Below are 72,089 nucleotides of genomic sequence, written 5' to 3' on the forward strand. Positions count from 1 at the left end.
GTCCACATATTTTCAATGCAATGTCACAATTATCAAGAGAGATCTTTAACTTAGTCATTGAAAGCCTCAATAAAGTTAGATAACTAAAAAAACACAGAGGGTGATTGCAGAGAAAAAAAGCATTTAAATGAGGAATTAATATCAAAATAAGAAATTAGTATCAAAGATACTTTAAAAACCCTATGTATTTGGAAATTAAATGTCCACTTTTAAACAATGGGTGTATCAAAGAAGCCATAATAAGGAAAATTAGAAAATATTTCTAGCAGACTAAAAATGAAAAGAGAATTTGCCAGAATTTGTTGCATTCAACTGAAGCTACTGAATGTACACAGCATTTTTTTTAGAGAGAAATCACCAAATATTTCTTCTGAGAGTGTTAGTTCTGAGGTCTCTTGATTATTTTTTGTTCTGCAGCCTTTCACCTTCCTCAGAAACTCCTGGTATTCTCTTATCAAATCTCTCTTTTTTTAATTATTTATTTATTTTAGTTGATTCTGTCTGTCTTTGTAGCAAACAGCATTATGGTTTTCTCAACATCTATCTCAAAATGTAGAGACCCCAATTTATTTGTTAAAAATGTCTTCAAACATGGCAAAAGTTATCATACTATGGACGGAGGTTCTTCGCAATAAGAAAAACAATTACCTCTTTTAGGAGGACCCATATTTCTGTGTGTTTGACAGGAAAGCTAAGAAATTATTCCATGTACTGATTAGGAGTTTGATGACTTTAAATTTAATTTACATCTGTTTTGAAAGTGACTCAGTCGTGTCCTACTCTTTGCAACCTCATGGGTATAGTCCTTGGAATTCTCCTGGCCAGAATACTGGAGTGGGCAACAGTTCCCTTCTCCAGCGGATCTTCCTGACCCAGGAATCAAACCGATGTCTCCTGCATTGCAGGCAGATTCTTTGCCAGCTGAGCTGCCAGGAAAGCCCTATATCTGTTCTATAAGTGGTCAGTCTTGGAAAATGAAGTATCAGCAGCATATCTATATTTATTTCACTGATGTATCATCCCATAGAGATTACACCCCATCTGGAAATCTCTAATTTTAACCATTCTTTGTCTCTTGGTCAGTTTCATTTACCAAGATAGCAAGAATAAAATAAGGACTTCTAAACAAAAGTGACTATAAATCTCCAATTATTCATGTTTGGAAAATAAGACAGTATTATTAAAGCAAGTTATTTTCTATAACCAAGACACAGTATAACATAAAAATGCAAAGTGGAGAGGTAGGCTGCTTGGCATGAATCTTGGTTCAGCCATTCATTCCTTTGTGACCAAGGGGCAGCTTCTTAACCCATCAGTTTCAAGTTTCCCCTCTATGAAGGGATAATGATAGCCCTGCTTCAGAGGAATGCTGTTGATATTAAATGAGGTGATATGTGGCTGCACTTAAGCATAAAGAGAGAGAGCTACAATTATCCTCCTGCTTAAAAACAAAAACAAAACCCTCTAGTTATATGTATTATGTATGAAACACAGCTTTTAATTTTTTTCAATTGAATTTTTTGGTTTTGAAATCCTAAATTTATAATGTTTTTAAAATATTTTCTGTTTCCTACACACTTGATTCTTGGGTTACTCCATCCAATTGGAAAGTTTCAATGATAAATAGCCTGCCTCAATAAATGATAAATAGATACTCGATACACAACATCAAGATACACACATCGATGTATCTTGGCTGTGCCTAGATCTTCAGCCTAAAGCCAAAAGAATCTCCAATGTCTTTATAGATAAATGTACATACGCACTTCATCCTTCCCTCAAACTGAATGTACCCAATACTAAAATCGTCTTCTCAAAATCATTTATATTGTTCTCTCTTTTTCTCTCAAGGGCACCTCTGCTCTCTCAATTCTAATGATTCAACTTTTATTATTTAATTAAACCTCCATGTTTCTGATCTATAAAATATACTTAGCCGATTTTAATCTACTGTCTCCCCTACTACTGCTTACATTTGTCTGCTTATTATCCTCTTGCCTAAACTCTTACCAGATGGGTTCTCCCCAGTGTCTTTCTTTTTTATGTTATTTCCTACTAAGGAATTATGATTTACTTTGATAAACAATAATTCTGTTCTTCCTCTCAAAGAACCATGGTAGACTTTATCTACCTAATAAATGACAAGCAAACCTCTCAACCTAAATTTATTTTATTCTGCTTCTTCTATACACTGCTCCAGCATTTGTAGTCTTTTTTTTTTTTTTTAACAAATCTTGAGCTTTTCAACATCCAGATTCTAATTTAGTCTTCAGTTTTCACTTTCTAACTATAATGAGTGACCTCATTTGCAAAGGGGAATGTGGTGGCGGGGGGCTATAAACTAAGAAGTTGGTATTAACATATTAAAGAGATAACCAACAAGGACTTATTGTATAGCACAGGGAACTCTATTAAATTTTCTGTAGTAACCTAAGGAGGAAAAGAATCTGAAAAAGAATAAAAAAGAATAGATATATGTGTATTTACAACTAAATAATTTTGCTCACTTGACACCAATGCAACATTGTGCATTAATTATACTCCCATATAAAATACTTTTTTTATAAAAGGAAACCCTATCAATATCAAGTACCACCACTTCCATGAACTGCCTGAGATCAAACAAATAGATTTCTTTCCTTTTAGTCAATGCTTGTGGCATTCTGTTTGCAACTGTAATGGCAAGTGTCCTCAAAATACTGTGTGAGGCTCCATAGTGTTTCACAGGCTTCCAACAGGCATTTGATACCAAATATATTTTAGAAAATTATTCAACTCTTTTTGAGTCTGTACTTTTCTTTGATTGCAGACAAATATAAATTTCCTTCATATAAAATAGCAAAAGAACTTTAAAGTCCTGAAATCATGACCAGGCATATAGTAAGTCCTCAATAAATATTAATTTTCTTATACAGCTACTAGTGATAAAAGTTAATCTCCTAATTACTTAATATGTCCTTATAAAATATAACTTTCTTTAGCACAAACATTCTAATTCTGATATTTCTATATACCTCTTGGTAATCTCCGTGCAAGTCCTTACAGAGTCGGCACTTAATAAAGTGCATTAAATTAAATTCCATTGCTTATTAACTATTATAAGAGTTAATGTTATAGATTTAGATGATTTCTTAAACAGATCTGTTTTCTTTGTGTTTTTTCCAACAGAATTTTACTGAAGTTAATTCAATCTCCAATTTTTAACCAGTATTAATGACATGAGATGATAGGAATGCTTGACCTGCAGGTTCTGAGGTCAACATTGTACATGAGAACTGCTGTTCATGGAAAAGTGCATGATTTTTCTGGAAAACAATTCCAGGAAATATACTGCTATATAGATTGGGTTATATCCATCCAGAATAGTATTGAATGTCTGCTATATCCATTGCTTTGTCCAAATTTAGATTATGAGTAATGGAGTCATACAAAGTTTACTAACAGGAAAAAGTAATTGTTTAGACAATGTTCCTCCTCATTGTATCAAAATATTTCACACATAATTACCAAGAGGAGATAGACTAAAGAAAGGTTAGCTTTGAAAGCATCCTTCAAACACTAAAATGCCCAAGAAAAATTCTGCAATATGACTTTAATTTGCTATTAAAAATGTATGCAGTATACATTGCATTATTCCACTTTTCTATTGTCTATTTTATATGGTGCTATGTATTTTTGCACTATAAAACACATGATATTCCAAAGAAATTTAGGAGGTTCAGTTCAGTTCAGTCGCTCAGTCGCGTCCAACTCTTTGCGACCCCGTGAATCACAGCACACCAGGCCTGTCCATCACCAACTCGCGGAATCACTCAAACTCACGTCCATTAAGTCGGTGATGCCATCCAGCCACCTCATCCTCTGGCGTCCCCTTTTCCTCCTGCCCCCAATCCCTCCCAGCATCAGAGTCTTTTCCAATGAGTCAACTCTTCACATAAGATGGCCAAAGTACTGGAGTTTCAGCTTTAGCATCATTCCTTCCAAAGAACACCCAGGAGGTTACATGAGTGTAAAATCAGTGCAAAAATGGCCAGGTAGGGTAAATATTTTATTAAGTGGCAGAATCATTTAATGTGTTTTTATTACTGCTATATTTCTTCTATAAAGTTATTTTTAATTCTACAAAATAAGCTTTGATAAGTCAAAACTGAATATTATATATATCATCTCAGTGTTGAATTGAGATAATGAGAAATATGAGAAATAGGCACAATGCTACCACAAACTGATGTCACAAATTAGTGAAACCCTAGTAAATGTGTATTTCATACATTGTCTCTGAAATGTGGATATAAATAATTTAAATGCGTATTAGGTCTAAAGTAAGTGAAATTTATGTTAAATTTATCCATACTTTCCTGCCTTACTCTCCAAATATTTAAAATTCCCCTTTCTTCACTGAAGCCCAGAAAGTGTACTTGACAAACTGCATGCCAAAAATGTAAACCAAAGAGTGGCATGATGAATAAATCATTAATGGTGAAGTATTAACATGTGAGGAATTGGCAGAGTAGGAAGACCCTGAGCTCACCTCCTCCCATAGGTACACCAAAATTGCAACTATTTATAGGGCAGCTGCTTCCCTGGTGGCTCAGATGGTAAAGCATCTGCCTACAATGCAGGAGACTTGGGTTCGATCCCTGGGTCAGGAAGATCCTGTGGAGAAGGCAACGGCAACCCACACCAGTACTCTTGCCTGGAAAATCCCATGGATGGAGGAGCCTGGTAGGCCACAGTCAATGGGGTCGCAAAGAGTCCGAAATGACTGAGCAACTTCACTCACTTCACTTATTGATAAAGACTGAAATCGCTCAGAAAAAAAATCTACAACTAAAGATATAAAGAAGGAACCACACTGAGATGGGTAAGAGGGGTAGAGGTGTGGTATAGTCAAGACCTATATTCCAGAAATAGGAGGAATTATAATTAAATAGAGAGTCCACAAGGACTGGGGAATCCAATACACACAGCAGGATCCCCAGTCCAGTGGTCCTGTACTAGGAAGATGAGGCCTTAGAATGGTTGGCTTTGAAGGCCAGGAGTGCTTATTGCCTGGAGAATTTCATGGACAGAAGAGCCTCACAGGCTACACTCCATGGAGTCACAGAGAGTCAGACATGATTCAGCAACTAACATTTTCAAGGGGCTTCCCTGGTGGCACACACAGGAAAGAATCTTCCTGAAGAGACTGGGATTTGATCTGCAGGAGACTGGGGTTCGATCCCTGGAACAGGAAGATCCCTTGGAGAAGGGAATTGCTACCCACTCCAGTATTCTCATCTGGAGAATTCCATGGATGAAGGAGCCTAGTGGGCTACAGTCCATGGGGATGCAAAGAATTAGACATGCCTGAGAGACAAATGTTTCTTAACTTTTTTCCAGTGCTTATTTTCAGTAGAGTCAGAGGGCTGCAGGAAATAGAGACTCACTCTTAAATGATGTACACAAAACCTCTGGGATTCAGGGAAGAAATAGTAATTTGAAAGGAGCCTGGGTAAGACCTATCTGCTTATCTTGAAAAGCCTCTCAGAGAGGCAGGGGGCAACTGGAGCTGACCCTAGGGACATAGATGCTGGCGGTAGTCACTTGGGGAACTTTTCCTACCATGTGGACACTGATGCTGACAAGCACCGTTTTGGAAACCTTCCTGTAGCTCATTAGCACCAGGACTCAGCCCACCCACCCCCACCAGTGTCAGCACCAGTACTGAGAGGTCTTAAGCCAAGTAACTAGCCCAGTGAGGACACCACTGCACTCACCAGCAGGCAGACTGCCTTAAGAACCCCTGAGCCAAACAGCATCCCAGGACATGACCCTATCCACCAGAGGGCCAGGGACCAGGCCTACAAACCACTGGGCCAGCACTAATCCAGGACCCTCTGGGCCCTAGCCCCACCCCCACCTGAGGGCCAACACATCAACAGTGGCACCCCTGGGTCCTGCAGTCAGAGACCCCAGTGGGTTGTACTAGCCTTTGGTCCAGTCTTATACAACATTGGGCTGGCATCAGTCCTAAGACCCGCAGTGCTTTGTCCCCACCCATCAGAGGGTGGGCACCTTTCCCAAGACAACCACCCACACAGACTACCTTGGCAGGTCAAGCTCAGTGATGAGCAGGCCAGCACAAGCCCAGAAACCCCTGGGCCCTGGCCTTCCCCACTAGCAAGCGAACATTAACTTTAAGACACCTTCCCTTAGCCAGTTACCCTGGGGTCTGGACCCACCAGCCAGTGGGCCAACACCATATTTGCAAACGCTCAAGACTCAACTCTGCCTGACAGTGGGCTACTACTAGTCCCAGTACCTTTCTTTATCCACCACTGGGTGTGCACCAGTCCTGGAATCCTCTAAGCCATGTCTCCAGTCTCCAGTAGGACAACTCCAGCTCTAGGACATCTTGAGCCCCTCAGCCAGCGGTCCTGGGACCTGATTTCACTGGTGATTGCCAGTTCCAAGATGCCACCCCTCAGCCAGCCTTCCCAGAATGCAGCCCCATTCACCAAGAAGCCATCAATAGAGAATGGATAAGTAAGATGTGGAATATTACTCAGTCATAAAAAGGAATGAATTATTGCTATTTGTGGCAACACGGATGTAGAGGGTATTATGCTAAGTGAAATAAGTCAGAGAACAACAATTACTATATGGATTCACTTGCAAGTAGAGTCTGAAAAAGCAAAATCAATGAACAAACATAATGAAACACAATCAGAGTTATAGGTAAATAGAATAGACAGGGATTTTCCAGAGGGGAGGGAGATAGGGAGACAGGAAAAATAAATGAGGGAGATTAAAAAATACATTCTTTCAGTTGCAAAGTAAAGGAGTAATGGGTATGGCATATAAATTGTGTGAAATACAGTCAATAATTATGTAATATCTTTGTATGGTGACATTTGTAATTAGACTTATTGTGGTGATTAGCTTGAAATTAGTAAATATTGAATCACTATGTTTTGTAACAGAAACTAACATAGTGTTGTAAGTCAGTTCTACTTCAAAACTAACAAACTTCCAGTTATAAGATAAGTAATTATTAAAGATAAAATGTACAACATTAACACTGCTGTATATTACATATGAAAGTCAAGAGAGTAAATCCTAAGAGTTATCATCAAAAGAATAAAAGGTTTTTTTTCTATTTCTCTTTAATGATCTAAATTTATTGTGGTAATCACTTCATGATATATGTAAGTTAAACCATTATGCTGTATGCATGCATGCTAAGTTACTTCAGTCATTTCTGACTGTGCGATCCTATGGAATGTATCCCACCAGGCTCCTCTGTCAACAGATTCTCCAGGCAAGAATTCTGGAGTGGGTTGCCATGCCCTCCTCCAGGGGATTTTTCCAACCCAGGGATCGAACCCGAGTCTCTTATGTCTCCTGCACTGGGAGACAGGTTCCTTACCATTAGCCTCAGCTGAGAAGGTCATTATGCTGTATAACTTAAACTTATACAGTGCTGCATGTTGATCACGTGTCATTAACACTGAAAGAAAAAAAAAAAAAGGGCTAGTGCAAGAGTTTCAATCATGACAGAGATGAAATAAGCTCACTACAGCCTATCTTTCCCCACGACTGCAACAAAAATCTTTGGGCAGAATTCGAAGAATGACTAGATTTACTCTGGAAAGTAAATAACACAGATGAAATGGGAGGAAAGTTAATCTTGAAGAAGAAAGATAAGACTTTCCTCATTTTTACCCTCCCCTCTTTATCTCCTGGCTTTTACCTGAGAGTACAAGTAGAGATGAACAATAAAATTTTGGAGGAAAATTCTGTCTTCAAAGCAAAAGGACAGAGAGTGGATTGGAGGGAAGATCTCCTTTTATTGATTTTCTGTTTTATCCTTTCCCTGAGGAAGCTCCAGTCATCAAGCTGACCTGCTTCCATGGTGGGATAGCTAAATCTCAGGGTAAAAACATCCTTCTATTCAGAGAAAGTGAGAAAGTAACACCAATGGCCCAAAGAGTGTGTGGGAGATCACCATTATGTTGTCTCTTATTTCTCTCTCAACTTTACCTGAGAAGGGCAGAGTGTTGCAACATTGTACAGTAGCCCAAATGGCTACATCATGAGAGAAATTTTGGTGAATGGGAAAAGGGGATCCCAGAGAACCAACAGAGTGGCTAGGAAACTGAGGAAATATAAGAAGGAAAAGGGAATTTTTAAATACTATACCTGAACTGACCAGAACCAGGCCCAGCTCATTTGGTGCACAATACAACAGATACCAGTAAACATGATCAAAGCTTTGAGAACTGAATTATTGTTCACACCAAGATGTAAGTCCTAGGTTAATCCCTGAATGAACAGTCAAAAGAAAGCAGCAGAGAGTTGACTTGGATACTCTCAAGCAACAGAGAGTAGACGTGAATACTCATAATGACTTTGAAAGCACTGCCTGCGAAAGGCAAATCAAAACTTCTGATCTGGACTTAACCATGTCAACTGTCTGCTAAAAAAAATAATAAGAAAAGTACACTTAATCATCAAAGAATTTTTACAGGGCTTGGATTTTTACAATATAATACTCAAGAAAAGCTATGACAAACTTAGACTGCATATTAAAGAGCAGAGACATTACTTTACCGACAAAGGTCCATCTAGTCAAAGCAATGATTTTTCCAATAGTCATGTATGGATGTGAGAGTAGGACCATAAAAAAAGCTGAGCACTGAAGAATTGATGCTTTTGAACTGTGGTGTTGGAGAAGACTCTTGAGAGTCTCTTGGACAGCAAGGAGATCAAACCAGTCAATCCTAAAGGAACTCAGTCCTGAATATTCATTGGAAGGACTCATGCTGAAGCTCCAATACTTTGGCCACCTGATGTGAAGAACTGACTCATTGGAAAAGACCTTGAAGCTGAGAAACATCAAAGACAGGATGAGAAGGGGAAAACAGAGGATGAGATGGTTGGATGGCATCACTGACTCAATGGACATGAGTTTGAGCAAGTTCCGGGAGTTAGTGATGGACAGGGAAGCCAGGTATGCTACAGTCCATGGGGTCACAGAGTTGGACAAGACTGAGTCACTGAACTGACTGTACAGGATATATTCCAAAAGCACTTGCCATCGAAAGAACTGTGAAAATCTGGCCAACACCAGTGAAAAAATTATTAAAATGCCAATTCCAAGATGACCTGGACTTTGAAATTATCAGGAAAATACTTAAAGCAGTTTATCACTGTGTCCTGTGAACTAACGTTGATCACTCTCAAAGTTAATAAAATTATGGAAATTTTTAGCAGAGAAATAGAAACTGTATTGTACAATAGGGTACCAATTAGAAATGTTATAAATGAAAAACACAATGTATATCATAAACTCAACATATTTATACAAATCTTTCACTACTTTAAAAATATTGAAGCTTGAATAACAGTATTTTTTAAGGTTTTTCTTCCATGGAATTAATAATTTCCCAGCTTACTCTAATATCAAATCCAAAGCAATGATGGAGAATATCTAAAATTAAATATTTTTCAGTTATTTCATAATGCTAATGACAGCACATTTTTAATCTTAAAATCCAATGCTTAATTTATATGTTAACATTTGCTAAAAATAAAAGCATAAAGTAAAAAAAAAAAATCACAATATTTAACACTGCAAAGAGTAGACCAAATATTTGCATCTGCCATTTCTACAAAGCATAATGGACAACAGCTTATATTTTATTTAGTTCTCCAACAGATGGAAGGATGGAAGAAAATTAGTATCACTAAGTAAAAGGTGGGAGACATCCAAAATTAATAACAGAAAATATAAACAGTTTATTCTACGTCTTTCCCAAACTAAAAAGTAAAGCCTATATTTTATGAAAGAGTAAATTATTAAAATGGGTATACCTGGTGTAAATTAGCAATTTAAAGAGTCATTGTGCATGTTGAAAATTGTTTGAGATACTAGCTCTTTGTATTTCATTTTGATATTGATTTTTATCTAACTTTTAAATTTCAAGTTTAAAATTCAATTAGAACGTGACTTTGTTTTTGTTATTATAATGTTTTCTTTGTTGCTTTATTTTTTTGTCTGTTTTTACCCAGAGAAAGATATGTACCAGTTTGCCTCAATTATTAGCTTTACATGAAACAATTACTTGCTAACTCTAAACCCACCTCTTTATCTACTCCTCACAAAAGTGTAGAGGAATGTTAAGTCTGTTAGAGTAATCATATTTTCTAGATAAACTCAAATCCTTCCTTGTGTACAAAATTATTCTTTCAAACTTGGATATATTAATTATCCAGTTAAATATAGTAAGAAAATAATAATGAGCCACTTCATATAAAAGTGCAACACTAGTACATTGGAATACCAATTTAGCATTAATAAAATAACTGTGTATTCCCCAGCGAGCATATTCTGACATAATTATTCTGAGTGGGAAGAGGAGACTGGCAATGAAAAGTAGATAGTTGTCCCAAGCATGATCTCAGTCAGCTGCATGAAAAGAAACACCAGACTATGTTGGACCAACAAATAGTATTAGCTGTTTCTCACATATCAAGAAGTCCAGAGGTTGGTGTCCAATAATGCCTAATTAATGTAATGGAGTCAGCCACATCCATAATTCCATGCCTCTGCTTCACTTCTCTTAGCTTATAATATTTATCCTTATATTTTTTTCCTCAAAATTTAGCTGAATCTACTGTAAAAATATGATTGTTCAACATTTCAGGCATCATGGCAGTATTTTAAGCAACAAGAAAAAGGGAAGTATGCAAGAAAGGGACACATTTTTTTCTAGAATTATCCCAAAGAGCCAGTACTGTTTTTAAGGAAAGTGGGGAAATCTGGCTGGTTACATTGCACACAAAACAACAATGAGATGTTATGAAGGAAAGAAAAATTGTATCTCATCTAGGCAGCTGTATCATGACTATATTTTTCCAAAGTTCTTTGTCCTGCAAAGTGGGAAGTCAAGTAATTTGGGGAACACAGCCATACACAAGCTCTCTTCCTCTAAAACATGATACTAAGAATTAAATGCACACACTCTAGCCTCCTATTCTTTTCCTAAGGTCAGTATCCAAAACATATAATTAGTTCATACAAATAAATAGCAGAAAACCAAATAACCCAATTGGCAAGGGAACAGAGTAGACATTTTGCCAAAGAAGACATGCAGATGTCTGACAGATACATGGGAAAGGTAGTCAGTATCAGTAATCAGGAAAATGTAAATCAAAACCAAGCAAGATGTCACATCAAATGTGTTAAGAGGGTTATTATCAAAATGGAGGCAAATAGTTGCAAGGATATGGATAAAAGAGAAGTGCACTATGTTTGTGTGTGTGTGTGCGCACGCGTGTATGGTGGAATATTATTTGGCCATAAAAAGAGAATGAGATATTGTCATTTGCAACAACATTAATGAACCTAGAGGACATAATGCCAAATAAGATAAAATTGAGTTATACCTTCTGACTACAGAAAATTATCAGATTAGTGAGTGATAAAAATTAAAATACTGCTTATCCTTTAGAATTAACTCATTTATGGACATAAAAGTTATTTCGTCTATGGAAACAGAAATTAGCCTCATTCAAAGATGCCAAAAAAGAAAGTTTGATTCATATAATTTCCAATCCTTCATGTAGTATATGAGGTTGATAGTCAGGATTCCTAAAGCAAAGTATGATATTCTTAAGCAGGAAATTTAGGAAGAATAAAAGGGTGTTAGTTAACTGGTAGAAATTATTTCAAGATGTTGATTTCCTTGACTGACATTCCAATAAATGTTATCCTCAACATTCTTCCCTGACACAGCAGTTTCATGTTTTCCTGAATAGAGTAAGCCTGCCAGATCCCACAGTCTTTCTCACAGATACTTTTCACTTATACATAACTTGCTTCAAGGAGTAAACCTAGAGTTAGAACTGTTTTATAAAACAGTTCTGTCCTTTTACATGTAGCTGTCCAGTTTTCTCAGCACCATTTATTGAAAAGGCTGTCTTTGCCCCATTGCATATTCTTGCCTCCTTTGTCAAAAATAAGGTACCCATAGGTGTATGGATTCATTTCTGGGCTTTCTATCTTGTTCCATTGGTCTACATTTCTTTTTTTGTGTCAGTACCATACTGTCTTGATGACTGTAGCTTTGTAGTATAATCTGAAGTCAGGAAGCTTGATTCATCCAGCTCCATTCCTCTTTCTCAAGACGGCTTTGGCTATTTGGGGTCTTTTGTGTTTCCACATGAATTGTGAATTTTTTTGTTCTAGTTCTGTGAAAAAACGCCATTGGTAATTTGATACAAATTGCATTGAATCTGTAGGTTGCATTTGGTACTATAGTCATTTTCACAATATTGATTATTCCTATCCAGAAACATGTAAGTCCAGAAACTATAAAACTCTTAGAGGAAAACATAGGGAGAACACTCAATGACATAAAGCAAAGCAAGATCCTCTATGACCCACCTTCTACAGTGAAGGAAATAAAAGCAAAAGTAAATAAGTGGGACCTGATTAAACTTAAAAGATTTTGCACAGCAAAGGAAACTATAACCAAAGTGAAAAGACAACCCTCAGAATGGGAGAAAAGAATAGCAAATGAAACAACTGACAAAGGATTAATTTGCAAAATATATAAGCAGCTCATACAACTCAATACCAGAAAAACAAACAACCCAATCAAAAAGTGGGAAAAAGACCTAAACAGACATTTCTCCAAAGAAGATTACAGATCCTAACAAACACATGAAAAGATGCTCAGCATCACTATTAGAGAAATTCAAATCAAAACTACAATGAGATATCACCTCACACCAGTCAGAATGGCCCTCATCAAAAAGTCTTAAACAATAAATTTTGGAAAGGGTGTGGAGAAAAGGGAACACTCTTGCACTGTTGGTGGAAATGTAAATTGATACATCCACTATGGAAATTCCTTTAAAAACTAGGAATAAAACCATCATATGACCCAGCAATCCCACTCCTAGGCATAAACCCTGAGGAAACCAAAATTGAAAGAAACACATGTATCCTATTATTCATTGCAGTACTGTTTACAATAACTAGAACAGGGAAGCAACCTAGATGTCCATTGACAGATGAATGGATAAAGAAGCTATGGTATATATACATAATGGGATATTCCTCAGCTGTAAAAAGGAACGTGTTTGAGTCAGTTCTAATGAGGTGAATGAACCTAGAACCTATTATGCAGAGTGAAGTGAGTCAGAAAGACAAAGTTAAATAGTGTATTCTAACACATATACACAGAATCTAGAAAAATGGTACTGAAGAATTTATCTACAGGGCAAAAATGGAGAAGCAGACATAGAGAATAGACTTATGGACATGGAAAGAGGGGAGGAGAGGGTGAGACCTATGGGAAGAGTAACAGGGAAACTTACATTACCATATGTAAAATAGATAGCCAACGGGAATTTGCTGTATGGCTCAGGAAACTCAAACAGGGATTCTGTATCAACCTAGAGGGGTGGGATGGGGAGGAAGATGGGAGGGAGTTTCAAAAGGGAGGGGATATATGTATACCTATAGCTGATTCATGTTGAGGCTTGACAGAAAGCAGCAAAATTCTGTAAAGCAATTTTCCTTCAATAAAAAAATTTTTTTTTTTAAAAAAAAAGCTCTATCCAATAAGAATTGTGGAGATTAATGAGACCATTATCTCTCACATGCAGTTACCCTTTAGACAAAAAGTTAACCATCTGCTATAAAAGGAACAGAAATTGAGACACATGGAAAGGAGTGAAAGAAGAGAAAGTAGCTGAGTTCTACAATGACGGAGGACTAGAGATGGAATTGGAGAAGGCAATGGCACCCCACTCTAGTACTCTTGCCTGGAAATTCCCATGGACGGAGGAGCCTGGTGGGCTGCAGTCCATGGGGTTGCTAAGAGTCGGACACGACTGAGCGACTTCCCTTTCACTTTTCACTTTCGTGGATTGGAGAAGGAAATGGCAACCCATTCCAGTGTTCTTGCCTGGAGAATCTCTGGTACAGGGGAGCCTGGTGGGCTGCCATCTATGGGGTCGCACAGAGTCGGACACGACTGAAGCGACTTAGCAGCAGCAGCAGCAGAGATGGAATCAAAGGGTACGGGTTTCTGAAGGAAGCACTGCTAACTTTGGTAGTTCAGTCACCTGAGTTGCCAACAGATGCTTAACATAAAGTTCTAAGCAACATTATGCTTGGCTGAGATGCCTGTCTTCTTTACTCCTCCTTGTAATCTTATATGAAACCCCATTTATTATGGTTACCGAGCAATGTAGTAGGTGATTCAGTGATTCATAGATTCCATGTTCAGATATATGCTGTTGCTGATTAAAGAGTTTCTGAAACAACTGAAATGTAATCATAGTCATGAGAAAGTAACCCCTGAGAACAATAATTGAAAAGGGGTTTTTAGCTTTAAAAAATAACTCAGATAAGTTAAATTATACTTCTTGATGAAGATGATCACAGAAGGCTAACAATCTGTATCACGCCTGTAAAATGGAACCCAATGTTAGCCTTCCTCTAGTGCATCCAGGGAACAGACTTTTTGGTGCATTTACAAAAGATACCAGCCAATAGATACCATAGTATGAAGGAAGAAACATATGTGATGTCTATGTAATTTATAAATAAAAGAGGTAAGAAACTGTCAATTAATGTAAATAATAAATTATTTTAGTTGATACAGCTTTAGCACATATTTTAATAGATGGAAGATTGGGCAAATGTCAAAATTCTCAAGATTCTTTTCTAATAGTTATTTTCACACACTTTGAATTGATTGTCTATTTTTCAAGACTTGCTATTGGATTTGTACTTAATATTGAATCAATAAAAGATATTGATTACATCACAAAACTGTGTTTATTTACATTCATAGGATATGTCTCTATTTTACAAAATCTGGATTAAAGTCCCTTGGTAGTGTTTTTTTTTTTTAATTTTTCTTTTAATAACACATACCACCTTTCTTGTTTTGTTTTGTTTTCTGAGATGTTATACATATGACATTTCTCCTGTGAGTAGAAACTCTTCACTTATACTTTTTAGCTGAATTTTGGTTTCTATATAACTGTATTAACCATCAAATGCACATATTTCTTTTTGTTTTCTATGTTTTCAGATGATTAACTTTACTTAGGAGTATAAAATATCATCAAAAGAATATTGCTTTCTCCTTTAAAATATTTATATTACTTGATATTCTCTGAACTAATTGCATTAATTCATACTTCCAGAGCAATTTTAAATAATAGTGATGATAGTACCCCTTTTTTCTTGATCTTGACTTCAGATGGAAGATTTCAACCTGACTCTTGCTGTAAGACACTTTTTGTCATTTCAGTTAATTCAGTCACTCAGTCCTGTCCGACTCTTTGCAATCCCATGGACTGCAGCACACCCTGTCCATGACCAACTTTTAGAGCTTTCTTGAACTCATGTCCGTTGAGTTGGTGGTGCCATCCAACCATCTTATCCTCTGTCATCGTCTTCTCCTCTTGCCTTCAATCTTTTCCAGCATCAGGGTCTTTTCCAATGAGTCAGTTCTTTGCATCAGGAGGCCAAAGTATTGGAGCTTCATTTTCAGCATCAGTTCTTCCAATGAATATTCAAGACTCATTTCCTTTATGATTGATCTCCTTACAGTCTAAGGGACTCTCAACAGTCTTCTCCAACACCACAGTTCAAAAGAATCAATTCTTCCATGCTCAGCTTTCTTTATGGTCCAACTCGCACATCCATACATGACTGCTGGAAAAATCATAGCTTCAACTAGACAGACCTCTGTCTGCAAAGTAATGTCTCTTCGTTTTAATATGTTGTCTAGGTTGGTCATAGCTTTTCTTCCAAGGAGCCATGTCTAAATTTCATGGCTGCAGTCACCATCTGCAGTGATTTTGGAGCCCTAAAAAGTAAAGTCTCTCACTATTTCCAACATTTCCCCTTCTATTTGCCATGAAGTAATGGGACTATGCCATTGTATTGGTTTTCTGAATGTTGAGCTTTAAGCCAGCTTTTTCACTCTCCTCTTTCACTTTCATCAAGAGACTCTTTAGTTCCTCTTCACTTTCTACCATCAGGATGGTGTCATCTACATATCTGAGGTTATTGATATTTCTCCCACAGTCTTGATTCTTGCTTGTGCCTTATCCAGCCCAATATTTTGAATGGTGTACACTGCATATAAGTTAAATAAGCAGGGTGACAATATGCAATCTTGATGTACTCCTTTCCCAATTTGGAGCCAGTCTATTGTTCCATGTCTGGTTCTGTCACTTCTTGACCTGCATACAGATTTCTCAGGAGGCAGGTAAGTGAAGTGAAAGTTGCTCAGTCATGTCTGACTCTTGGCAACACCATGGACTATAGAGTCCTGGGAGTTCTCCAGGCCAGAATACTGGAATGGATCGCCTTTCCCTTCTCCAGGGGATCTTCCCAACCCAGGGATTGAACCCAGGTCTCTAGCATTGCAGATGGACTCTTTATTAGCTGAAGCCACAGGAGGCAGGCAAGGTGGGCTGGTATCTCCATCTCTTGAAGAATTTTCCACAAGTTGTTGTGATCCATACAGTCAAAGGGGTTAGTGTAGTCAATGAAGCAGAAGTAGATACTTTTATGGAATTCTCTTGCTTTTTCTATGATCTAACAGATGTTCGCAATTTGATCTCTGGTTCCTCTGTTCTTTCTAAATCCAGCTTGAACATCTGAAAGTTCTCGGTTCATGCACTGTGTGTCATATTACAAGGGAAACCACCAAGTTTACTTTTAAGACTTACTGAATAATCGTATATTGATTTTAAACTTTATCAAGTATCTTATCAACATTTATAGAAATTATTATTTTATTTCTTTTCATATTGATGTGCTGACTTCTATGTTAGATTTTCTAGGCTTGAACTACTACATTTCTGTTCTGGGTATCAATCTCATTTCTTCATGTTAATATTGTTTAGAACTTATTTACAAATATCTTCTAAAAGAGAGAGTCCTTCCTTCCTTAATCCTGTGTCCATAAAATTGTCTGTCTGTACAAGGTTCTGCTTTTTAAAGTTTGTATAAGGTTAATATACAATATGTTTAATTCCAGTGTAACTGTCAAACATATTCATTTCTTCTTAGTAATGAATTTGCTTAATTTTTTAAATCTCCTCTGAATCAAATTGAATATATATTTATATGTATATATATATATTCTTTTTTTCACAGTAAGTCATGTATTTCATAGCTTGTATTTACTGACTTGGACTTAAAATTTTTGATCTCTTAAATCTAGTAAAATACTATCATTTTGTATATTCATCAATAAATTAATAAATGCTATCTAAATTAGTTGACTATTAGTTTCTTTTCTTTTTCTAAGATGGTATCTTCATGCTATTTAATGTCTCTAATAAGAACGTCTTAAAATCTGGAGACATTTCATTCACTGTACTCATATTCTAAGAAATCCTGGTAAATTGAATATATAAGTGATATTTTCATGCATGTTCAGTCTCTAGGTTATGTCTCTTTGCAACCACGGGCAGGTTGCAGGCCCATCAGGCTCTTTTGTTCATGGGATTTCCCAGGCAAATATACTCAAGTGGGTTGCCATTTCCTTCCGCAGGGGATCTATTAGACCCAGGTATTTAACTTGCGTCTCCTGGGTTGGCCGGTGGATTCTGTACCACTTGAGCCACCTGGAAGTCTATATAACCACTGTGAAATCTAAAATATGACAAAAATCAACATCAACTTGTCTACAAAACAAAAACAAACCACAGACATAGAGAACAGATTTCTTGTTGTCAAGGGGCAAAGAGGTGGGAGATAAGGAGTTTGGGATTAGCAGATACAAACATATAAAATGGACAAAAAAGAAGGTCCTATTGTATAGCACAAAGAAATAAACTCAATATCCTGTAAGAAATAATAATGTAAAAGAATATGAAAAAGAATGTATATATGTATGTGTGTAACTGAATCACTTTGCTGTATGTACAGAAGAAATTAACACAACATTGAAAGTCAACTATACTTCAGTTTTAAAGAGATAGAGGGGGAAAAAAAAGAATTATATAACTGTTTATGCATTTCTTTCAATCCCTGTTGAAATCCCTGGTTTACCTCTACTCAGCCAACATAAAAGATTATAAGATTTGTAAGTCTTGGAAAAATGTATTGGCTTCCTACCCTCAAACTCAATAACATTGTAACCACGGGCAAATTGCTTAACTTCTTTGTCCCTTATTTTTTTTCACCTTTAAAACAAGGTAACAATATACTGCCTGCCTTGTAGTGTTGTTAATAGATTTGGTACATAATCTGTGCCAAAAAAGGATGAACCAAAAACCTGTGCTTTAAGAACTACATTGTACTTTATATAGATTTATTTTATGTGTGTAAACTTAACTGTCCTTGAGTTAACTTTTATAGCAAAATTCACATTTATATTTATAAAAAAGGTTTAAATAAAAATTTTAAAATCTAACCTGAAACATCGAGTATAAGATATATAGATGTATATTATACTTGTATTACTTCATATATTTTATCTACTACCTTATTATCATTTGAGATTGTTTGGTCAGTATCCCCTATGAATATTCATTTTTTTCTTTTTAAAGTCTCTGTTTGAAAAACAATAACTATCAAGCCTTTCCTGTATCCTTTTCTCTGAATAAACATTTTATCTTTGTTCCAAGGCAGTGTTCATTACCACATCAATAAGCTTGTTTGGTTTACTTTCTATCTTAATATGACTAATGGTCCACTGTTTATATATTTTCCTGTTGCTTTTACTAACTATTCTGCTTGCCAATTGTGCTCTGTTTGAAGTGTACATATCTTCCATCTGCTGTAACATTTTGTACCCATGTCCCAGCTGTACTAATTCTATTAATTGCATACTATTTATTGAACTTTATTACCCAGAATTAATCTTAAGCATTAAAGAAATGAGAACTATTTATGAACATAATTGCTCTGGATTCAATATTTTGTTGTTAAGAGTTCAATTTTAAGAAAAAATATTTGTGCTTTTAGTTTTCTTTGAATTGTGATTCCTAAATTAATCTAAATAAACTATTTGATCCATTAATCTTGCCAAGAAATATGCCTTTTTGTAAGAAAATTAAACTATCCTTTCAATCTTTTTGAAAACTAAAAAGAGTGAGTTGATAATTTCAAAGTGGTTTATATAGATTCCAGGGAAAGCATAGTCCAGAATTCATAGATAAGAACTTAAATTTACTATCTACTTCTTAATACCTCTAATAGTATTGAACATGTTATTAAACCTGTCTCAATTTTATACTTTGTAAATTTTAAATTGTTTTTTTAAAAAATCTTTCACATAGAGCATCTTAAATAACACTAAATTTAAATAAACTAACATGTAAGAAATTTCTTACACAATGCCTAAAATTGTTTTTCCTTGTAACATATGGAAGTTAGACTGTATGCCATTAGGTCCCTTTCTCTAATAAGCATTTCTGGTTTGGGAATAAATTTTAAATTTTATAATAAGAATATGAATTTATAAGACACATCTATCTTTTTGATACCTATGCACTAGCTATGTCTCCCCAACAATATTATTTTCCAGAGGCCCTTCTTTGTAATTTCTTCCAGGGTTAAGTGATCAGGTCTCAGAGCATAATTAATATTGAGGGTAAATTTTGGACTGAAAGGGACAGAACCTATGATATTTCTGATCCAGTTGTAAAAAGTTCTCTCTTCATCTTCCACAAACAATTGTTTTCTTAGAAGTTTGTATTTGAACCCAGACCTGGATTTGAATTCTTCTGTTCAGTTGCTAAGGCTTTTCTGACTCTTTGCGACCCCATGGACTGCAGCACATCAGGCTTCCCAAATCTTCACTGTCTCCTGGCGTTTTCTCAAACTCGTGTGCTTTGAATCAGTGATACCATGCAACCATCTCATCCTCTGTTGCCCCTTCTCCTGCTGTCTTCAATCATTCCCAACATCAGGGTCTTTTCCAATAAATCAGCTCTTTGCATCAGGTGGCCAAAGTATTGGAACTTCAGCTTCAGCATGAGTTCTTCCAATGAATATTCAGGGTGATTTCCTTTAGGATGGACTGGTTGGATCTCCTTGCAGTCCAAGGGACTCTCAAAAGTCTTTTCCAATGACACAGTTCAAAGGCATCAACTCTTCATTCCTCTGCCTTCTTTATGGTCCAAATCTCATATCAGCATATGACTACTGGAAAAACCATAGCTTTGACTAAATGGACCTTCGTTGGGAAAGTGTTGTCTCTGTTTTGTAATACACTGTGTAGCTTTCTCATAGCTTCCTTCCAAGGAACAAGCATCTTTTAATTTTGTGGCTGCAGTCACTGTCTACAGTGATTTTGGAGCTGAAGAAAATAAAATCTACCACCGTTTCTCCTCTTCCCCCATCTGTTTGTCATGATGTGATGAGAACAGATACCATGATCTTAGTTTTTTGAATGTTGAGTTTTAAGCTAGCTTTTTCACTCTCCTCTTTCACCCTCATCAAGAGGCTTTTTAGTTCCTCTTTGCTTTCTGCCATTAGACTGGTATCCTTATGCATATCTGAGGTTGCTGATATTGTCCCAGCAATCTTGATTCCAGCTTGTGATTCATCCAGTATGGCATTTAGCATGATGTACACTGCATCATCGGAGAAGGCAATGGCACCCGCCTCCAGTACTCTTGCCTAGAAAATCCCATGGATGGAGGAGCCTGGAGGGCTGCAGTCCATGGGGTCTCTAAGAGTCAGACACGACTGAGCGACTTCACTTTCACTTTTCACTTTTGTGCATTGGAGAAGGAAATGGCAACCCACTCCAGTGTTCTTGCCTGGAGAATCCCAGGGATGGGGGAGCCTGGTGGGCTGTTGTCTATGGGGTCACACAGAGTCGGACACGACTGAAGTGACTTAGCAGTAGCAGTACACTGCATCATGTTAAATAAACAGGGTGACAATATACAGCCTGATGAACTCCTTTCCCAATTTTCAACCAGTACGCTATTTCATTTCTGACTCTGTAGCTTCTTGACCTGCATACAAGTTTCTCAGGAGGCAGGTAAGGTGGTCTGGTATTTCCATCTCTTTAAGAAATTCCAACAGTTTGTTGCAATCCACAGTCAAAAGTTTTAGTGTAGACAATAAAGCAGAACAGATGTTTTTCTGAAATTCTCTTGCTTTTCCTATGATTCAACAGATGTTGGAAATTTTATTTTTGGTTCCTCTGCCTTTTCTAAATTCAGCTTGCACATCTGGAAGTTCTCAGTTCACATACTATTTAAGCTTAGCTTGAAGGATTTGAGCATTGCCTTTCTAGCATGTAAAATGAGCAAAGTTGTACAGTAGTTCGAACATTCTTTGGTATTGCCTTTCTTTGGGATTGGAATGAAAGTTGACATTTTCCAGTCCTGTGGCCACTGCTGAGTTATCCAAATTTTCTGGCATATCGAGTGCTGCACTTTCACAGTATCATCTTTTAGGATTTGAAATAGCTCAACTGGAATTCCATCACCTCCACTAGCTTTGTTTATAGTATACTTCCTAAGGCCCACTTGACTTCACATTCCAGGACGTCTGGCTCTAGGTGAATGACCATACTGTTGAAAGGTTGTTGCTAAACTGAGAAACATGCTGAGATGCTTGGCCTTCAGAGGAGAAGAATTCAATCCAGGGCCAGAGACGAAGCTTGATCACTCAGAGCTTTTGTGTAATAAAGTTTTATTAGAGTATAAAAACAATAGAAAAGGCTTCTGACAGACTTCAGAAGGGGGCAGAAAGACTGCCCAGTTGGCTAGTGTTAGCAATGGAGAACTATCAATAACCTCGGATATGCAGATGACACCACCCTTATGGCAGAAAGTGAAGAGGAACTAAAAAGCCTCTTGATGAAAGTGAAAGTGGAGAGTGAAAAAGTTGGCTTAAAGCTCAACATTCAGAAAACTAAGATCATGGCATCCGGTCCCATCTCTTCATGGGATATAGATGGGGAAACAGTGGAAACAGTGTCAGACTTTATTTTTCTGGGCTCCAAAATCACTGCAGATGGTGACTGCAGCCATGAAATTAAAAGACACTTACTCCTTGGAAGGAAAGTTATGACCAACCAATAGCATATTGAAAAGCAGAGACATTACTTTGCCAACAAAGGTTCGTCTAGTCAAGGCTATGGTTTCTCCTGTGGTCATGTATGGATGTGAGAGTTGGACTGTGAAGAAGGCTGAGTGCTGAAGAATTGATGATTTTGAACTGTGGTGTTGGAGAAGACTCTTGAGAGTCCCTTGGACTGCAAGGAGATCCAACCAGTCCATTCTGAAGGAGATCAGCCCTGGGATTTCTTTGGAAGGAATGATGCTAAAGCTGAAACTCCAGTACTTTGGGCACCTCATGCAAAGAGTTGACTCATTGGAAAAGACTCTGATGCTGGGAGGGATTGGGGGCAGGAGGAGGAGGGGACGACAGAGGATGAGACGGCTGGATGGCATCATTGACTCGATGGACGTGAGTCTGAGTGAACTCCGGGAGTTGGTGATGGACAGGGAGGCCTGGCGTGCTGCGATTCATGGGGTTGCAAAGAGTAGGACACGACTGAGCGACTGATCTGATCTGATCTGATCTATATACTTTTTAATTAGTTGTTACAATGAATCAAAATAATGTCTGGAGGTTGTAAAGATCTTACTAGACCCATTCCCACAATTTACATCTTAAAATAACAGGATTAGCCAGAAGGTTTTCAGGAAGGAGAAACTGTCCTCAAACAGGATACATTGTTGTTATATAATCTTAGTACAGAGTTTAAACTGAGTTGTTTGCTGTGTAATCATCAGTTCAAGGCTTAAAGATAAAAACCTTTTATGTGACTAAGACTAAGGAATGTAGAGGGAAAAAAAGTTTGTCCTTTCCTCCTCCTCGACAATTCCAGACACCTATCTCCTCCTCAGAACCTCAGACCCCGCTATCCTTGGGGACCCTCGAACTTCTTATCAACCTGCCTAGGAATTGACTCGCTCACTATCGTGGTTATCTGGGTCATTAAGACCTTTTTTTATATAGCTCTTTTATGTATTCTTGCCACCTCTTCCTAATCTCATCTGCTTCTGTTAGGTCCTTGCCATTTCTGTGCTTTATTATGTCCAGTTTTTACAGGAAAAGTTTCCTTGGTATCTCCAATTTTATTGAAGAGTTCTCTAGTTTCCCATTCTATTGTTTTCCTCTTTTTTTGTGTGTGTGTGCATTGTTCACTTAAGAATGCTTTCTTATCTCTCCTTGCAGTTCTCTGGAACTCTACATTCAGTTGGGTGTATCTTTCACTTCTCTTTTGCCTTTTGCTTCTCTTCTTTTCTCAGCTACTTTTAAGGCCTCCTCAGATGACCGATTTGCTTTCTTGTTTCTCTTTTTGTTTGGAGTGATTTTGGCCACTGCCTCCAGTACAATGTTATGAACTTCAGTCCATAGTTCTTCAGGCATGTTATATATCCAGTCTAATCCCTTCAATCTGTTCATCACCTCCACTGTATAATCATCAGGGATTTGATTTAGGTCATACCTGAATGGCCTAGTGGTTTTCCCTACTTTCTTCAATTTAAGTCTGAATTTTGCAGAAAGGAGTTCATGATCTGAGCTACAGTCAACTCCCAATCTTGTTTATGTTGCCTGTGTAGTATCTCCATCTTTGACTGCAAAGAACATAATCAGTTTGATTTTAGTATTAGCCATCTGATGATGTCCATGTGTACAGTCATCTCTTGTGCTGTTGGAAGAGGGTGTTTGCTATGACCAGTGTGTTCTCTTGACAAAACTCTGTTAGCCTTTGCACTGCTTCATTTTGTACTCCAAGGCCAAACTTGCTTGTTATTCCAGGTGTTTCTTGACTTCCTACTTTTGCATTCCAATCTCCTATGATAAAAAAGACTTCTTTTGGTGTTAGTTCTAGAACATCTTCATAGAACCATGCAACTTCAGCTTCTTCAACATTATTGGTTGGAGCATAAACTTGGATTACTCTGATATTGAATGGTTTGCCTTGGAAATGAACAGAGGTCAGTTTTGAGGTTCCACTCAAGCACTGCATTTTGAACTCCTGTTGACTATGAGGACTACTCCATGTCTTCTAAGGGATTCTTGCCAACAACAGTAGATATAACGGTCATTTGAATTAAATTCACCCATTCCCATCCATTTTAGTTCACTGATTCCTAAAATGTCAGTGTTCACTCTTGCCATCTCCTTCCTGACCACATTCAATTTACCTTGATTCATGGACCTAACATTCAAGGTTCCTATGAAATATTGCTCTTTATAGTATTGGACTTACTTTCACCACCAGACACATCCACAACTGAGCACCATTTCCACTTTGGTCCAGCCTCTTCATTCTTTCTGGAGCTATTTCTCTGTTCTTGCATATTAAACATCTACTGACTTGGAGGATTCATCTTCTAGTGTCATATCTTTTTTGCCTTTTCATACTCTTCCTGGGGTTCTTGAAGATCTACTTATTGTTTCAGCAATCTTGGGAAATCACTTAAGTGCTCTGAAATATTATCTTTTCTAAAAAGGAAATAATATACTACCTCATGCACTAACTTCCAAACTCCTACAAGAATCATATATAGTAATGTTCTGAACTTTGTATATTAAAAAGATGTCAAGAAAATATTAATCATAGTTATTTAATGCATTTTGAATTACTTGTTAAATATGGAAAACAAAGAAGAGCCTAGTCATGGTGATTATCCCTCTCTGGTGAGGGTACTTAGAGATAAATTAAACTGATAGTCTGGGCCACATTATTTATGAGATGCCAGTATAGTCAGAGAATGAGGCAGGAAATTTGTCCTTTAGGCTAGAAGTTAAGGAGGGAGGCTCCACATAGTGTGACCTCAAAGGCCCTTTAAAGCTCTTGAAACATGTTGCCCCCATGCACGTGTTCAACCAGACTCTGAGAACTCCTACTGTAAGAGAGCATGGTAGTCAGTAGTTAGATTTTAAAGGGTGGTTAATGTTCAGTCTCTGATGAGTTTGGGCAACTCAATCACTAAAGCTTTATTAGAAATTATTAGAAGGAATATTTTGAGAGCTACCAGCCCATTAAGTTAAAGACAGCAAAAATTCACATGATATACCCCCTCAAAAAAACCTTTTATTCAAACCCCTATTCAGTTTCTTTTGCTTCATTTTTCTTACTCATCTTTACCTAGAAGTGGGGGGAATAAACTTAGCCAGAAAAAAAAAAAAAACATACACAAGTCTAAGCCACAGACATTACTGAAGCTTCAGGCATGCATATTACAAAATATTAGAAACATCATAAAGCTGAAGCACAGGGTGCTGGGTACCAGCATACTCCCCAGTTCAGGGGGCATAGAAATCTTTCTCCTGTAACTTAAGCAAAATTATAATGGAGCTTAATTTATTCAAAATATAATTTAACACTCACAAAAGTAACAAAAGACCGGACAATAAGGTTGAAAAAATGAGTAGGAAAAAATGATTGGAAACAGGAACCACAGCAAATGCAGTTAAATCCCACTGTTTTCACAGAAGATGTTGTAGAAGTATGATATCTCACCATCCCCATATTCCTGTGTCACTCACTAAAGATTCAAATTCATGTGAAATAAAGTTTAATAGACTGAGCCTAAATCACCTAACTGATCCGTGATGGACCAAGATAGAGAAAGGGAAGGTCCAACTCTTTGAGATTTCAGATTGAGGGCGGCCACTGTCTTCTACCAGGTCTACACACAATTGGGGGTTGCCTAGAGGTGGGGTGGATTTACTAGCAAAAGAATCCAAGAGTGACAAATTTTTATGTTGACCCAAACCATGGTTTCTTACCATCCAATTTAAGCAGGTTTCTTCTGGGCAAACATTCTTAACTATTTTCCTAAAATCGTGATAATAAATCAACAAACCCAAAAGAGCCAATACTATAAATCCTGTTGTGCAGGAGTGTATTTTGCCAGCACCATGGACAGGGAGATAGGCACTCAACTGGGGGTAACGCCTCAAAGATGGTGTTCTGTTCCTTAGATAACACATGCTAAGGATTTTCTATTGGCACTTAGTCACAGGTAGCATAAAAGATTTGAGGCAGTTGTTAGCTTAAGTTTTACCTGCTCATAGATTCCTACCAGAAACCAAAATACCACGTTATGGCTATTCACTTTAGACTTGTGACAGACATTGTTATCTATTTGATCCATAACAATTCACAGCTCCACTTTTCTTCTTCGCTGCTAGATTTTACCTTTTCATTTAGAAATTGAAAGTGCCAAGTACCCATTGCCCTTGCCTCCCACTTTTCATCTAAGGATGGGGGAATGACTCAATAGTTGCCACTGAAATTTCACAGGAAATAACCTGAATAGCTTCTCAAGAAGATTTTCCTTCTAATAAAAATGACGTTCAAGTACCTTAAGAAGAAAAAGAAGTTATTTTTAGAGAAGCTAACTCAGACCTGTAACCACCTTGATATCACCTCTCTCTGGAATGCTTGTTATGTGAGAGATGACTGTCCATCCTTTAAGCCATTTGAGATAAGTTTTCTGCTACTTGAAATCAAAAGCATACTAAGTGAGGAATAATTTGTAAGTAGAATGTAAGACAATTAAAATATTCTAAAACAAGGAGTTGGAGGAATAGAAGATATAGAATTAAGAACTTAAGTATTCCAGGCTGGAAAGCTGGCAATCCTTATGAAGCAGTTAAGGAGCCTTGGTTTAAATAGCCTTGTTGACATGCCTTGGGATGATAAGTCATGGGCTTCCCAAGTGACATTAGTAGTAAAGAACCTACCTGTCAATGCAGATAGACATAAGAGATGTGAGTTCAATCCCTGGATTGGAAAGATCCCCTGGAGTAGAGCATGGCAACCGACTGCAATATTCTTGTCTGGAGAACTCTATGGACAGAGGAACCTGGTGGATTACAGTCCACAGGGTCACAACGAGCCTGACATGACTGAAGAGACCTAACATGCACAGACACAGGATAGTAAGTCACCTGTGACCATTTAGTGCTATGAGAAATAGTAGGACAATTCAAAATACCAGAACGTGTTGTCTATTTCTTGCACTTTCCTTTGAGGTACTACAGAAGAGATAAGCCTAATCTAAAGTCAGCTGGTATGAAAGGAAGTGAACAAAGAAGAAAATATGGGGCCCTGATCATGGAACTTCCCATGTCTTGCCTTAACTTCTACTGAAGCCTATTTAAATGATTGAAATTTGGGCCAGCTTCAACATGGCAATAGTGTCCCATCTATTTTTTTGTCTTACAAGTGGCTCCAATGGTATTCAGCGTAGTGCTGCTTTACAAATGTTTGCCCATACTAGAGAAACATTCATGCCTGCCTTCTAGTGGTTCTTCAAAATATATATTGTTTTCACGGAAGAAAAAAAAAACAAAAACTTGAATTTGTTATATAGGTGTGTCTGTGTGTGCTCAGTCTCTCAGTCATGTCCAACTCTTTGCAGGCCCGTGAACTGTAGCCTGCCAGGCTCCTCTCTCTGTGGAATTTTCCAGGCAAGAATACTGGAGTGAGTTGCCATTTCCTACTCCAGGGGATCTTCCCGACCCAGATATCAAAACTGTGACTCTTGCATCTTTTACATTGGTAGGTGGATTCTTTACCACTATTGACACCTGAGAAGCACATATATGGGTGTACCTGACTGTAATATAAATGAATCTATATACTGAGAAAGTCGAGTATACATCAGATTTGTTTTTTAAAATTTATGCCTTTAACAAATAATTCAAGCATAAGTACCATTATAGAATAGTTCAAGTAATAGCAAATATATGTCATATAAGATACGTATAAGCCAGAAATCAAAGGGTAAATTATTTCCTAAACAAAGGAATTATCACTTAGAAAAGAGGTCATACAACTTTCAACAGTCTTTTAAAAGCATGTATTTATAGGAATTTGATTTGTATGAAACTTACTATCTATCTATATATCCAAAAATATTTCTGTACTTTTCCCTTTAGGTCAGAAATTATTTACAACACAGGTTGATGAACTATGATCCTTGGACTAGATGCCTGTTTTTGTAAATAAAATTTTATTGACCCTATTTGTTTTGAACTCTAGATGCTTTGGGGGGCAAAATGGCAGAGTTGCATAGTTGAAGCACAGGCATTAGGTCTGCAAACCTTAAACCTGTCCTCTTAATAAAAGTATGCAAAATGCCATCCATTCAAGTTTTTATAAATGGATTTTAAAATATATATTTTAAAAAGTGAACTGATATTTGTATTTAGATGCCAAAATGGGTTTTTCAAGTGATCAACTAAAACTTCAGCCTTAGGCTCTATGGATTCCAATCTGGAGTTTAGAAAGAGAAAACATAGGGTATGATATTGAAATTATTAACAAGGTGAGTTTTTAATTTGTTTATTCCCAAGCTCAATATCCTCACAACTTTTTTTAAACTTCAGCTGAATATAGAAATGGAAGTAAATGTAACTGTAGCAGAGACTGATCAGAAGCATACTAAGGCCACCCTGGAAAAGATAAGTTTTCCCAGCCTCACTTGCAGTTAGGTTAGCATCAGATGATGTGGTTCTGGCCAATGGAATGTAAGTAGTATTGATGTGCTCCCTTCTAGACCTATTCATAGTATGTCCCATGTAATACTCAAGCCTCTCCATGTTCCACTCATATGGCTAAAAGTCTAAGATGCTGAGACGGCTGAAACACCTCATGGAAGGATCTTCGAGTTACTGATTGGAGAAGAGACACCTGAAAAAGCCTCCCAATCCACAATGAATTGTGGTGAAAGTAAAAAAAAAAAAAAAAAAATACACTTTTAATGGTATCAATCAACTAAAAGTGCAGTCATTTGTTAAAACAACTAACCTACATTATCTTGACTAACAAATGGTACACAAAGGTTTTGATTAATTGTATTATTTTCTTTTTTGATATTTAAATAAAATTGGTTATTCTCTGTCCCTTTTTCTGGTACCACCTTTCTTCCAAGTTGTTGGTGACTTTCTATTTTATCTCTTGCTTTATTTTTTTAGTTTTGCTGAATTTGAGCTGGTTTCCATTTTACCTTTACAAAATACATTCTTTTCTTCATTACCATGTTGACTCAGTTATAAAAACAGCCTGTTGTCCTTAATTACTTGAAATATCACTCACACAATCTTTACTGAATATTTTAGGTGATAAATTGCGTTACCATGAAATAATGAAGCAAATTATATGCATCAGGAATACTTTTGAAAAGTCTTTTAGTCTCTCCCCTTCTAGAAATTTCTCACTCATATTTCACCCATATTTTCCCACCAGTTCCCTCATTTTTCCTTCATTTTCCTCTATTCCCTGCTATCCTTATAAAAGAAACTCCTTTTAATTTTTCTGCAGAAGTGTAATCTTTTCCCAGCGTTAGTTCATTAAAGTTCATATTCATAATCGAACACATCTATTTGAATATGTTCATGAGGAGAGAATTATCTACTCATCAAAAGTTCTGTAAATATCACTTAAAATAACATGTTTTTCTTCTCATTGTAGATGAAATCTCGCATTTTCAAAGTCTCTCCATTACTCCCACACCCAAATCTGAACATTTTCTGATATACATTTTAAAGAACTTGTTTCAGTACATAGGCCAGAAACCTTTGGGTAGCAAGATCTCTTAAAACTTACCCATGTTAAGGAACCAGGCTTTGGAATTTCTGGTTATTATGTGATCCCTCACTGAGGCACTTCCAGGGAATACTGTGCTGCCATTCTTTACAGCACATCTCAAATGTTCCAACTGAAATTTAATACCACCCAATTGCTAAGTCTATGCTTATTAAGATCAAACTTTGCCAGTGAATGTCGTATGTAATGCATGAATTCAGATTCTTGAATGACAAAAAATAAAAGAGACAAAGTGTGTTTTTATGAAGGGCAAGGAACATCTCAAATTATTTCCATATTACACAAAAATTGTAAACTAAATCTATTAGAAACAACAAGGGGAAAAGTATTAAATTAAGGAACATACAACAGAATTACGTTAGCTGGAATAGTGATTTTTGCAACTAAGGCTCATAAAACAAAAAGGAAGCTAAACCAAAATAAATTGAAGCCTCAGAACTATTCTGTATTTGTTCAGACTGCAGCAGGTTGAGGCGTGTGTAAAAAGGTCCTGACAGAGCCATATTACAATTCTCTATTGGATTCTTATGCAGGCTGGCGTAAAGTTACCATTAATTGCTCAGGGGCTATATAACCCTTTTTATTGAGTTTATTGAGAAGAGTATTTGAGAAATGCCTATCCAACTCTGGTGAGCTGAGTAGGTTAAATAAAGCTTAAACAAAGCTTTTTCCATCCCAAGAATCCAAGTCACTCGGCATTTTCAGGATCACAGTGGGACCCCAGAGACAAGAGTCAACAAAACCAGGCCATAAAATCAAGAAGGCATTGAATGTTTGGTTTCAGGACTAGACAAGGGAAAATGAAAAGAATGACTTTAGAACTCACACACTCTGAAACAAAGCAAAACCAATTTACAAACATTTTGTTGAGACTGCAGAGGAGGGACACTGTGAAATGTTTTCCAAAAGCAAAAGAAACTTAAAGTACTTGCAACTCCCTTATATGCTCATTTGTTTTCTAAGGCTCCTTATGCCTATTTCTGAGAACTGTAGGCCTAAATTGTAAATCATATTAGGATTCCTCTTAATCAGGTGGCCACCTAAACCAGCAGTCCCTAACCTTTTTGGCAGCAGCAACCTGTTTCCTGGAAGACAATTTTCTCATGGATGAGGTGGGGGGGTGGGGTGGTTTGGGGATGATTCTTACAAGGGGCGTGTAAACTAGACCCCTCACGTATGCAATTCACAATAGGATTCATGCTTCTATGAGAATCTAATGTTGCAGCTGATCTGAAGCAGAGCTCAGGTGGTAATGTAACTTATGGGAAATGGCTATACATACAGATGAAGCTTCATTCAGTAGCCCACCACTCACCTCCTGCTGTGCAACCATGTTCCTAACAGACCAGGATCTGGTCCACCTTGGAGACCCCTGACATAAATGCTAGGACTGTTTGCAAAACCTTACTAAGTATCTTTGCCCATATGGAGCCCTGGAGCTTCACCTTCATTAACTTCATGACAAATTTGTCTTTTCCCGTTCTTTGAAAGTTTCATTTTGTTGACCAAGAGTTCTCTCACCAATTGGCAAGAAATTAAGTTTTGAGTTTGAGGTAAGCATATGGTTTTGCTTTATTTTCTCACACTCATAATAAATATTTTATGTTCTGTCATTTCTGAATTCATCTTACATTTGGATGAATAGTTAACCTAGATATATCTCATATTATATTTATTCCATATATAACTTAATATGTATCACTTTCTGAAATTACTGATTTAATTTTTTTTTACTCCAGTTTTCCCTTTTTCTTCAGCTCTAAATCCAGCTTAATACTGACAAGTTTATACTTTAGCTCCAATGGGTAAAAATATTAAATATTAGGTTTCAAAAACAAACTTAATGTTCCCTGTTACTCAGATGGTAAAAAATCCACCTGCAATGCAGGAGACCCAGTTCTATCCCTGGGTCAGGAATATCCCCTGGAGAAGGGATAGGTTACCCACAACAGTATTCTTGGGTTTCCCTGGTAGCTCAGCTGGTAAAGAATCCACCTGCAATGTGGGAGACCAGGGTTCAATCCCTGGGTTGGGAAGATCCCCTGGAGAAGGGTACAGCTACCCACTCCAATAATCTGGCCTGGAGAATTCCATAGACTGTATAGTCCACGGGGTCACAAAGAGTCAGACACGATTGAGCGACTTTCATTTTCACTGTCAGACTCTGTATATTTACTCCTATATTTTTTTCTAAAAGATTTTTAGTTTTAATTTTTATGTTTAGTTCTATAACCAGTTTTGAATGTGTGTGTGTTGTGAATTAAGGACTTAATTTTTAAGTGAATATATACCTTTTACACCACCACATAATTAAAGTAGTATCCTTTCACCTTTGAATTAGTTTGACAATTTATTTGAAAATCAATTAAACAGTTCCATTTGGGTCTATTTTTAAACATCTAGTTTGTTCCTTTTCACCTTGAGTCATTTAGGTAGTTTGTGTGTTTCTAAAAATCTGTATATCTTATCTAGCTATTTAGTTCTTGGTATATATTCATGTTCTTGCTGCTACTGCTGCTGCTAAGTCACTTCAGTCGTGTCCGACTCTGTGCAGCCCCATAGACGGCAGCCCACCAGGCTCGCCCGTCCCTGGGATTCTCCAGGCAAGAACACTGGAGTTCTTAGTGATGTCTTAATAGTCTTTTTCATTTCTGTAAGGTCAGTAGTAACATTTCCACTTTCATTTCTCATTTTATTTATCTGTGGCTTCTCTCTCTATTTTATATTCAGTCTAGCTGAAGATTTTTTAATTTTGTTGACCTTTTCAAGGAAGCAACTTCTGGTTTTATTGAATCTATTACTTTTCCAATGTCTATTTTATTTATCTCTACTCTAAATTTTTATTCCTCCTGTCTGCTAACTTTGGATATAGTTTGCTTTTCATTTTATTCTTCCTTAAGATCATAAAACTAGGTTTTTTATTTAAAAATTTTAACTTTAATATAGGCATTCCTAGTTACAAATTTTCAACTGAGTGTACATTTGCTGCATCCTATTGCTTTGTATGTTTTGTTGTTGTTGTTTGTTTCTAGTTTCTCATTTCCTTTGTAATTTATTCTTGGATCCATTGTAATTTAAGTGTATATTGTTAGTTTGCACATATTTGTGAATTTTCCAATTTTTATTTTGTTATTAATTGAGATTTATCCCACTGTGACTAAAATAAATACCTTATTGAGGATTCCTTAAGTCTAGTCAGTCACATCTCTTGCTACTTTCAAAATTCTCTATTTGTCTTTGGTTTTCAAAAGTCTGATTACAATGTATTACCATGTGAGTCTCTGAGTTTATCCTGTTCAGAGTTCATTGAGATTCTTGGATGTGTAGATTCTTGTCTTTCATCAATCTGTAGCCCTGTTCAGCCATTATTTCTTCAAATGCAGTGTCTGCCCCTTTATTTGTCTCATCTTCTTCTCCTTCTGGTGTTAATTCCTACAATAGCATGTTGGTCCTCTTGATGTTCTCCCACATGTCTCTCAGGTTCTGTTCATTTTTCTTTATCCCTTTTTCTTCCTACTCCTGACTTAGTCATTTCAATTGTCTTATAACAAGTTCACTAGTTCTTTCTTCTACCTGCTCATATTTGATATTAATCCCTCCAGCATTTTTTTTATTTCAGTTATTGTACATTTCAGCTTGAGAATTTCTGAAATTTAGAATTTCATGTCATTTTCTTGATTTCGTTTAGTTATTTACCCATGTTTTTATTTAGTCATTTGAACATTAAAACATTTATTTTAAATAGTTTTTTTAGAGATAGGTTCTGTGGGAATGAGTTTCTGCAAAATTGCTTTGTTCCTTTTAATGAGTCTTACTTCCCAGTCTTTGTTTTTTGTAAAATTTGAAATTTTTTTTTTTTCTGTTGTTGAAAACTGAGTACTTAAATCTCAAAATATAGTAATTCTGGAAATCTTTCTCTCCTTTCCCAGGTCTGCTAACTTTTCAGTTCTTGAATGCTATAGTAATTTACCTGTCCAGTGACCCCAACTATTCCCTTAAATACAGCATTCTTGTCATAGAGAGCTGCCAAAATCTCTGCTCCCCAAATTGTGTTCAGCTAATATTTGACATAGATATCCTTGAATGTTAGAAGTCATAAAAAAAGGAGTTAGTCTTTGCATATTGGTTCTGTGCTAGGGCATTTCTTCCTCACTTAGCTAGACTTGCACAAGTCTATGGATCAGCCTAAAGTGAAAACTTAGTTTTGTTTTTTTTTTCTCAACCATTCTCTAAACATGTATCATGGCCTGGGACTATGCACAAATTTTTAAATTTCCCAATATTGATTCTTCTCTTGAGTGATCTAATTTCCCAAGGAAATTCTCCTGCTTTTGCTGCTCAGTATTAGGTGGTCTATGGTTTGTTTTGTCTATAATATTTTGTCACAGGCATAAGGGATTATTAGTGCAGCTTGCAATATTTTTGAGCAAAGCCTACCCCTTGACTTCTAATAAGTGCCTTGCACCAGCCTTCTGGTAGCTCCCAGACAGGTTAGAACATATAAACAATAATTAGCATGTAGATCTGCTTTGTCTCCTCTGGAATCAGTGGGTTCCCCTGAAAATACAAGTTGCTGGCACTTTAAAACCAAGACCTCCACTACCCACTACCTTGATGAAAGGTTGAGCAAGGGCAAGTAAAAGTACCACAAAATTTTCCCCTGATTTTAGATTTAACTTTTCATTGACCCAGCATTTACCTGGCTACTGTAATCTTTTGACTGTTTTCCAGAGTTCTGACAAATTTGGTTCTGACAGTTTCTGTTTGTTTTTCATTATCTCTTTGGGAGTATGCGAGCTAGGCATTGCCTTCCACCATTTTGCTGTCACTTCCTTTATGTCCATTCTTGAAGGGGCTCTTTGAAATGCTGTGTTGAAAAGGATTACAAGAGTAAGTCAAGTGGGAGAAAATGTCAATATTGATTAGTTATATCTAGTACAGCTATGGGAGAAAAGTATAACAGCAAATAGTCCACAAAATTCCCAACTCTGGACAAGCCCAAGAAAATGTTACATGTCTCAGCAAACTGTGGTCCCCAGAACAAGTCCACGATATCTTCTATGCCACTCTAGTACTGAATGGACATATTCTAATCTATGTCTACTACTGACTCACAGAGACATTTTTATATTTAAAGAAATGATGCTCTTAACAGTGTCACCTGGTGATGCAAGAGGAAAACTTGGCATCAGACATACCAAGGTTCAAATTTTGACTTTATCCCTACTAGCGTGAACTTGAATAATTGTTTTAACACTTGGCTTAAACTTATTTTAAAAATTATTAAATTTGCTTTAAAATTTTTTCAACAGTTTGTTGAAAACAGCAAGAAAGATATATTTTAATATACTTTGATCTGCTAATATCAGTAATTACTATTCTTTTGCAGAGTAGCATTAGTCCTAGCAGTAGACAACTGAGAGGGTAAATGGCAGGAGACGGTGATGTAACTATATCCATGTACTTTGATTGACCCTAGAGGACCTAAAGGACTGCAGTTTGTACACATTATTCCAACATATGAATAGTGTATTTCCTCAACCCTACAGTATCCTGATTTGGATCAAATAAAGGGCTTCCCCTACTATAGTGTGTTATGGATATCATACTATCAGATCAGATCAGATCAGATCCGTCGCTCAGTCGTGTCTGACTCTTTGCAACCCCATGAATCGCAGCAAGCCAGGCCTCCCTGTCCATCACCAACTCCTGGAGTTCACTCAGACTCATGTCCACCAAGTCAGTGATGCCATCCAGCCATCTCATCCTCTGTCGTCCCCATCTCCTCTTGCCCCCAATCCCTCCCAGCATCAGAGTCTTTTCCAAAGAGTCAACACTTTGCATGAGGTGGCCAACGTACTGGAGTTTCAGCTTCAGCATCATTCCCTCCAAAGAAATTCCAGGGCTGATCTCCTTCAGAATGGACTGGTTGGATCTCCTTGCAGTCCAAGGGACTCTCAAGAGTCTTCTCCAACACCACAGTTCAAAAGCATCAATTCTTTGGCGCTCAGCCTTCTTCACAGTCCAACTCTCACATCCATACATGACCACAGGAAAAACCATAGCCTTGACTAGATGAACCTTTGTTGGCAAAGTAATGTCTCTTCTTTTCAATATGCTATCTAGGTTGGTCATAACTTTTCTTCCAAGGAGTAAGCGTCTTTTAATTTCATGGCTGAAGTCACCATCTGCAATGATTTTGGAGCCCAGAAAAATAAAGTCTGACACTGTTTCCACTGTTTTCCCATCTATTTCCCATGAAGTGATGGGACCAGATGCCATGATCTTAGTTTTCTGAATGTTGAGCTTTAAGCCAACTTTTTCACTCTCCACTTTCACTTTCATCAAGAGGCTTTTTAGTTCCTCTTCACTTTCTGCCATAAGGGTGGGTCATCTGCATTATAGTAATACTAATTTCCTAGAAAAAGACCAACAACAATTTCCAAGTCATTTAGCCAGAGAAGAAAAGAACATCTTTACACTGTGTTGAATGTTTCAAAATAAATCTCTCCCATTCTGCTCATCTCCTTTCCTCTCTCATTTTCCTCTGTGAGGTGCCAACCACCATTCTCTTCTTGCCTGGTGGCAGAAACCCAATTTTCAGATGGACACTTTGTCACCTATAATAAAAGACAACTGTTCTCTTGGAGATTTGTCAGCCAAATGACTGTGTTTGAACAATGGTATATAAGTGTTAGGTGGAACAACTAGGAAGATTATTAAGCAATATGATTCAAGTAAGAGGAACAAAAAAGGGGAGATCATCCCAAGTTGTCAATTTCTTTTAATAATTTTCTGCTTCGGGTTTGTCATGTAAGCAAAACGATCAGAATTGGAGCATCCCCCTTGAGCCTTCAGTTGACCTTAGCCATAAGTGATTTTCACTGGAATGATACACAATAAAGATAGACATCAGGACTCCTAATGGCATTGGGGTCTTGGCCCCCAGCCCTAGACTACTTTAATATAAAGAGGATAAGTTCTTATCTTTTTTTTTAAGTAACTATTTTCTGGGTCTCTATTATTTTCAGCCTGGCACAATCCTAATATATATAGAATTTTTACATGGAGATGAAACATGGAAATAATAGAACCTTAAATATGTCCCTGTTAAAGAACAAAATTCATGTGAGTAAACTTGGAAGATATTGTTGGCTTTATTCAGCAATTCATAAATTGGGCCACATCTAATCTAGCAGACAGAAAGGAGCTCAGAAGAGGTGTACATGATGAGATACTTTTATAGACAAGAGTGAGTATCAGCAAGGAGGTTAGACTAAGCATTTGCTGACTGGTTAAAGATGGTTAATTCTCTTACAAGGAGCCAAGAGATGTCTTAGAGCCTGGTCATGTGACTTGTGCTCAGTAGTCAAGCACTGATTGGTTGATATAGACCTTTGTTTTCTGGAACTGTTGCTTTGCTGACATGAGGCTTAGCATGAATGACTTCATCTCAGGCTTAATCTGGTTGTATTAACACCTTCCATATCATAGGCTGGGAAACTGGCACCATTTATCATTCAATTGACCAAAGCATTTGTTCAAATTTCTGCTTGGCCTTTCTTGGAAAGCAGAGGAGAAAGCTGTCTGGAAAACAAACTAAATGACCTTAAAGGAAAATGTGGGGGGAAAAAAATAGAACTATGTCTACACTGCTGCTTTCTGCTGATTTCAACACAGTTTCAGGATTAATGAACTCAGACTAGATCCAGTTTATCAACAGGCAGAGATGTTAAGGATGTGTTCCTTCTCGGTGGACAACAATTTAAATGCATCAAGTTTGGGGTTTTTCAAGATTGAAAAAATAAAGACAACTACTCTGTGCTCAAACTGAAGCACTTAGTAGTCTACTCTGAAATAGCAGACTTAGCAGGAGATAAATCACTGGCCCCAGTGCTTTTAAAAAGGCCTTCCATTAATAGTTCTCTGTCAGACAATGGAAGGCAAGCTAACAGCAAAGATTAGATGAAGCACATTGTGTTCCCAGACAAACTGATTTTTCTAAGTGGTCTCAAGATGGAATCAGGCTTAGAAACCATCAGATCTGAAAACCAAAAGAAAAGTACAAACTTGGACTGCAACTTTTTATTTTTATTAAAACTTTAATAATACTTGAACCTGTGCTGGAACAAAATGAGTTTTAGAATCTTTGCAAACTCCAAAATTGACACTTTTCATTTCTTACATTAGAAATAGCTGTGGAGGTTCATGGAGAAGGAAGAACTACTACCCCTTACCTCCACTTTCCCCACCAAGAAAACAAAACAAGGAACCAGAGGGGTCAATGGCAGGAGAGTTTCTCCAGAGAGCAGAACAGGCAGATAATGTAACCAAGGACTGTTCTACAACTAGTTTAAGGAGCTACACTATTCCTGCCCAGCAAGATTTCATCATTTTAATGGGCTAATGATGCCAGTGTTTTCTACTCTACACTTATTCTAAATGGAATTTTTATGTCATTCTCTCTGCTCCTTCTCTTCTGTGTGTATATGAGGTAGATCAGTTTTCATTTAGTTCAGTAAGTTACTGAATAACAAAGAAATGCTGAGTCTGATAGACAATCAGCAATCATCCAAAGACCTTGCCCATTGACCTAGACATATAACTGGATGAATTTCTTGTAGTTAGCTCTCGTCATGTGACTAGTTTCCAGATAATAAATTATAAATTAAAGGGTTGAGTACTTAAGAAAATTTCTTCAAAAACCTTGGACCTTTGCTTCATTCTAATAACTGTGATACAGATGGGATGGCTGATGCTCCAGCAGCTATCTTAAATCAATGAGGGCCATAATAAGGATCACCAAGCAAAAATCTAGAGGACATTAAGGGATGCCATACCAACTCTGGACTGCTTATATCAGACTTAATTTATTTGAAAAAAATCAGCTTCTGTTATGTTGTCATCATTATTTAGAGTATGTTTAATATGACCTCTTTAAATCAAAAAGCATATCCTCTTACATGCATGAAGGGAAGAATGGGTGTGAGGATAAATTTTACTGGAATTTTTTTTCTCCCAAAATTGAAACATAGAGGGGAGGAAGAGATTATATTCACTCTAATATCTACCTACTGTTTTCAGTGCAATGGACTTAATTCAAAGACTGTTTTGATCATTTCTAAAGATATTTAGTTTACCTAATTGCAAATATAGTTGCTTAGCATTCATGTTCAAATAAATTTTGTATCTATCTTTTATATTTTAAATGGATACATTGCTGACTTCTAGTCTATGCTTTGGTGGCTTTTGGAGACAACTAAATGAACTTATCAGGACCTCATTTTTCAGAATTTAGTCCAATGGGAACATCATAAAGCTGCTGTCAGTCTTAGCGAGAAACCCAAGAAAGCAATGTGGTGTATATCTTTGTCCTCCATGACCATCAGATCAGATCATATCAGTCGCTCAGTCGTGTCTGACTCTTTGCGACCCCATGAATCGCAGCACACCAGGCCTCCCTGTCCATCACCATCTCCCGGAGTTCACTCAGACTCATGTCCATCGAGTCAGTGATGCCATCCAGCCATCTCATCCTCTGTTGTCCCCTTCTCCTCTTGCCCCCAATCCCTTCCAGCATCAGAGTCTTTTCCAATGAGTCAAGTCTTCGCATGAGGTGGCCAAAGTACTGGAGTTTTAGCTTTAGCATCATTCTTTCCAAAGAAATCCCAGGGCTGATCTCCTTCAGAATGGACTGGTTGGATCTCCTTGCAGTCCAAGGGACTCTCAAGAGTCTTCTCCAACACCACAGTTCAAAAGCATCAATTCCATAGCTGCTTATAATTATCCCAGTTGTGATGTTAAGAAAGGGAAGATCTTTATCACTAGAAGACAAAATTCAAATAAATGTTTCTCAGATGTGTATCCCATAGATGTGGCATCTGAGTGTTTAGAAGTACTGATCAGTAAGGAAATCAAGACTGTCTGCAAGTCCTAAATTCTGAAGCTAGGACCTGGATCATTTTAGAGATGACCATAAACATCCCCTCATCATGGCCAAGGTCATTCCACCCACCATCAGAAATCTTGGGAAACCAGTGTCTGTCTTTGGTTGAGAAGAGTGAAGCAGCCAGCCTCTAAAGGATTAAAGTCACATGTGTTGGATGCAAACATCCTGACCTGGTCTCAGGAAAAGATCATTAAAAAACAAAAATTACCTAAGAAAATCATGTGATGATGGGATAAACCTTTTCATCACAGAGGCTCACCACGTGAAGTTCCATAATGACCTCCCTTGTACTGGTGTAGGCGACATGAAGTTTTGGAATCTGACTCACACATTGTGCCACACATTTAGCTGTGGTGGTAGAGAAACACATGTACATCACTGGAAAATGTCGCTTACAAGAGCAATGGACACAAGCAGAGCATCAGCACTGGACCCTGCTTAAATTTGACACCTTCTTCCCTGTGATTGGACCATCCCATGTGTACCATTCTGAGGCTAATGATTTCTACATCTGAGAAAGAGGAGTCAGTTTCTGTCACTCTCAACTGTGAAGCTCAAAAGGGGGGTTTATTAGCAAACCAAAGTTGTGACCCACATGAAGAAAATTAGACTGGCAAACATCTCTGCTTTGTGTGTGGTGGGACAAATAAAGATCTATAACAACCATTTTATGACTGTAGTTGACTAGTAAAACCCATATTTTGTGAAAAAAAAACTTGATTAAATAAATCTTGGACATGTAATATATAGCATGGTGACTATAGTCAATAATACCATCATATATATGAAAGCTAACAGAGCTTGTATTAAAAATTCTCACCACAGTGAAAAAAATGTAACTATTGGAGATGATATATGCTAACTAGACATATTGTGGTGATTATCACATAATACATACACATATCTAATCATTTAGTTGTACATCTGAAGCATATAATGTTATATGTCATTATATCTCAACTTAAAGTGTGCTTGTAAATAAAGGGATAAAAGAAGAAGAATATTGCCTGCCTCACCCAGAAATCTGTTCCTGAAGTCAGTCTTAAAAACATTCCCAAATAAGCTTCCTTCACTGGCATCTCTATCTTCTAGTTTGTTTCCCCTGGAGCACTAGAGTAGACATCACTGATCTGTTAAATTTAATGCAATTTCATATCTTTGTCACATTTGTACACACAGTGTGAATGTCTTGCAAAATAGAATGGGATTTGGGATTATAAATTTAGCTTCATGTGAATTTTTAGCGGCTGTCATAAACTCTCAAAATTACCACATAGAGTAGAATCAGATCAAGTTACCAGTTGTACTTATCTGTGTAAATATAAAAGAAATCACCCTAAATTTATTGGTTTAAAGAGCAACCACTTTATTTGTCATGATTCTATGAATTGGCTGGGTGGTCCTTAGGCTGGTCTCATCTGGGAAAATGCATGTGGTTGAAGTCAGTTAGTTAGTCAACTGGAATCTAGGCTCAAGTTGGGATGGCCTGATTTTGCTCCACATATCCTCCAGGTAGGCTGGACTGCACTTCTTTACATCGTGGTCTCCAAAGCATTCCAAAAGCCCCATGGAGAAAGACTCTTCAAAACAAATTTTTTTCTCGATGATTCTTCATTGACCAGAGCAAGTCACAAGACCATGAACAGAATCAATGTAGGATGACCACACAAAGGCACAAGACCAGTTCCAGTACGGGGAGGTGTGTTGCTCTCTCTGTCTCTCTTTCTCTGTGTGTGTGTGTGTACGTGTGCTAACTTTCATGTAGTGCTTATTATATGGTAGATGCTGATTTGAGATAAACACACAGACATACATATTGACAGGTTTGGTAACAAAATACAACCTTAAGAAGTTGCAACTATTATTCCCAATTTACTGATGAGGAAATGAAAGTTGGAGAAGTAAGCAAATTGCATAAGGGCATAGAGATAAGTGGAGAAAATGGAATTTTAATCCTGGTGGTTTAACTCTAAAGATCACATAGTCATCTACCATGTAGTTTTTGTCCTCTCTTCCACATCTTTCTCTTTCCCTCCTAGGGGCAGAGTGAGCTGAGTGTTAATGTACGAGGAAGATGGAAGAAATTTTAAAGATGATCAAGCACTTTGGTTTATACATAGCTTGGAGACCTAGAAATATGAGATAATTTCTCTTGGATCATGTAAGGAACTAAAAGCAAAGCTGTGGCAAAACTTTGCTTCCATGTCAGAATATTGTAAAAAGTTAGAATATTCAGTTTTATAAAACTACAGATGAGAACACATAGATTCAAACTCTGCCAAATCTTGAAAGGTAAAGATGAATTCCTTTTACCAAATTAAAGTGTACCAGGACTAGAGGATGCCCAATGTAGGGTAAAAGATAAAAGGGATTTATGCTTTGTACTTTTCACAGTTGGTAGTAAACATATGCAAGTCATTATCCAGGAAGGTTATATAGTCTCAAAATATAAATAGGATCAGGAAAGTCTTAGATATATTCATGAATGGAGTTTATAATGGGTTACCAAAAGGAAGCTAGGGATCACAGACTCCCTGAGGTTCGGGTGTGGAGGGCAACTAGCATGTTTTTCTGAAAAACATCAAAGAAACTATGTTGGATCTCTGGTGTTGACGTGACTCAGTGTGACAGTTATATTCTCATATTCATCCTATAAGATCCATGTAACCTTATTCATCTAAAGACATGATTAGACTTCTTTTATTTTACAAACATTTAAGAAAAACTATTACTTTTCTTCTCCATCAACAAACTGTGTGATTTCTTTTATGGGTACTTTATAACAATGTCAATTTATTTTCTCTTCTGTTTTATTACTTCTTGCCTACATCCCGTTTTTTATATCAAACTTTTCCCCCCTCTTTCTTATTTCAGTTCTCTTAATTTTTTTTTCACTCAAGCTCCCTTTCATCTTTATTATTCTCTATTTTGAACTCCATTTCATCTCTATTTACCTTCAACTCTCTCTTTAAACTTTATGATACAGGAGATAATATGTCTTTTTTTTTTTTTAACTAATTCTTGTCCTTTGTTACTAGGAAGTAAAAAATGATTCAGTCAAAAATCTCAAAGTAAATAAGAATAATTTTAGGAAAATTTGTAACTATTATCATAAAATAAATATGATATTAGCAGCAAGCATATATGACAATCCATTAAGGTAAACAACTTCTATTGAAATAACATAAAAGATGTTCTAAAAACAGTAGATCTAAAGTGATAGTTATATTATGTGTTGCTTAAAGTAAATCCTTTTAGAAAATGTTGGTTCTGTTTACTTAGAAAGAGACATTTGTATGATGAAATGTATCTTATAGTATCTCCGCTACTAGAATAAGTAAGTCAGTGAGAGACACTCCAGTTTTGCATTGAACTGCTGTTCTTGCCAAAATGCATTAATAATTTGAAGGGCATATTAAGTTAAAGTTATGTATTACAACTTTATAAATGAAAGCTATAATAATCTGATATATTAATTTCTAAAAAGTACACTCTAAAAGGCCTATTTTCTATGTATATCACTCTGTATCACTTATATATGTATGATATAACCTAAAATTCTCTAGCATGCAAAGGAAATCAAACGTGGAAAATTTGGAGCTTATTCAGATAGTTTTTTAAACACTTTACCATTTTTCTGGAGGTACTAAAATTCCAGTAACAAGCTATTAATAAGTTCATTTTGCCATTTATTTTCCATTGCTATTAAAGTTGCTATGTGTTGCTTATACAAAACTCTTCTAAACCTTAGTTTAAATATAGGAAAATTTGTTAATCGCTTTTCATTTATGCACATTTTTAGATTTTTATTATATATATTTACTGTATTTAAAAGGTATTACTTGTCTTTAATTATTTTGCAAACTTTTATTTAGTGACTAAGTATTCAAAATACTTGTTTCTTCTTCAATGGCTATATCAGTTAAATATTAAATTCCCAAAACACAACCAATGATGTCAACATTCATTTTCATTAGTTCTTTCAATTTTCTATAATCTCTCTTCAGTCCTATCAGAGAAGACATTTGGATTTTTCTTAACTTATTATTCATCAAGCAAGCACTCTTTTGCACCTAAGACCCACGATTGATACTCTGTTAATTCAGAAGGCCTGTGAAGAAACTGGTGTTTCTAGGAATTTGTTCTATGAGTATATTTGTTGAGGAAGCCAGATTTCTACAGCAAAATGACAGAAGCTTAAAGGATAATGCAAACTGCCCAGCATTAGCAATGCTGTCTGCAGAGTCTCTGACTAAGTCCACATAATATTGTTTCAGTCAAAGCTACTCTTCAATGCAATTTGGGTTGTTCTGATAGAGTAGCTTTGAAGTATTATGTTTCTTTCTCGGAGTGAGTTCTGTGAATTTTCTAATAAACGTTATTGCATTATTTCCATCTTACACTAACTAAAATGGGTATTATTCATTGCAGGTAAGAATTTTATCTAATAAATTGATTAATACTGTATGGATAGTATTAGTGTATTCTAAATATTCTTTCTCTTCAAAGACTGTAGTCTATCATTGTCTGCATTATTACCCTACTTTTATACTCAATGTATAAAACCCAAACAGTGAATCAATTCCAGCATCTGACTTTTCCACTCTTAATCCTGGGTAGAGATGAGCATGCTTGAAGAACTCATTTGGAATTATATTCACTTTTTTAAAGCAGAGCGAAAATATCCAAGTTATACTGTTGTGTGATTAAAGCAAGGTACTGCAGATGTAGGTAGATAGAGAGGTGGATGGCTACATAGTAAAATAACTTTCTCAACATGTACCCTTTCCTTTTGCCAGACAACACCATAGAAATTGAAAAAGTACTTCTTGGAATTTCCTGCCATTGGATTTGAGATGTGTCTGAAGTTCCACCAAATAAATGAATTTGCTCAAAACATCAAGTTGAATCACAGTTAGAAAGAAAGAGAGGATTTGGTGGAAATAGCTATTTTGATGGCACAAGTTATTGCAGAGGCTTTCTAATTTGATGATTTTCTAAACAGAGCTAAGTGCTTTTCCAATCACAGCAGAAGTAGTGAGATTGCAAATAATCAGATCAAAATTGCACATGGAACCTATTCTTCTAGCCTATCAAAATTCCTGGTAATAAATTCATTTATGCCTGAATTAGGTAAAGTATTTTCTGTAGTCTGGTACTGAGCCCTAACCAATGTTGTATGATCATATTTATATAGAATCTGTTTGTTGACATTTTCTTGAGGGCTGGACAGAAACATGAAATCCAATTAGATTTTATCTCCCTTGTTACTACTTCAACAAGAAAAGTTCTGTTCTTCATTTATTTTGACAACCCATATTCTCAAATTTAAACAAATTGTCCTATTTTTAAAGAAAAAATGAAGTATAGATTATTGGCATTCTTGAGGTTAATTATTCCAAATTGAACAATTATCTTCATTCCTACATAAAATCTCACTAAAATGGCAGTGAAATAATCAACTAAAAACTATTGACACATAAACACATGAAAGAATGGAAGAGGAGACACAAAAAGTTAATAGATTTCACATTCTGGAAAACTCAGTATAGAAGAATGGATGGATCAATGGCAACTGAATCCAACAAAGATAAGAAACCTGGAACAAAAGCAACAAGATGCATTATGGTTTACACTGCAATATCCTGAGAGGTCCTGGTGTCATAGACAGCACGTGACTGTGAAAGTAGAGGTTAGGAATTGAGTCAAACACAGGAGAGTAGTTGACATATCTGTAAACAAGCCTTGATCAGGTGTCCTTCCTTACCTAGCATAGCAAGATGACTACAAGGAAAAACTAATCTTGGGGAAATTAAATCAGAGAAACTCAGGATATGGGGAAACAAGCCACAGATGAATATAAAAGTAAATTGTGATATTGAACAGAAAGCTACTGAGGGAAATTGAATACATTAAATAGTGAGACCCCCCTGCTACTTCTTTTTTCCCCATTCAATCCCCAGAAACTAGATGTTGAAAACTGGGCTTAGTATATAATGTAGGCAGAAGTCTAAGGATTCCACTAGGGAAAGTTGCCAGATTCTAGGAGAAAAGACAGACAGCTATGCCATGAAGAATTTCCCAATGAAATGTTCCAACTTTTTCCTCCTATGATGAAGCCTATCACTCAGAAAGTCCCAAACATGGGTGATCTATCAATCATCTGTTTAATTCTTCATTACAAATTGGCAGCCAAACCTCAGGAGGCATTTGAAGAAAATCTCTAACAAAAAAGACAGAAACAAAGTTTTGTTTTGTTTTGTTTTCCAAAAAAGAACTGAAAAGCTATGACAAACCTAGACAGTGTATTAAAAAAGTAGAGACTTCACTTTGCAAACAAAGTCCATCTAATCAAAGCTATGGTTTTTCCAGTAGTAATGTACTGATGTGAGAGCTGGACCATAAAGAAAGCTAAGCACCAAAGAATTGATACTTTTAAACTGTAGTGCTGGAGAAGACTCTTGAGAGTTCCTTGGACAGCAAGGAGATCCAATCGGTCAATCCTAAAGAGATTAACCCTGCATATCGATTGGAAGGACTGAAGCTGATGCTCAAGCTCCAATACTTTGGCCACCTGATATGAAGAGCTGATTCAAGGAAAAGACTATGATGCTGGGAAATACTGAGGACCGGAGGAAAAGGGAGTGACAGAGGAAGAAATGGTTGGATGGTATCACCAACTCACTAGATGTGAGTCTGAGCAAACTCAGGGAGATAGTGAAGGACAGGGAAACCTGGTGTGCTACAGTCCATGGGGTTACAAAGAGCTGGACGTGACTTAGAGACTGAATAACAGAAGATGTATGTGTCCAAGGAGAGACTCTTGGTGATTACAGAATATGATCATGGTAATACTTTGAATAAATCAATAAAAGTTTTAAAGGACAATTTGTGACTTTCTTTAAAATGATAAGAACAGTAAAGTCAATGAGTAAGAAAAATAGGAAAATAAAAAGATAAATGCATCATTTCCAAGACCCAAGTGAAAGGACTACCTAAAACAGCTGGAAAACTAGATGGAAAAATATTGTCACAGAAACAAAATTTTTTTGCTAAAGCATAGTTTTCTAGATTGACCCACTGGAGAGTTAGACAATTAATGGGGAAAAGTCCATATTAAAGTAGAACATTCAGCATCGTGCATTGAACCTGGACTGGCATCTCGTTAATGCACGATGCTGGATGCTTGGGGCTGGTGCACTGGGACGACCCAGAGGGATGGTATGGGGAGGGAGGAGGGAGGAGGGTTCAGGATGGGGAACACATGTATAATTTTTTTTTAATTAAAAAAAAAAAATAAAGGTTTGAGGAAAAATAAAAGACGCTTGCTCCTTGGAAGAAAAATTATGACCAACCTAGACAGCATATTACAAAGCAGAGACATTACTTTGCCAACAAAGGTCCGTCTAGGCAGAGCTACACTTTTTCCAATAGTCATGTATGGGTGTGAGAGTTGGACTGTAAAGAAAGCTGAGTGCTGAAGAATTGATGCTTTTGAACTGTGGTGTTGTAGAAGACTCTTGAGAGTCCCTTGGACTGCAAGGAGATCTACCAGTCCATCCTAAAGGAGATCAGTCCTGAATATTTATTGGGAGGACTGATGCTGAAGCTGAAACTTCAATACTTCGGCCATCTGATGTAAAGAACTGACTTATTGGAAAAGACCCTGATGCTGGGAAGAATGAAGGTGGGAGGAGAAGGGGACGACAGAGGATCAGATGGTTGGATGACATCACCGACTTGATGGACATGAGTTTGAGCAAGCTCTGGGAGTTGGTGATGGACAGCGGAGCCTGGTGTGCTGCAGATGGCAGAGAATTGGACATGACTGAGAGACTGAGCTGAACTGCAGGAACATCTAACTCAGCAATTTTACACAGTTTGAAATTACACAGTTTGTATTTTGTAGTTCACCATAAACATGTATTTCATTCTTACTAGAATGGTGGAAGTGCTATCCAAAACTAATTGAGCTGTGCTTTTTTCATTTATTATTCACACATTCTACCAATGCTCTCTGCATTCAGCTTATTGATGAGAAAGAAGGGCTGCAAGGTAAAGGAATGATAAACCCCCCACTTTCCCTTTGCTTCTGTGTCATCATTTTCAGCATCAGTTGTTGTCTAATGCAAGGAAGTAGCAAGTTAAAAAGGACTTGCTAGGATTTCCTGGTCATTCATGTTTCTTAGAAGGCTGTGACCTTCTTTCTGCAATTGAATCTAGTTCTGGTTCCACTGTGTGCTGGTAATTTTATGTGTCAACCTGACTGGGCTAAGGGATGCCCAGATAGCTGGTAAAGTGTTACTTCTGGATGTGTCTGTGAGAGTGTTTCTGAAAGAGATTAGCATTTAAATCAGTATACTGAGTAGAGAAGAGCCACCCTCACCATTGTGAGTGGGCATCACCCAATCCATTGAGGGCTCAAATAAGACAAGAAGGTGGGGGAAGTGCAAATTCTCTCACTCTTCTTGAGCTAGGATGTCCTTCTCCTGCTCTTGGACATAGGAGCTCCTAGTTCTCAGGACTGGGATTCCAGGACTTAACTGTGTGTTTTCACTTCTTCCCATTACTGTTCTTAGGCCTTTGGACTCAGCTTAAATTACACTACCAGCTTTCCAGCCTGCAGACAATGTATCACCGCACTGCTAATCCTCAGTACTGTGTGACCAATTCTTGTAGTATATCTTCTTTTGTAGATCTATATATCCTATGGGTTCTGTCTCTCTAGTGAATCCTAAAGGAAAGCGTAGTTTTCTTGGAGCTATCAGTGCCCCCACTTAGTCACAGATGTAACATGCTTACCTTGTACTGATGTTAAGAATTGTGGTAAAATATACATAAAATTTACCCTTCCAACCATTTTGAAATGTACATGTCATTGACATTAAATACAGTCACATTTGTTGTGCGCCATCACCACCACCCATCTTTAGATTCAATTTTCATACTGAAACTCCAATACCCATTAAACAATAACTCCCAGTTCTCCCCTCTCCTTAGCCCTTGGAAACTACCATTCTACTCTCCATCTCTATGTATTTGATTCTTCCAGGACCCTCATAGAAGTGGGATCATACAATATTTGTCTTTTTGTGATTGGCTTATTTCACTTAGCATAATGTCTAAGGTTGATCTATAATGTAGCATGTGTCAGAATTTCCTTCTTTTTAAAGTCTGAATAATATTCCAGTATATTATATATCATGTTCTGTTCATTCATTCTGTTGCTGGACCTTTGGGTGGCTCCCACTCTTTGGTTATTGTGAATAACGCTGCTATGAATGTGGATATACAAGCATACCTTGGAAATATTGCAGGATCGGTTCCAGACCACTGCAATAAAGTGTGATCATAATAAAGTATGTCACATAAACACACACAAAAAAATAAAGTAGAACATTGAGAAATATTGGAACAATGTCAACCAAAAAATAAAAAAGAATAATTAAAAAGCTTTTATGATTTAGCAGTTGGTTTTGAGGGTTAAAATAAAAATATATAAATTTTCAGTAATCAAATTGCATTAACCTCATTAATGTAGACACTGGCAGCTAAAGAAAAAGGCCTTTAAAATAATAGAATAATTATATTTAAATATGAGTCCAAAATAAAACAAGAAGGATCTCAAAACAAGAATTTAAAATTCCAGTATACTTTCTCAAGAAGCTTCTTCAAGATGTGCTTCCCTAAAATATGAGGCAAAAAGAGAAAAAGAAGCAAACCAAACACCCAATCAAGAGAGAAGGAAAAGTATTTCCTAGTGAGACATCAGATAGACAAGCTCTTATCAGCATTCTGATAGAATATCAGATTCAAAGAAAAACATATACAGACATACAAGGAAATGACAAGTAAACATTTTATGAATTTTGCCACATTAGTTAAAGTTTTATAGTTTTTTGTCACATGCGTGGGGGGTGCTAAGTCTCTTCAGTCATGTCCGACTCTTTAGGACTCTATGGACTGTAGCCTGTCAGGCTCCTCTGTTCATGGGATTCTCCAGGCAAGAATACTGGAGTGGGTTGTCATGCCCTCCTCTAGGGGATTTTCCTGACCTAGGGACTGAACCTAGTCTCTTATGTCTCCTGCATTGGCAAGCAGGTTCTTTACCGCTAGTGCCACCTGGGAAGCATCAGTTCAGTTCAGTTCAGTTCAGTCGCTCAGTCGTGCCCGACTCTTTGTGACCCCATGAATTGCAGCACACCAGGCTTCCTTGTCCATCACCAACTCCCGGATTTCACTCAGACTCACGTCCATTGAGTTGGTGATGCCATCCAGCCGTCTCATCCTCTGTTGTCCCCTTCTTCTCCTGCCCCCAATCCCTCCCAGCATCAGAGTCTTTTCCAATGAGTCAACTCTTTGCATGAGGTGCCCAAAGTACTGGAGTTTCAGCTTTAGCATCATTCCTTCCAAAGAAATCCCAGGGCTGATCTCCTTCAGAATGGACTGGTTGGATCTCCTTGCAGTCCAAGGGACTCTCAAGAGTCTTCTCCAACACCACAGTTCAAAAGCATCAATTCTTCGGTGCTCAGCTTTCTTCACAGTCCAACTCTCACATCCATACATGACCACTGGAAAAACCATAGCCTTGACTAGACAGACCTTTGTCGGCAAGGTAATGTCTCTGCTTTTCAATATGCTATCTAGGTTGGTCATAACTTTCCTTCCAAGGAGTAAGTGAAGCATAGGTATGAATAATTTAATGTATTTGACTACTGTCAAATTGTAAAATGAGGAGGCACTTGCTTATTTCAGAAAACAAACAAACTTGGTAATGAAAGGTAATTAATATACTCTAATTTACAATTTTACTTTGGCACATAATTGACTAACAATGTTCTGGTAGGTTCAGGTGTACATCAAAGTGATTCAGTTATACATATACAAGTAATTATTCAAATTCTTTTCCCATTTAAGTTACAAAATATTGAGTAGTGTTCCCTATGCTATACAGTATGTCCTTGTTGGTTATCTATTTTAAATATAGTAGTAGCTACAGGTCAATCCCAAACTCCTGATCTATCCCTCCACCCCCATCCTTTCTCCCTAGTAACCACAGGTTTGTTTTCTAAGTTGGTGAGTCTGTTTCCATTTGTCAATAAGTTCATTTGTATCATTTCCTTTCAGATTTTGATAAAAGTGATATCATATAATATTTATTTTTCTCTGTCTGACTAGCTTCACTTACTATGATAATCTCTATGCCCATCTATATTGCAAATGGTATTGTTTCATTCTTTTTATGGCTGAGTAATGTTCCATAATATAAATGTACCACATCTTTTTTATCCATTCATCCATCTATGAACATTTAAATTGCTTCCACAGCTTGGCTATTGTAAACAGTGCTCCAATGAACATTGGGGTGCATGTAACCTTTTATTTACTTATTTATTTTGAAACATGTTTTTCTCTGGATATGTCCCCAGGAATTGCTGGACATTATGGTGGGTTGCCATCTATGGGGTCGTACAGAGCCGAACACGACTGAAGCAACTTAGCAGCAGCAGCAGCAGCACGATAACTCTACTTTCAGTTGTTTTAAAGAATCTGCATACTGTTCTCCATAGTGGCTGTACAATTAATATTTCAAATGACAATGTAGGAGGGTTCACTTTTTTTCTTTGTTTTAATATAGATTTATTTATTTTATTTGGGGGCTAATTACAATATTGTATTGGTTTTGCCATACATCAACATGAATCTGCCACAAATGTATACTTGTTCCCCATCCTGAGTCCCCCTCCCACCTCCCTCCCCATACCATCCCTCTGGGTCATCCCAGTGCACAAGCCACAAGCATCCTGTATCATGCATCGACCTGGACTGGTGATTCATTTCACATATGATATTATACAAGTTTCAATGCCATTCTCCCAAATCATCCCACCCTTGCCCTCTCCCACAGAGTCCAAAAGACTGTTTACACATCTGTGCCTCTTTTGCTGTCTCACATACAGAATTATTGTTACTATCTTTCTAAATTCCATATATATGCATTAGTATACTGTATTGGTGTTTTTCTTTCTGGCTTACTTCACTCTATAATAGGCTCCAGTTTCACCCACGTCATTAGAACTGATTCAAGTGTATTCTTTTTAATTGCTGAGTAATACTCTGTTGTGTATATGTACCACAGCTTTCTTATCCATTCATCTACAGATGGACATCTAGGTTGCTTCCATGTCCTGGCTATTATAAACAGTGCTGCAATGAACATTGGGGTACATGTGGCTCTTTCAATTCTGGTTTCCTCAGTGTATATGACCAGCAGCGGGATTGCTGGGTCATGTGACAGTTCTATTTCCAGTTTTTTAAGGAATCTCCACACTGTTCTCCATATGGCTGTACTAGTTTGCATTCCCACCAACACTGTAAGAGGGTTCCCGTTTCTCCACGCCCTTTCCAGCATTTATTGCTTGTAGGCTTTTGGATAGCAGCCATTCTGACTGGCATGAGATGGTACCTCACTGCAGTTTCAATTTGCATTTCTCTGATAATGAGTGATGTTGAGCATCTTTTCATGTGTTTGTTAGCCATCTATATGTCTTCTTTGGAGAAATGTCTGTTTAGATCTTTGGCCCATTTTTTTTTATTGGGCCATTTATTTTTCTGGAATTGAGCTGCAGGAGTTGCTTGTATATTTTTGAGATTAATTCTTTGTCAATTGCTTCATTTGCTATTATTTTCTCCCATTCTGAAGGCTGTCTTTTCACCTTGCTTATAGTTTCCTTTGTTGTGCAGAAGCTTTTAATTTTAATTAGGTCCCTTTTTTTTTTCTCTTTTATTTCCTTTACTCTGGGAGGTGGGTCATAGAGGATTCTGCTGTGATTTATGTCAGAGAGTGTTTTACCTATGTTCTCCTCTAGGAGTTTTATAGTTTCTGGTCTTACATTTAGATCTTTAATCCATTTGAGTTTATTTTTGTGTATGATGTTAGAAAGTGTTCTAGTTTCATTCTTTTACAAGTGGTTGACCAGTTTTCCCAGCACCACTTGTTAAAGAGATTGTCTTTTCTTATATTGATTGTATTTCTTGTATTGATTGTATTTCTTGTATTTGATTGTATTTCTTATATTGATTGTATATTCTTGCCTCCTTTGTCAAAGTTAAGGTGTCCATAGGTGCATGGAATTATCTGTGGGCTTTCTATTTTGTTCCATTGATCTATATTTCTGTCTTTGTGCCACTACCACTCTGTTTTGATGACTGTGGCTTTGTAGTAGAGCCTGAAGTCAGGCAGGTTGATTCCTCCAGTTCCATTCTTCTTTCTCAAGACTGCTTTGGCTATTTGAGGTTTTTTGTATTTCCATAAAAATTGTGAAATTATTTGTTCTAGCTCTGTGAAAAATACCGTTGGTAACTTGATAGGGACTGCATTGAATCTATAGATTGCTTTGGGTAGTATACTCATTTTCACTATATTGATTCTTCTGATTTATGAACATGGTATATTTCTCCATCTATTAGTGTCCTCTTTGATTTCTTTCACCAGTGTTTTATAGATTTCTATATATAGGTCTTTTGTTTCTTTAGGTAGATATATTCCTAAGTATTGGAGAAGGAAATGGCAACCCACTCCAGTGTTCGTGCCTGGATAATCCTAGGGAGAGGGGAGCCTAGTGGGCTGCCATCTATGGGGTCACACAGAGTTGGACACGACTGAAGTGACTAAGCAGCAGCAGCAGCATTCCTAAGTATTTTATTCTTTTCATTGCAATGGTGACTGGAACTGTTTCCTTAATTTCTCTTTCTGTTTTCTCATTATTAGTGTATAGGAATGCAAGGAATTTCTGTGTGTTGATTTTATATCCTGCAACTTTACTGTATTCATTGATTAGCTCTAGTAAGTTTCTGGTGGATTCCTTAGGGTTTTCTATGCAGAGGATCATGTCATCTGCAAACAGTTAGAGTTTTACTTCTTATTTTCCAATGTGGATTCCTTTTATTTCTTTTTCTACTCTGATTGCTGTGGCCAAAACTTCCAAAACTATGTTGAATAGTAGTGGTGAAAGTGGGCACCTTTGTCTTGTTCCTGACTTTAGGGGAAATGCTTTCAATTTTTCACCATTGAGGATAATGTTTGCTGTGAGTTTGTCATATATAGCTTTTATTATGTTGAGGTATGTTCCGTCTATTCCTGCTTTCTGGAGAGTTTTTATCATAAATGGATGTTGAATTTTGTCAAAAGCTTTCTCTATCTATTGAGATAATCATATGGCTTTTATTTTTCAATTTGTTAATGTGGTATATTACATTGATTGATTTGCGGATATTGAAGAATCCTTGTGTCCCTGGGATAAAGCACACTTGGTCATGATGTATGATCTTTTTAATGTGTCATTGGATTCTGATTGCTAGAATTTTGTTAAGGATTCTTGCATCTATGTTCATCAGTGATATCGGCCTGTAGTTGTCTTTTTTGTGGCGTCTTTGTCAGATTTTGGTATTAGGGTGATGGTGGCCTCATAGAATGAGTTTGGAAGTTTACCTTCCTCTGTAATTTTCTGGAAGAGTTTGAGTAGGATAGGTTTAGCTGTTCTCTAAATTTTTGGTAGAAATCAGCCGTGAAGCCTTCTGGACCTGGGCTTTTGTTTGCAAGAAGATTTCTCATTACAGTTTCAATTTCCATGCTTGTGATGGGTCTGTTAAGATTTTCTATTTCTTCCTGGTTCAGTTTTAGAAAGTTGTACTTTACTAAGAATTTGTCCATTTCTTCCACATTGTCCATTTTTTTGGCATATAATTGCTGATAGTAGTCCCTTTTCACCCTGCCCGGTATTAATTATCTGTTTTTTGTTTTTGGCAGCACTCTGCACCTTGTGGAATCTTAGTTCCCCAACCAGGGATTGAACCAAAGCCCTTGGGAATGAAAACATGGAGCCCTAACAACTGGACCTCCAAGGAACTCCCATATTTGTACATTTTTGATGATAGCCATTCTTACTGGTGTGAGGTGATATCTCATTGCACTTATGATTTGCATTTCTCTAATAGTGCTGTTGAGCATCTTTAGGTGAGTGATCAAACTTTCATGTTTATCTGGGTCATGAAGTTCTTTTTTGTATAGTTCTGTGTATTCTTGCCACCTCTTCTTAATATCTTCTGCTTCTGTTAGGTCCATACCATTTCTGTCCTTTATTGTGCCCATGTTTGCATGAAATGTTCCCTTGGTATCTCTAATTTTCTTGAAGAGATTTCTAGTCTTTCCCATTCTATTGCTTTCCTCTATTTCTTTGCACTGATCACTGAGAAAGGATTTCTTAACTCTCCGTGCTATTTTTTGGAACTCTGCATTCAAATGAATATATCTTTCCTTTTCTCCTTTGCTTTTCACTTCTCTTCTTTTCACAGCTACTTGTAAGGCCTCCTCAGACAACCATTTTGCCTTTTTGCATTTATTTTTCTTCGGGATGGTCTTGATATCAGCCTCCTGTACAATGTCATGAAGAACCTCATGATCCAGATAATCACGATGGCATGATCACGCTCCTAGAGCCAAACATCCTGGAATGTGAAGTCGAGCGGGCCTAGGAGGCATCACTATGAACAAAGCTAGTGGAGGTGATGGAACTCCAGTTGAGCTGTTTCAAACCCAGAAGATGATGCTTTGAAAGTGCTGCACTCAATATTCCAGCAAATTTGGAAAACTCAGCAGAGGCCACAGGACTGGAAAAGGTCAGGTTTCGATCCAATCCCAAAGAAAGGCAATGCCAAAGAATGCTCAAACTATCACACATTTGCACTCATCTCACACACTAGAAACGAATGCTTAAAATTCTCCAAGCCAGGCTTTAAAAGTATGTGAACCGTGAACTTTCAGATGGCCAAGCTGGATGTAGAATAGATAGAGAAACTAGAGATCAAATTGCCAACATCTGCTGGATCATTGAAAAAGTAAGAGCGTTCCAGAAAAACATCTACTTCTGCATTATTGACTATGTCAAAGCCCTTGACTGTGTGGATCACAACAAACTATGGAAAATTCTGAGAGAGATGGGAATACCTGACCTGCCTCTTGAGAAATCTGTATGCAGGTCAGGAAGCAACAGTTAGAACTGGGCATGAAACAACAGACTGATTTCAAATAGGAAAAGGAGTACGTCAAGGCTGTATATTGTCACCCTGCTTATTTAACTTATATGCAGAGTACATCATGAGAAATGCTGGGCTGGAATAACCACAAGCTGGAATCAAGATTGCCAGGAGAAATATCAATAACCTCAGATATGCAGATGACACTACCTTTATGGCAGAAAGTGAAGTAGAACTAAAGAGCCTCTTGATGAAAGTGAAAGAGTAGAGTGAAAAAGTTGGCTTAAAGCTCAACATTCTGAAAACTAAGATCATGGCATCTAGTCCCATCACTTCATGGCAAATAGATGGGGAAACAGTGGAAACACTGAGTAACTTTATTTTGGGGGGCTCCAAAATCACTGCAGATGGTGACTGTAGGGATGGAATTAAAAGACACTTACTCCTTGGAAGGAAAGTTATGACCATCCTATATAGCATATTAATAAGCAGAGACAATGCTTTCCCAACAAAGATCCATCTAGTCAAGGCTATGGTTTTTCCAGTGGTCATGTATGGATGTGAGAGTTGGACTCCAAAGAAAGCTGAGCACCGAAGAATTGATGCTTTTGGACTGTGGTGTTGGAGAAGACTCTTGAGAGTCCCTTGGACTGCAAGGAGTTCCAACCAGTCCATCCTAAAGGAAACCAGTCCTGAATATTCATTGGAAGGACTGATGCTGCAGTTGAAACTCCAATACTTTGGCCACCTCATGCGAAGAGCTGACTCATTTGAAAACACCCTGATGCTGGGTAAGATTGAAGGAGGGAGGAGAAGGGGAGGACAGAGGATGAGATGGTTGGATCTCATCCATTGTATCACATCACCGAATCAATGGACATGAGTTTGAATAAACTCTGGGACTTTGTGATGGACACGGAGGCCTGGCGTGCTGCCGTCCATGAGGTCATAAAGAGTCAGGCAAGACCGAGCGACTCAACTGAACTGAACTGAGCACCTTTTCCTGTGTCTCTTGACCATCTGTGTGTCTTTGGAGAAATATCTATTTAGGTCTTCTGACCATTGTTTGCTTGTTTGTTTGTTTTTCTTGATATTGAATCACATGAGTTTTTTGTAAAATTTGTTGGTGAAATCGTTTTAGATTACACAGCATAACAACTGAAGAAACAAGAGGATATGTTAAAAGTGATTTACTCAGGGAACTAGAGGTAGGGATATGGGGAAAGTTCAATTGCTATTTTTGCTGGATCTGTGTGTGGGTGTGGGTGTGGGTGTATATATATGTATGAATATATATATATGCGGGTATATATACACATATATTTATTAAAATTATATTATATGATATATGCGTATATGGTGCTTCCCCATTGCTCATAGGTAAAGAATCTGCCTGCAATGCAGAAGACACAGGTTCAATCCCTGGGTCGGAAAGATTCCTTGGAGAAGGAATAGGCAACCCACTCTAGTATCCTTGCCAGGAAATCCCATGGACAGAGGACCCTGGCATATTACAGCCTATGGTGTCCAAAGAGTTGAACACGACTTAGGGACTAAAGAACAGCAAATATACATATATACATATTTATTTAATAAATATAAAACTGAATATATAGGCAGTAAAATACAGACAATTAAAGACCACAAAAATACCTTCAGGTTGATCAATTCATGCTCATCTAGCATAGAAGAGGCTTGGAGAAATATGAAACCTTAGCTAATTATTTGAAAAAGCCAAGATCTACCCTCAAGTTTCCTGAGTCTAGGGCCATGTACTTTCTACCATATTACATATGCTTTTTCAAAACTGTGAGTATTTCTTTCTTCATTTCCAATTACAGCCTTGAGGGTCAAGTTGAGAGTAGATTTGCTGCATATTTTCTCAGGGACACAACCTGAGTCAGATACAACTCAGTTTGGATCCTTGCAAAATCCAGAAAAAGTTAATAGCAGGAGTGAGAAAAACATGTGTCAGTGGCTTAAGAAATTTTGTGAAGTGGGAAAGTACATCTGGATGAGGTGTGAGGAGAAAATGAAATATTTCATTTATATCGCTTTTAATTCTTAAATACTAAAGTGTCTACACACATAAATGTGTTTAATCCTGACCTAAGTGTTTACACAATATCTACACTGATGTTTAAGTAGAAAAATATTATTGTGTATTATTTGTTTTTATTTATGCTGGAGGGAAGAGAAGGTGTTAAAATAATTTCTCCCCTATAATTTAAAGACATTCTCACAGAAGAGTGTGACAGAGACAAAATGAATTAAAACCAAAGGTATCTGTACCTGAAATAGCAGAATGTATAAAACAGAACGAATCATTTAAAGTTATATTACCAAATACATTTTCTTCCTCAAACACAAAGGGCATCTTACACATCTTTTTTTGAAAGGCAACTGTTTATAATACCAAAACATGTTATCAAAGCTATTTTCTTTTTTTAAATTTATAATTGGAGGTTAATTACCCTACAATATTGTAGTGAGTTTTGCCATACACTGACATGAATCAGCCATGGGTGTACATGTGTTTCCCATCCTGAACCCCCTCCCACCTCACTCCCCATCCCATCCCTCTGGGTCATCCCAGTGCACCAGCCCTGAGCACTTTGTCTCATGCATCAAACCTGGACTGGTGATCTGTTTCACGTATGATAATATACATATTTCAATGCTATTCTCTCAATACATAATTATTGAAAAGAAATGATCTGCCGAACATGAGTGTTCATGTCTGTGTCCATGAGTCATCAAAAATTAGAAGGTAAATATGGAGCAGAGAAACACTTAATACTATTGCTTTTGATCTGAACATACATGAAAATGTCCACATTTGAAATATTTGATGGGCCTCTTTTCTTGCCACATTTTCATTTGCTTTGGGTATAACAAAATGAAAAAGCAAACAAACAAAAAACAATAAGCAAAAGCCTTTAGAAATAAGTAAAACTTCCACAGTTACCACAGTTGTGTTTCTTTGGTGTCTGCTTCAGTCCGCAACTGCAAAGAACCCATCTTTTATTCACTTGTGTGATTCTCCTCTATAGTTTCTTGACATTCTTTTAATGCATTTTCTCAAGGGCCACAAGAATAACATTCCTCTCCGAATCTTTGTCATTGTTCTTTAAAGTCCCAGCTTTTGCCATCGCCTTTTGTAGAAAGAAGATTCCGGATCCCACAGCTACATTCTTCCTGTTCTGCTCATTATCACTTGGAGGCAGCCTCAGTTCCTCAGTATATTCGTCTTTCTTTGGTCTAAATCAATAGATCATTTTAAATCGGTGCACTGAAAACTGAAAGACCACCTTTTATTACAGGCTGGTAGTTCAGATATAAGAGAGTGAATGATTCTTGGGTTTGTGGTCCATAATTATATTAACCTTAGTCCCACACCAAGCTATTTGAAACTCCTCACACCTCATTACCAGTCAATGTATCCTTCTCTGTATAAGAATTGCATTGTTTGACTTTGAAAGACATGTTGTTAAAATCCCTTTACAGGTTCATAATGTTTCTTTAGAAGAGTGGAACAAATTTCATAGTCAAAGTCAAAATTTTAGCACCCTTTTTATCACAAGGATATCTAACCCTATGAATCTCAGAATAGTCTATATTGTTGAAAATGAGTTTGAGAAAAGTAAAATAGCAAATTGCTTTTACTGTTACAATATTAATACTATGCTTTACTCTTCAGCAAGTGATTCTATTATGCACAATTGTCTTCAGCATTTTCTAAATTAAATGCATCACCTCAAATTATAGAAAGCAAAATGAGTAATAATGATGAATTAATACATATTTTAATTGTTTTTCAATCAATATCCTTTATTCTGCTTTAAATTTAAAAAAGAGAAATAGTTGGGGAAGTGGAAAGAACCTATATTAATGTGAATGAAATAGTTCCTCCTGGGATATTTCCTTGAAATTGTATTGGACATCTTTGAAACAAATTGAGAAGTTATGAATCCAGCCTAACTAATTAAAGTCTCATTAAAGCCAACAAACACACTAAAAAACACATTATATATATTTCACATAGCCCTACTAAGGTCAGCAGTTTCTCTGTAGTTTAAAAATAATCTAGATAAGAGATAATAATTTTGTTTTTCATTGAATAATCAGACAGTCTAAAGCCAAGATATCTACTTTTTAGTCTTAGAGAAAAGCTGGATGACAAAAGGAGCAACTATATAAAGTCCCCACTGTTTCTTTTTATGAGAAAACAGTCAGCCAAATACTGGATAAGCAAAAGGGCAATTGTATTGAGTTTTGCCCAGGGAATTCCTTTTAAAACTTAGTGCATTCATTCAGCATATGAAATACTGAGCAATTTTTGTTTTACTAGATGGGGTTAATAATTTATCCTTGGAAGATCAATAACAAATCAAATCAATGGTACGGTCAAAATTAGAACTCATATAGTTTGAAAAATTTTAGGTCATAGAACTGTCTTGAAAATATAAGGTAATCAATATACTTGCAAAAACAGAGGGAAAAGAACATAAGTCTTATTAAACAAATTAATCATTTTCTAGCACATTTCACTAATTATATCAATCACCTCTCAGGTATCACCTTTTCTGGGTAATAATAAGAGTCTTAATCATTAGGGCAAAATTTTCTGAGACATACCTAGCATATAACAAAAATAAGTTTATCTTACACTAAAATGGGTATACTAATTCACAAAATGTTATAATTAATCCAAGCATCATTTATGTTTTCATCATTGTATTAAAAAATCATTGTACAGTATATTGGGTCAATTTCATTCCCAAGAAAGCAGAGTATATTAATAAGTATTTTTAAGCATCATATAGGGTCTTGAGGTCGCCATGTCAAATATGTTTTTTCAATCTATAGCTCCATAAATTTAAAAATATTCACATTTTAGTATATATTTTGGGCTCATGAAATGTTTAGTTCTGATAATATCACCAGCAATGTTTTTAATGAAGGTTTAATATTTTAAGGCTCATGGTTCAATTCTGGACTAAATTTAGTAATCTTTCCTTTCATAAATATTTTATGAACATCATATACATACATGTATATTTCTTATGAAACAATTTTTCTTTCTTCATTTAATTTTTTCATGGTATGATTGAAACAATTGAGATGTCTTCATTAGCACAAATCTGCTACCTGAACTTTTAATTTACTCCCCCATTTTTCTAGTATTTTTTAAGAGGAATGGCTTTTTTTAAAAAAGCATTGCTCATGACTCTTGTAGAATTTTCTAACTTCTATAATATATTTTTTAAATTTATGTTGTGTCAAATGAAGCTTGAATTTGTTGAGAATCTTGAAATAGTCACAAATTACTCAGAGGAAAATAATACTTTCATTCAGTCTCCTATACATAGAAATAAAGCTGGTTTTTCTTTTTTCCCATTTAAATAGTAAAATAGCCTACTATTCACATAGAACACAGTGAACAGTTTTAGAAATGAAGAGAAACCTTTGATGTAGTTTTCTAGGTCACTCGGGCCTCCCTTGTGGCTCAGCTGGTAAAGAATCTGCCCGCAATGCAGAAGACCTGGGTTGAATCCCTGGGTAGGGAAGATCCCCTGGAGAAAGGAAAGGCTACCCAGAATACTCCAGTATTCTGGCCTGGAGAATTCCATGGACTGTATAGTCCATGGGTTCGCAAAGAGTTGGACACGACTGTGTGACCTTCACTTTCACTTCTAGGACATTTGCTTATTATAAATGATGATTATGGAGTTTTTCTTCAAATGCCTATGGTATTTAGAAAATAATAGAAAAAGTATAGTTACACACTGTTAGATGATCCAACACTGTATATTTTAAGTATTACTGATTACTTACAATTCTTACTAGTCATGTTGTTGGATTTACAAATAAGTAATTGCAAGGATATTCTGAAACTCTGACTTTTGTGCCTTTCCGCTACAGGGAATTGTTAGCATTTTGATGTGATTACTTCAATGTCCCTTCCTACCCATGCATCAGATATAGCTAGAAGAGGACAGTAAGAAGAGCACTAAACTCAGAGTCAAAAAACATTTAGTCCAATCTCATCCTCTGCCTATTAGTTAGACATGAGCCAGTAACTCAGTACCTTGAGGATTAGTAACAGACTAGCAAACAAGAATACTAAACTCCATGAACTCTAAGTTGTTCCCTTTACTTTCAGAGGAAAAACATTATATTAAATGTATTTACATATAATTAAACAAATATGTAATTTTGTACAAAGTAAGTCACTGTTTTGCTCTTCATATCATAATTTCTTATCTTTTCATTTTTATGAATAATAATCTTAATGCATAAATTCAGATGTGTAAAAATTGCAGGTTGTATTTTCATTTTTTAATCCCAAATCCCCATTTCTCCTGCTTTAAAGGAACTTTCACTTTCAGGACTCATTCTGTTTCCCCATTTTGAGGCCTTATGTAATGCCAACCAATTTGTCAGAGGGAGATATTACCTGTAGCTTCAATTAAATTATCACTGAAACACCTTTTATCTCCATATTCTCCTCTACTTCAGTCCTGGTGCGTCTTTTCTGATTCCATGTCCATGTGGGGATGTGAATCACTTAAGAGCCTGTGTGTGATTCTGTCTGCCTAGGAGATCATGTGCCCATTCCAGTAAGAGGTGGCAGGGCCGGGGAGGCTGGGGTGTGGGGCGGGGAGGGAAGGGAAGCGGTCACTTCATTTCCAGTGATTCTATAACAGGTACGGGATCCCTGAAGATAAAGAAACCACAGGGATCATCTCTCTACAATCCCTCAAACTCAGGAAAACTTTTTTCTAGTTTGAAAGGTATGCTCAAATTTTTCATTGTACAGGAAGAAATTGTCCTTCTCTATAAATTTCTCTCTTTCATACTAATCCCTTTATAAATACTTCAAGTTCCACAGAAAGAAAAGAGATTTTATTAACTTTAGAATTTAAGTAAAGCATGTTTAAAATTTAAAGAGAAGCACTAAAAGAATAGAAATATAACTTCTAAGTCAGTGGAGGAGAAAAATAAAAAAGTCTAAACAGTTCAAAACTGGAAAAGGGAAGAAAAAGAAAAAATAGAAGCAAGGAAAAGTAGGGCATGTAGAGAACAAAAATAGGACACTAGAAATAAATAGAGTATATTAGTAATCATAAGTACAAAATACGAAAGCTCAAAATTAAAGTTAGATATTATCAGATCTCCAAAATTATATTCAGCAGCAAACTATTTAAAGACAAGGCCAAACAAGAACACAAAAGGTTGAAAATAAAATCTCGGGAAATAGTACTGGAAAAATATTTTTCAATAGACAGATATGTTAGCTAACTTAACTTGAGACACAATAGACTTAAGACACATATATTACTGTGGCAATAAAATAGGTCATTGTATAAGTGCATAACAGTTTCTAACACATGAGGAAGGAAAGTAATTATAATTTACATGAACCTAATAATATAAAATTAAAATATGTGAAGCAAAATGTTAAGAGAAGTTAAAACTCTATAATTAGAATTTTTTCATACATCTTTTACAGCACTGGATAGATTATTCAGGAAAAATATTATTAACAGATTTGAATATAGCAGTTAACAAGATTGACATATTAGAACATATTACATCTGAGGGACTTCCCTGGTGGCTCAGATAGTAAACAACCTGGCTTCATTGTTATTGTTGTCGTTGTTCAGTCACCAAGTCACGTCTGACTCTTTGTGACCTTGTGGACTGCAGCACACCAGGCTCCCCTATTCTTCACCAATTCCTTGAGTTTGCTCAAATTCATGTCTATTGAGTCAGAGAAGCTATCTACCATCTCTTCCTCTGCCACACCATTCTCCTATTGCCTTCAATCTTCCCCAATATCAGAGTCTTTTCTAATTCATTGGCCCTTTGCATTACATGGCCAAAGTATTGGAGCTTTTCAGCTTCAGCAACAGTCCTTCCAGGAATACGAGTTGATTTCATTAAGGATTGACTGGTTCTATCTCCTTCCAGTTCAAGGGACTCTTAAGATTCTTCTCCAACACCACAATTTGAAAGCATCAACTCTTTGGTGCTCAGCCTTTACTTCTGGTCCAAATCTCACATCCATACATGACTACTGGAAAAACCATAGCTTTGAGCTTATGGACATTTGTCTTCAAACTGATGTTTCTGCTTTTTAATAGGCTGTCTATTCCAAAGCCTTTAACTGTGTGGATCACAATAAACTGTGGAAAATTCTGAAAGAGATGGGAATACCAGACCACCTGACCTGCCTCTTGAGAAACCTGTATATAGGTCAGAAAGCAACAGTTAGAAGTGGACATGGAACAACAGACTGGTTCCAAATAGAAAAAGGAGTATGTCAAGGCTGTATTTTGTCACCCTACTTATTTAACTTACATGCAGAGTACATCATGAGAAACGCTGGGCTGGAGGAAGAACAACCTGAATCAAGATTGCCAGGAGAAATATCAATAACCTCAGGTATGTAGATGGCACTACCCTTATGGCAGAACGTGAAGAAGAACTAAAAAGCCTCTTGATGAAAGTGAAAGAGGAGAGTAAAAATGTTGGCTTAAAGCTCAACATTCAGAAAACTAAGATCATGGCATCTGGTCCCATCACTTCATGGCAAACAGATGGGGAAACAGTGGAAACAGTGGCTAACTTCATTATTTTGGATTCCAAAATCACTACAGATGGTGAAAGTTATGACCAACCTAGACAGCATATTAAAAAGCAGAGACATTACTTTGCCAAGAAAGGTCTGTCTAGTCAAGGTTATGGCTTTTCCAGTGGTCATGTATGGATGTGAGAGTTGGACTATAAAGAAAGCTGAGCACTGAAGAATTGATACTTTTGAACTGTGGTGTTGGAGAAGACTCTTGAGAGTCCCTTGGATTGCAAGGAGATCCAACCAATCCATCCTAAAGGAGACCAGTCCTGTGTGTTCATTGGTAGGACTGATTTTGAAGCTGAAACTCCAATACTTTGGCCACCTGTTGCGAAGAACTGACTCATTTGAAAAGACCCTGATGCTGGGAAAGATTGAGGGCAAGAGGAGAAGGGGTCTACAGAGGATGAGATGGTTGGATGGCATCACTGACTTGTGTCAGGGTTTGTGTGGACTCCGGGAGTTGGTGATGGACAGGGAGCCCTGGCATATGCTGCGGTTCATGGGTCACAAAGAGTCAGACATGACTGAGCAACTGAACTGAACTGAACTAGGTTTGTCAAAGCTTTCCTTCTAAGAAGCAAGTATCTTCTAATTTCATGGCTGCAGTCACCATCCACAGTGATTTTGGAGGCCAAGAAAAGAAAAGCTGTCACTGCTTCCACTTTTTACCCTTCATTTGCCAGGAAGTGATCAGACCAAACATCATGATCTTAGTTTTTTGAATGTTGAATTTTTTTTTTAATTTTTAATTTTATTTTATTTTTAAACTTTACATAATTGTATTAGTTTTACCAAATATCAAAATGAATCCGCCATAGGTATACATGTGTTCCCCATCCTGAACCCTCCTCCCTCCCCATAATTTTAAGCTAGCTTTCTCATTCTCCCCTTTCACCTTCATCAAGAGTCTCTTTAGTTCCTCTTCACTTACTGCCATTAGAGTGGTATCATCTGCATATCTGAGGTTATTATTTTCCCAGAAATCTTGATTCCAACTTGTGATTCATCCATCCTGCATTTTGCATGAAGTACTCTGCATAGAAGTTAAATAAGCAGGATGACAATATCTACACTTGATCTACTCCCTTCCCAATGTTGAACCACTCTGTCATTCCATTTTGGGTTCTAACTGTTGATACTTGCATGCAAGTTTTCAGGAAATGGATAGGGAGTTCTGATACTCCCATGTCTTGAAGAATTTTGCACAGTTTGTTGAGGTCCATACAGTCAAATTCTTTATTGTAGTCAATGAAACAGAAGTAGATGTTTTGTTTTGTTTTGTTTTTTGGAATTCCCTTGCTTTTGCTATGATCCAACGAATGCTGCTCAATAAAAGACAGAAATGGTATTGACCTAACAGAAGCAAAATATGTTAAGAAGAGGTGGCCAGTTTACACAGAACTATACAAAAAAGATCTTCATGACCCAGATAATCACAATGGTGTGATCATTCACTTAGAGCCATACATCCTGGAATGTAAAGTCAAGTGGGCCTTAGGAAGCATCACTACGAACGGAGCTAGTGGAGGTGATGGAATTCCTGTTGAGCTATTTCAAACCCTAAAAGATACTGTGAAAGTGCTACACTCAATATGCCAGCACATTTGGAAAATTCAGCAGTGGCCACAGGACTGGAAAATGTCAGTTTCCATTCCAATCCCAAAGAAAGGCAACGCGAAAGAATGCTCAAACTCCTTTACAATTGCACTCATCTCACACACTAGTTGGAGAAGGCAATGGCACCCCACTCCAGTACTCCTGCCTGGAAAATCCTGTGGATGGAAGAGCCTGGTAGGCTGCAGTCCATGGGGTCACTGAGGGTCGGACACGACTTGAGCGACTTCACTTTCACTTTTCACTTTCATGCATTGGAGAAGGAAATGTCAACCCACTCCATTGTTCTTGCCTGGAGAATCCCAGGGGCGGGGGAGCCTGGTGGGCTGCTGTCTATGGGGTTGCACTGAGTCGGACACGACTGAAATGACTTAGCAGCAGCACACACTAGTAAAGTAATGCTCAAAGTTCTCCAAGCCAGGCTTCAACAGTATGTGAAACGTGAACTTCCAGATGTTCAAGCTGGTTTTAGAAGAGGCAGAGGAACCAGAGATCATATTGCCAACATCCGTTGGATCATCAAAAAAGCAAGAGAGTTCCAGAAACACATCTACTTTTCCTTTATTGACTATGCCAAAGCCTTTGACTGTGTGGATCACAATAAACTGTGGAAAATTCTGAAAGAGATAGGAATACCAGACCACCTGACCTGCCTCTTAAGAAATCTGTATGCAGGTCAGGAAGCAATAGGTAGAGCTGCACATGGAACAACAGACTGGTTCCAAATAGGGAAAGGAGTACATTAAGGCTCTATATTGTCACTGTACTTATTTAACTTCTATGCAGAGTATATCATGAGAAACACTGGGCTGAAATAAGCCCAAGCTGGAATCAAGATTACCAGGAGAAATACCAATAACCTCAGATAAGCAGATGACACCACCCTTATGGCAAAAAGTGAAGAACTAAATAGACTCTTGATGAAAGAAAAAGAGGAGAGTGAAAAAGTTGGCTTAAAGTTCAACATACAGAAAACGAAGATCATGGCATCTGGTCCCATCACTTTATGGCAAATAGATGGGGAAACAGTGGAAACAGTGTCAGACTTTATTTTTGAGGGCTCCAAAATCACTGTAGATGGTGACTGCAGCCATGAAATTAAAAGATGCTTACTCCTTGGAAGGAAAATTAAGACTAACCTAGACAGCATAATGAAAAGCAGAGACATTACTTTGCCAACAAAAATCCATCTAGTCAAGGCTATGGATTTTCCAGTAGTCATGTATGGATGTAAGAGTTGGACTATAAAGAAAGCTGAGCACTGAAGAATTGATGCTTTTGAACTGTGGTGTTGGAGAAGACTCTTGAGAGTTACTTGGATTGCAAGGAGATCCAACCAGTCCATCGTAAAGGAGGTCAGTCCTGAGTGTTCATTGGAAGGACAGATGCTGAAGCTGAAACTCCAATACTTTAGCCACCTATTGTGAAGGACTGACTCATTTGAAAAGACCCTGATGCTGGGAAAGATTGAAGGCGGGAGGAGAAGGGGATGACAGAGGATGAGATGGTTGGATGGCATCACCAACTCAATGGACAAGAGTTGAGTAAACTCCGGGAGTTCGTGATGGACAGGAAGGCCTGGTGTGCTGCAGTTCATGAGGTCGCAAAGGGTCCAACATGACTGAGCGACTGAACTGAAGTGAACGAATGCTGGTACTTTGATCTCTGGTTCCTCTGCCTCTTCAAACCCCAGCGTGTACAACTGGAATTTTTCAGTTTACATACTGTTGAAACCTAGCTTAAAGGATATTGAGCATAAACTTGTTAGCCCGTGCAATGAGAGTTATTGTACAGTAGTTTGAACATTCTTTGCCTTTATTCTTCTTTGGAACTGGGTTTCCCTGATAGCTCAGTTGGTAAAGAATCTGCCTGCAGTGCAGGAGATCCTGGTTCGATTTCTGGGTCAGGAATATCCACTGGAGAAGGGATAGGCTAACCATTCCAGTATTCTTGAGCTTCCCTTGTGGCTCAGCTGGTAAAGAATCTGCCTGCGATGCGGGAGACCTATATTGGATTCCTGGGCTGGGAAGATCCACTGGACAAGGGAAAGGCTACCCACTCCAGCTTTCTGGCCTGCAGAATTCCATGGACTATAGTCTTAAACAGTCAGACACAACTGAGCAACTTTCACTTTTCTTTGGAACCAGAATGAAAATTGACCTTTTCCACTGAGTTATAAATCATTAAAAAGACTTTTTTTAATATATTTTTTATTTTTTTACTTTACAATATTGTATTGGTTTTGCCATACATCCGCCACTGCTGCTGCTAAGTCGCTTCAGTCATGTCCGACTCTGTGCGACCCCAGAGATAGCAGCCCACCAGGCTCCCCCATCCCTGGGATTCTTCAGGCAAGAATACTGGAGTGGGTTGCCATTTCCTTCTCCAATGCATAAAAGTGAAAAGTGAAAGGGAAGTCTCTCAGTCGTGTCTGACTCCTAGCGACCCCATGGACTGCAGCCCACCAGGCTCCTCCATCCATGGGATTTTCCAGGCAAGAGTACTGGAGTGGTCTGCCATGGGTTATTTTTAAAATTTCCTTTTATTGGAAAATTTAGGTGTTCTACATAAATCACAGTTTAAGAAATGAGAGTGGAAATCATCAAATATTTAGAAGAGAATGATATTGAGACTATATCTAGAGAAGTAGATCCTATGGGGTTTAGAGGAATATTTATAGTATGGAACTCATGTTTTGGAAAAGAACAGAGACAAAATGAAAAGAAATGGACTCAAGAGGTTAGAAAATATACCACAGAGCATTCCCAGAGGGTGTGGAAAAAATAGTAATTTACCAATAAGAAATAATGATAAGGATCATCAAACCAAAATCTAGCTCTCTGGAAAAAAATAGAAAATCTTCTACAAAATCAGTCACAAAATAAACAACTTGAGGAAAATTTATAAAAGAGTATATCAGTCAGGATTCTTAATTACAATTGCTATGCAGAACCAATTTTCTTCTTCAGCTAATAATTTCAGTGACTAAAACAAACAAGAAAAGGGGAGTGAGGGTGTTAGACATCCTCCTCATGTCTAGCATAGCTCATGTGGTTATCAAAGATGACTCTCCTCCAAGTGGTAGCTTAAAATTTAGAATCTTTTCATATTTCACAAAATTAACCAATGGAACTTTCAGATTCAGAAAGCAAAATAAATCCCAAATAGGATACATAAAAATAAATTTACCATATATATACTGCCGCCACCGCCAAGTCGCTTCAGTTGTGTCTGACTCTGTGCGACCCCACGGACTGCAGCCTACCAGGCTTCTCTGTCCATGGGATTCTCCAGGCAAGAACACTGGAGTGGGTTGCCATTTCCTTCTCCAATGCATGAAAGTGAAAAGTGAAAGTGAAGTCGCTCAGTTGTGTCTGACTCTTAGCGACCCCATGGACTGCAGCCTACCAGGCTTCTCTGTCCATGGGATTTTCCAGGCAAGAATACTGGAGTGGGGTGCCATTGCCTTCTCCCATATATATACTAGAGCGTATCTATCTTTAAGGCTGTTGAGAATCATTTACCCTCCATCCATTTTATTTGGTTAAAAACAAAGAGAATAATCATGATGATGTAGTGGAATGTAATCACAGATAATAGCTAGATCAGGAAAAAGTGAGCTATTATTAAGCCACTGGGGCTTCCTACATGCTGGGTATCCTGCCAACTATGCCAATTGTTTTGCTGTTCATCCTGTTCACAGTGCCAATCGTCTTGCTACTCACACTGTTCGCTGAACCCTGGGTAGGCAAGGCGTGAGCTAAGAGGCTGAGGGGAGACTCAAGGAGCCAAAGGAACTGCAGACACGTTTATTCTGTCTTGGTTGATGCAGCAGTCATAGCAGTAGACATGCTATATTTTCTCCTCTCCTGGCTGACCCAACAGACACAGCCATGATGCAGCAGTAATGCCACCAATTTTTAGGTGGAGCTCATATATCCCGAAAGCACAAAGGAACTCATGACCAAGTGAGACCTTGTGATACACATGGGCAGTGCTACATCTCAGATCTCAGCTGTTACATAATCATTATTTACAAAATGTGGGGCAAGAGTGAGAGGCTACAGGGTGAGAGAGCCTGACCATGCCATCTTGGCTAATTTGCTCTTTCCCAGCACTACCAAACTGTACAGCAAATAGCATTATTAATTGTTAAAATTTTATGCTTATTAGCTTTAAAATCAGGGTGCATGTCTACTACCACCATGTTTAGTCAACATTTTATTTGAAGTCTTAGGCAATGCAATAAATCAAGAAAGTTGTGACATTTAAGAACTATAAAGAAGGTGACAAATTTTCACAATTTCCTATACATATTCTATCCAGAGAAACTGTGCAAAAGATCTTTAGATAATCAACTGGGACTAGTAAAAATTCAAAATTATTCTGAAAAATCTCAACATATAAAAATAATAAAGTAATTAGCCTCTAATTAAAATAAATAAATTTAAATTTAAAAAATAATAATGACATTCCTGAAGGGGAAAGGGTTAGCCTCTCAGTCATGTCTGACTCTTTGTGACCACGTGGACTGTAACCCTCCAGGATCTTCAGTGCATGGAATTTTCCAGGCAAGAATACTGCAGCACATAGCCATTCCCTTCTCTAGGGGATCTTCTTGACCAAGGGATTGAACCTGGGTCTCTTGCATTGTAGGCAGATTCTTTACCGTGTGAGCCACTAGCGAAGCCCAGTAACATCCCTATGTTTCTACAAAAAAAAAGTGAGTATGTAATAAAGGGTATCTGAATTTCAATAGCCAAAATATTAATAATAATGGCAATGATAATATAACACTTTTGGGGATAAATCCAATAAAAGATATGAAAGATTATGAAATAAAAATGTATGACTTTTACAAAACATGAAAATACACTTATATAAGAGCAGAGACATTTTATATAGAAAGATTTACTTAAGTAATGAAATTCTTCCCAATCTTCCAATAAAAATCCCCAAAAGATCTGATAAGCTGAAAAAGTGAAAGTGAAGTCACTCTGTCGTGTCCGACTCTTTGCGACCCCATGGACTGGAACCTACTAGGCTCTTCCGTCTATGGGATTTTCCAGGCAAGAGTGCTGGCATGGGTTGCCATTTCCTTCTCCAGAGGATCTTCCCGATCCATGGATCGAACCCAGGTCTCCTGCATTGTAGGCAGACACTTTACTGTCTGAGCCACCAGGGAAGTCAAATAAGTTGAAGTTGATTCCAAAATTCATATGTGAAATAATGGTCATGATAATTTTCAGAACAGAGGAAAAAAGGAAGAGGTAGTAGCAAAGAATGGCAGAAAGAGAGGTGATGGAAAAGAAGAGGAGGAGAGAAAAAAGGGAGGAGGAAATAAAGAAAAGAAAGAAGGAAGAGAAAAGAAAAGTGAAACAGGAGAAAAAGGAAGAAAGATGAGATTCTATCTTCTAGCTGTGTAGACAAATTATAAAACTACAATCATTTCAAGAAAAATAATGATACAGAGAAAATGAATAAAATGATAGAAATTCTTTGATATTCATATCCATGTATATACCAGTAACCACATATATAACTATATATGTATATATGTGTTTTATGTGTATATGTTAATATGCTTTTATATACACATATGCCTGTATGGTTATACGCCCAAGTGGGATTCCTACTCTCTAATGAAATGATATGATTCAATAAATTGCAATTGACACATCATTTATAGGAAAACAATATGTTAAATAATACTACTATAAGAAATAATATACAAATACAACACTGATACAGTAAAGAAATAAAGCACATAAAAAGTGTTTTAAAATAGACAAAAAAACTTTTTAGGAAATTCAGGAAAACTGATTTTGCAAACAGCATTGTAAGATTTCATAACAAGATATTTTAATAATATCTAGTAAAATTGAAAATGCACAGATATTTTGTTGTTTCATTATTAGTTATATATATGAGAGAATTCTCATACATGTACAAAGACACTTGTACAAAAGAGTTGATTGTGGCATTTTTTTAGCAAGTTAATTAAACAACTTTAAATGTCACACAATGATAGAATGGATGAATAAATTGTATGATCATTGGAATGTTAAGCAGAAAATAGAATATGCCAATTCTATAAAAATCAATGTGATGAATCTCTAATACATTTTTGGGGTGATAAAATCAAGTCACAAGTGATAATAGCTTAATATAACTATAAAAATAAAAATGTAAAAAAATTGATATA

Source organism: Bos javanicus, chromosome 12 (assembly GCF_032452875.1).
Source record: "Bos javanicus breed banteng chromosome 12, ARS-OSU_banteng_1.0, whole genome shotgun sequence".
In the NCBI taxonomy this organism is placed as follows: domain Eukaryota; kingdom Metazoa; phylum Chordata; class Mammalia; order Artiodactyla; family Bovidae; genus Bos; species Bos javanicus.